The 72,089-nt window shown below is 35.3% G+C and overlaps 1 protein-coding gene and 1 long non-coding RNA gene across 2 annotated transcripts; both read left to right on the plus strand.

The window, feature by feature from the left end:
* The first annotated feature begins 6,461 nt into the window (after positions 1-6,461).
* On the plus strand, positions 6,462-7,711 carry LOC149577178 (uncharacterized). Its single transcript, XR_016364429.1, has 4 exons — positions 6,462-6,655; positions 6,793-7,083; positions 7,169-7,256; positions 7,377-7,711. It is a non-coding gene; the product is annotated as an uncharacterized LOC149577178 (long non-coding RNA).
* A 22,319-nt stretch (positions 7,712-30,030) lies between these two features.
* On the plus strand, positions 30,031-31,724 carry LOC149577179 (uncharacterized). The gene is made up of 4 exons (XM_089795823.1): positions 30,031-30,050; positions 30,141-30,810; positions 31,086-31,179; positions 31,249-31,724. The coding sequence occupies exons 1-4, from the start codon at positions 30,031-30,033 to the stop codon at positions 31,722-31,724; spliced, it is 1,260 nt and encodes a 419-aa protein (XP_089651949.1).
* The last annotated feature ends 40,365 nt before the right edge of the window (positions 31,725-72,089 follow it).

The raw sequence follows: 72,089 nt of genomic DNA on the forward strand, positions 1-72,089 counted from the left end.
CTCAAACAAGAAGAATAAGGGAGGATAAAGTTTTACATGCCTCCTCCCCCATCTAGTAAGGGTTGTTTCCTTTATATGTTATTTTCTCTTTATTGCTCCTAAAAAATGAATTCCTCATTTTACAATTTCAAATTTAAGGCAGGAAATACTTTACAAAATCTACTAAGTATTTAAAAATAAATACTTACCAACTTGTTACATCGATTTCCATTACTACAAAAAAATGGAAATAACTTACATTACTAAGGTAATATGACAAAGTTAAAGAACCTTGATTTCTCACTGTATCTAACACATTGTAAAGGTGATTGGTTCATAACCAATATGGGTGAAGTCAAATGACAAGGAACCACCATGCCATCTATTGAAGAAGAATTGTATAACAAATTCATATATAGAACCATCACACTATTCTCAACAAGAATTCAAACTAGTAAATGGCCAAAACAACAAGTCTATAGAGATAAAATCTCACCTACAATACCCTGCAATAAAAGGTAAGAAATTTATGAAAAATTAAATTTCAAGAATTTTAATACTAACAAGATTGTATTGTATTATAATTTTCTCTATTACCTAATAAAGACTACTGCAAATAAAATACTAAGTACAATCTCTTCCAGATTAGGTAACTACACACTCTCATTTAGCCAAAGTACTCATTTCACCACTATATGAAGAAATAAAGGGACAAATACAAGGTTTACTAGGTTTCCAAAAAAAGAGAGTATATTACCACACTATGTTAATGCCTCCTCACAATTTACAAATATATTGTTTCAAAAGAATGATTTTCAAAAGAAGTATTTTTGAAGTGATTCACAAAAGTAAGGCAATAATCAACATTATAAAAATGCATGCTTGAGAATGATGGGATGCTAGACAAAATGATCTCATGTTTACAGTAGTGTACTAATTCCAAATACAACACATTGAGGGAGACAAAGGTAGCATAACAAAGGTTTCCTAGGTATGGAAAAAATATCATCGTAGTATTCAAATGGACAAGCTTGTATATTTTTGGCTTCTTTATTAGCTAATAGTTACTACTGCTAATCACCTACTAATTTGAATCTCCTACAGATCAAATAAAAAAAAAGGGAAATATTAGAGATCTACTTACTACCTTCAAAAAGAGTGGTCTATATCTTTTACACATAAATTTCTACTACAAATTTACAATTTAACAATAAATATAATGGAATTTATTTGTTTCCAATGTTAGTACAACTCAATAGAACTTACAAAAATATGAAACAACACAAATTGAAAGAAGTTATCTCTCATACAATTCAACACCAATTGACATGTTCGTAAATCCTCAAAAATCTTTCAAAATTAAAAAACATACAACATATAGTTTGCTTCTCAAACAAAAAATGGTATATGTTGTAACTACATTAATGTCTATTTATGTTTACATATGCATAATTTCTAATGTTTTACATTCATTTTTTAAAATAGGATGATTTGGACATGATTGACAAAAGGAAGGCATAGATAAACATGAGAATTATTTTTGCTTCTCATTGGTGGAATACATGGATATGAGTTGGAAAAGTTGACTCTATCGCAAACAAACCATCAAAGTTATTAACAAATAAGGTGTCCAAACTAAACATTGAATACTACAATATTTCCTACAATTATAGTTCACCAATTCATCCGACATTCACAAATTCTTGCCTTAAATTGTAGCTTAATTGATGGAGTAATCCTTGTGCACTAGGGGAATGCACACAAGGACACAAATCTCTTCCTTCATACCCAAATTGGGTATTCAATTATCTTTACAATCGACATAATTAATCCTTCTTCTAAGCTATGCACACCAAAGAAGTGCCCTTTCTTAGGTTGTTTATGACATAGGATTTTGTTTGACATTGTTATCCTGCAAACTCTTACATCATTTGAGTAGACTTGTTACGTGTCACATAAAATTGAATGGACATCATTCATTACATCTTTGAAGAAATACACAATAAATCCTTATATAAGTTAGTGTGTCATTGATCTACAAAATCATACTAAGTGAAAAGTCAAAAAGTCGTTATTTGACAAAATAATAGTTTTCAACCAGAAATGACTTCAACGTGTGTATTTCTTCAAGACAACTAGCTAAAAAAGGAAATCTTGAGAAAATTAGGTAATGTAGCTAACTTTACTAGAGCTATAGACGTTTGACTCGCTGTAAAATAATGTCATGTGGAAATTGAGACAATATCATCCTTGTGCCTACATATGCCTATCTGGCAGCAAGGCGCTATTTGATTTGATATTAGGAATGAGCAAACTATGTAGCTTACTATGACAATAGATTTTAGACCATACTCTCTCCAAAGAGGAATATTTAATTCACATGCACACACTAGAATGAATGCTCAATTCAAATCCTTTAATGGAATGACATATGAAATCTACCTCTTGATCTATGAATTTGTAGCTAGATAATGCCATTACTAATCTTACACTTTGGGCTTTTAAAATATTATGCATTGTAGTTACCACCACACTCTTCCCCTCATTTGTACAACTATTTAGTTTTTCATTCTATGCCACAATTCTTGAACTTTCTTCCCATGTTTGCTCTGACCTTTCACACCTCATATTTCTCTGTCCAAGCCTTAGGGCTGCACAAATATATAAGAAAAAATAGATTTTGTGAATCTAAAAAATGTAGTCTTCATTGATACATTCTACAAATATTGGATACAATAACCCAGTATAACATAGTTGTTCACAAACTTCTTATTGCATAAAGAAAAATATTATGTGTATTCAATTAATATATATATAAACTATTACTTTAAGATTTAGGGTTATTGCATAATCTAGTAGCTAACAATAAATATATTTGGATTTATATACATTGATAACATACAATGCCATGTCCAAATGTTACAATTTTAAAATTGCATTTCAATTACTATAAAAATACATTGATATTAAATCATTGTTTACTAATTGGATATGTAAACAAAACAAATATGAAAAACCCAAATCTTACTTTTCCAAAATTTTGTTAAACATTATAATTGTAACAAAAATCTCATTCTTATTATATAATAATATTTCCTCCAAAGTTGTAGAACATTAAAATAACAACATCAATTCTATTGAAAGATAAATAATACTTAAATGCAAACTTTGACCAATGAATCAATGTTTGTATATATTGATGACACAACAAATATTTTATATTTTAAAATTAATGTTAATTGGTTGAATCATTTTTCAAAGGGATCCAAACTTTTAATAAGTTAACAATCATCAAAATCATCACATCGAAAGTTCTCTATATGACACAAGTGCTAGTTAGAAATAAGAGCTCCGAGGAGCTAAAGTCCCACCATGTGCAAGAAAGGAGAAATAAGAGAAATGTGAAAGGTTGCAGCAATTGTTTGAAAAGGAGAAATAGGAAAAATGTGAAGGGTTGCAGTAGTTGTTCAAAAAGAAGGAAATTTGCTTAGTAAATGTTCAAATATCATTAGTTATATGGTGCAAATCTTAATTATTTAAAGGTAATGATTGGGAAAAGTGGCAAAGTGTAATTTGCACAGTTAAAATAATTAAAATTTAATTTTTATGACCATAAAAAAAACTCTACACAAACAAATTTGTAGCTTTTTAAAATCTTTCTAGAGCTATTGATAGATATAAGAACTCTATAGAGATAGATAAAAATAACTGTATAGAGACAAGATCTATTTCTAAGATAAAGTAACGATTCATGCCTTATTAATTTGAGATTAAATTTTAAGAATACCAAATAGTACTCAACACAATTTCATTCTTCTTATGAAACAAATATCATTAGTAATCTCTTTTTGAAATTAAACAAGACAATCAAAATATCATGATTCATCTCATTGCTGGTCTCTTTTGGTAAATTTGAAAACCACTACATGCAAATAACTATTGAGAGAATTGATCCCTACAATACCATATAATGGTTTAAAATAGATTATGGTATAGATTGAAAAAAGAAAGGAGTATATGGTATTCTCTAAGCTCTTAAGAGTCTAAGAAATTTACAACTACTCCTTGTTGTGTGTGCCCTTCTATTTGACATTATCTTCTTCATTTGTTTTAGTATGTAAATCCACATAGGCTTTCTTTGCTTGTCTATTAATCCAAACTTGCTAACTTGAGTATAATGGAAATGATGACGCTAATCATGTTGAGATAGCTAAGTGGGGCAATATGCATATGCTGTTGAGGAATGTAAAAATGAAACTCTTAGGTCACAATGACTCTTTGTAGACCTTTGGACATTTGGAGAAGAAAGCAAAAATATCATGTAATAATGGATTTCAATTTAACAACTTTAAATTGAGCCCCAATTTTAGAAAAAGTAATGTGCCTAAAAAGATGTTGATTTTGATGAAGTATCTAAACTATTGAAACTTAATATGTCATTTATCTCCTTAACACGAATGGTGAAACAATATAAACCACTGTTTGTGGATTCATTTTCTTTAAGAGAATGTAATAACACCACCTAAATCCATCAAGTCTCTGCATTATTTCAAAAAAAGAGTCTGAATACGTTACTTGCATAAACAATGGGAAGGATAACAATGAATGTTATGCATGACAATGAGCAACAAGAATAAGTAAGAAAAGCATTTATATACAAACTTATTTATAGCTAAAAATGTACAGTACAAGTTGAGTTTTATATTGATTTCTTGGATGCAAATAACTTATTATTATTTGATATACATCCTGTTATTGTATTACCATTGAGGTTAGAAACTTTCCACTGAAATCATGTTTATCTCAATGACTACACTATGGATATTCTGTTTCAAAATCACGTTGGATACAGACATGAGACAAATCTAATACTGAATACATGAATTAAGAACCCAAGTTCATATAATAAAATAGCTCAAAAATTGAATTCCCCTTACATGCATAATTTCTATTAAGAATAACTACAATGTAATTGATCAATGAAGTTCATTTTTTTTTTTAGCATGTGTGTCATTGTGGTTGTCATGGCCCACATTAATATAACTGAATCTACAACAACAAAGAAGATGTCAAAATCAAAAAGATTAATTCATGATGACCTTGATATTTATCTCTTGATGAACAAATTCTTTAAATGTTAGAAGCCCATGCATTCACTTGAAGTATAGGAAAAGAGCACAAATGTTGAGATCTAACATATGAAATTTAGACAGATTTTTGAAGCTATCACTGGAGAGAGCAGAAACACACAATATTGAGCTATGGAAAGAGAGTGTTGTCAGAGATATATACAAAAGACCCCAACTCTATAGATAAATCCACTCAACCAATTTAGATTTTTTTTTTCTATCTCTGGATAGCCTCTCACCATAAAACTCTACATCAGATGGCTCTACAGTAGACAAGTGATAAATATTGGAAAGATTCAAAAAATTTAATGGCATCAAAATATCAAGCCTTGCTGGTATTTTTCTAGAAAAAATAGATGCAAGACACCCATTTTGGAGCACTAAAATTGCAATGTGAAAATCAATACAGTTTACATAGAAATGATATTACTTGCATGGATAATGTATACCCCAAATTCAGTAGAAGGAAGCCCAAATTGAATGCCACATAATAGAAGCTTGCATGTAGCCACATGAACTATTATAATAATTCCATTTGTCCTTGGTCCCTATACAGATGGACTTATGTTTTTTTCTTCCAATTTTTAACTTAAAAATCAAAAAGAGTGCCGGCAAAATCAGCTAGATCCAATCATAAAATAGCAATGAAAAATAAAATTGTGTTTTAATAAAATTATTTGAGAGTACCATAGCTTAACAATTTTTGACACAATTTTGTGAGAAAATATTAATTGGAAAGAAGCAGTTGAAAACTATAGTCTTCGCCGAACTAACAATATGAAATGAGATTGGATTATGTTATCAATGATTATTTTTGACTTTATTTAATTATTCTTTTAAATTTAAGTCTAGAAAATTTATATAAATTAAACATCATATGAAATCTTTTTTTTAAATTTTTAAAGAGGGGTAAACGCTTTGACTTGGAGCTATGAACTAGTGAGGCCACAAACGGGGGACCTCATCCCCATGAGATTTGAACCTTGATGGCAAGGATAACAATGCAACAACATAACCATCACAACATGCCACTATTGGCAACATCATATGAAATCTTGCATTTTAATTAGTAAGCAAATAACTTCAGCATTAATTTGGTAAAAACAGTATTTATTTTTTTCAAATTTAATGTAAATACAATATCAATTTTTTTAGATTAAATATCATATTAAAATCATAGTTTTTAATTAGTAAATTAAAAATTTCGGATTATTTTTTATTTTAAAATGTGTGCCTTTTTTTTCTCGCCGCGGTCCAACGGCTCTAGAGAAAATGACAGTTATTCTGCATATGACCGTTCGAAAAATTCTCGACTTAGGCTTTTATTTATGATTTTTTTGTCCAAATTAGCGGCAATTCTATTTCCTTTTAGCCTTTGTGGCTCTGGCAATTTCGATATTTGTGCCTTTGTCTCTGTAGCATGAATTGAAAAGAGTAGCTTCATAGAAGAATGTAAACCAGAAAATTCTTCGAAGAGTTCTCTGACAGGGCATTTGAGGCTTTGTCGCGAAAATTGCAACAATATGGGGAATTCACATTATAAATTGGTGAGGAGATTTTATTTTTAGGGAATCTGATCATGCTTACAGTTTCTTGGGTTTTCTCTCGTCGCTTGTTTGCACATTGGGAGGGTTTTTAGGTTTACCTCCGCCTTTACTGATTTTAATTATAGCTTATGTGTCAGAGATGCAAAACTTGAGACCCCAAGACGGGAATTCCGAGAAGAAGAAGAAGTTGGAACGTCAGAATTGTAATGGTAGAGTGGCAGAAGAGGGAGTGGACTGGAGCTTCTGCTTTTCTTCGAGCAATTCGAGAACTCTAATTCTTTTCATATATTTCTATCGGAAGGGAAGATGGACGGTAGGGTTTGTAAGGAATCGAGGAATGATTATTATAGAGAGCTTAAATCATTAATACCCGCGCCTGTATCAGAATACAAAACAATGTGCGGGAAGGATGACGAGTGGCAACACAGGTAAAATTGAATTTCTTCTGTAAGAAAGATCTTGCTTATGCATCACTTTGTGAATCTTAACTATTGTTTTCCTCATCTTTTGCAGTTTTCTGACTTGATTGAACTTAGACGAAAGAAAGAGAGGAATAGTTGTTTTCCTGGTAATATTGGACTCAAATGGGCGTTCATTTAGAGTGAGGCCTTTTTCATTGGCCCTTGTTTGCTTTTGAATTACATTTTTGAAATCAATTCAGATTTGGGTTCAGGAAGAGGGGAATTGTAGTCTAATAAGATTAGATTGATCTTTGTTGCAGAATTCAGTGGTTTGTTGATTTGCGTACTCCCCAATACTCATATCTTCCAATCTTCTGCGAAGGAATGTTGTGTCCCACATATGAGTGACTCTGATGTCTATCAAGCGGCCCAATCTACAGGGCATTGCAACCATATTGCTAAAGGTTGGTTATAGCATAGTTAGATACTGTAAAGCTTATGTGCTAATAAAATTATCATGATAATCAAATTTAATTAGTAGGAACCGAGAATAGATGTTCCCAAACAACAATGTAGTAGGTGATGTAGATTGTGAATATCTCGTGCACAATTGGAATTTTCGTTTGATTATAATATGCTTATGCTTTTGTTTGTACTTATTTCTAAAACCCTTCAAATGCATTAAATATTTACATTTTATTAGCACGAGTGTTTCACTTAAATTTTATAAACCATAATAATGTAACTTGTGAAAAACTGAACACTGACCTGCCAAATATCATTCAGTAGGCCATATATCAGATCAAAAGACAATAAACTGCAATAATTTATACTTTGTTCTTAAATATTGTCCTTCTCATATTAATATTTAGGGTCAAATATTCCATATAATTGCTAAAAATATCCCATCCAATTTGTTGGAATATAATTAAGATGCCAGCTTGTAATTTAGAATCACAACAAGATTATAATAAGGCTGCAATCTTTTGTTCCCAATGGGCTAGTAATGGCCCCATAGGGGTATTTCTTTTGAAGGATGACCATGAGTAATCTGAATTCAAACCTTTAGAAGCACTAAAGCAATCTCATAGCTCATTATGCGTTAAAAGTTTGCCATTGTTTGTCAACCTATGGACTGTGTACTCCATCACAAAATCCAGTTTCCCTGTTCATAGAAAAGAGGCTCATAATACCAACATTGCTCATCAACTGTATATTGTATGTTACAACAGCATCCCGAGAATGTGTATCACATTTCATTCCCCTGTTTTCCTCAATTCATTTTTTCAAGGTGATCCAACCGCCACTTTGTCTACATAGATTTATCCACAAATTCTTTGCTAGTCAGACTATGTGTTTCTCAATCAGGAAGAAGATGGTCTCCAATGATGAGTTTCAGCGTCCTGTTTAAACACCATCTATTGTAGACCAGCCATGATAACTACCCTAGATTAACAGAGGATTTCAAAGTGTACTAGGTTTATGTAGATTTTCCCTTTTTGATATTTTCTATGAATGATGAAGTTTCAGTTGTGCATGCTCTTGCTTACTGTAGTATCTCTCTACTAAAGGCTATTTTTGTCTCATCTATGCATACACATCATCTTCCAGCATTTTCCCAATAACTTACCTCCCAATTTTTTATCATTTGGATGCATCTTTCAATTCTCATCTCTTCAAGACTAAATATGTTGCCCAATCCTATGCATTTATCAAAACAGCTGCAACATCTGTATTTCAAATCTGATGTTGTATAATTCATAAGATTCTTTGCAGTTGTGTTGTACATTTCTAAAATAGGAAGAAAAGATGTCTAAGTGATAAGTTCAAATGCCCCACTCTGATGCCATTTGTTGTGAATCAGCTATGATAGCTACCTCTGGATTAACAGAAGAATTAAAACTGAACTAGTTTTATGGATATTCCTCCTTTGTGACATACCATGGCAAATGACTTTGAGTTCTGCATGTCCTTCGTACTGTGGGATCATCCACTTCAGTTAATTATTTTATTGTCGCATTTGCATATGCTAATCATCTTCTTACATTTTCACAATAACTTCCTAGTAACTTTTTGATCAGTAGATGCATCTTTTAGTTCACATTACTATGAGGATAAATATGCTACCTCATCATATGCATTCTTTAAAGCAGTTGCAACCAAAGTAACCAGAAACTCCTCTGCCCTTCCTTGGCCACGCATATTCCTGTATCTACATTCTTATCTATATCGGTTACAGATATGATATGGGATGGTACACATGGGACTCTCTACCCACATGTGCTCAAAAATCCATAGTTTTCAACTGTGCCAAATACTATGTGATTTGATTTTCAAAAAAATCGACATAAACCTTCCTTAATTTAAAATAAATTTTCAATCACGCAACTTTTTAAGTTGGTATAAACAAAAATCTAAACCAAATGAAATGTTTTTCAATTTCAGCTACCCATTCTTCTCGGTTATCTTCCAAAGCAAAATTACCATTTTTTTAACATTTTAAATATTTAAATCAACTTATAATTATCTATGCAGTAATTATTTGTCTATATTGCTTTTGAAGTAATGAAAATATCGTGTTAGAAAATTGTCTTAAATAAATGTGGGGTTTTCATGAATGTTGTATCCAACTGTATCCATATTGGAAGTCTCAAAAAATGGCCTTTTCCGTATCCAATACCATACTCGTATTTGTATCTGTATCTGTATTTGTATCAATGCAACTTTGGTTGCAACAAATGCACTTCGAAATTGATGCCAAGTTGCATAGTTTATAAGATGAGAATCCGTGATTGTTTCTTTTTTATGATTTTCACATACTTGATGATGGGAACTCTAGTTTTTTTGTCAATCTCAATGGTAGCCATAGATTGAAATAGTCCTTTTGGTGAATGCCTTCCCTCTTACAGCAGTATCATCTAGTTTCAATATTTGAATAGAAGATTAAGCTTTATAAAATATTTACATAGTCCTCAGATCTTGTCCCTCTTGTTTTCCCTCCATTATTTCTCTAGTAAATTCTACTATAATGAAGAAAAGTCAAATACGTACCCACACATGGAAAATAGAAAAGAAAGAAATATCTCAAACAAGAAAACTTCTGATCCACTTTCAGACTCAATATTCCTACAGTTAACATTACCACCCAATAGAATCAGAATCAATATTCCAATAATTAACTTCTTAAAGTTGTCCTTTAATGGCTTGAACCCAAGCCTCTTATCTGCGAGGAGTCCTTTGCACATGTCAAAGTCTCAAAAATGCATCCCAAATTCAGAACCAAATCCTCTGAAAACAAGTGTTTTAGCTGCAATGTTTCCTAAAACTCCATATATCTGTCGTTTTGTATGTTTGACTATTCTTCAATCTTATGCGATCTAACATGCTACTTTGTCTTTTGACCACTATCATTTTTGACTATCATATTTCAAAAGATTATGATAAACCTTACATTATGATTCTACCTTTTGAAAGTGTTATAAATTATAATCATTGTGTCATACAATGAAGACTGTGCTTCCATATGTATTTAACACTATGATTATTCAAGTAAAATTGTGAACAACCTTGATGGCTATGCATTGTTTTTCTTCATGAACAGAGTTTATCCAACTGTTGAAACCTTTCTGGGCAGTGGGCAGTCTTCATAGTGCTGATCTTGTATGAGTTTGAACCCTATCTTTAGAGCTTTTTCTTGCCTAAATAGAGGTTGTCACTGCCATGAGTCTTTCTTTAGAGTTATAATCTCATGATTGATCCCTACCATGAGTTAGGACTGTCACCTTATTCTATTATCACCCTTATTCTTATGTCTTTTTTGACAATCATTCATTATTAGTTGCTTTATGGACTGTTTTAAAACCTTTATGATCTTTGCAACCATCACAACCATCCCTATGATTGCCACTGTCTTGGCCCCTTGGGCTCTCATGCACTGAATGACTCCACCATCCCTTAACATTTGCTTTGTCATTTGATTAATAAGGCTGCAATCTTTTGTTCCCAACGGGCTAGTAATGGCCCCGTAGTGTTATGTCTTTTGAAGGATGACCATGAGTAATCTGAATTCAAAACTTTAGAAGCATTAAAGCAATCTCATAGCTGATTATACGCATTAAAATGTTTGCCATTGTTTGTAACCTATGGACTGTGTACTGCATCACCAAATCCAGTTTCCCAGTTCATAGAAAAGAGGCTCATAATACCAACATTGCTCATCAACTGCATATTGTATGTTACACCAACATCCCGAGAATGCCCATCACATTCATTCCCCTGTTTTCCTCATTCATTTTTCAAGGTGATCCAACTGCCACTTTGTCTCCATAGAGTTATTCACAAATTCTTTGCGAGATATGTTTCTCAATCAGGAAGAAGACGGTTTTCAACTGACGAGTTTCAGTGTCCTGCTTAAACACCATCTATTGTAGATCAGCCATGATAACTACCCTAGATTAACAGAGGATTTCAAAGTGTACTAGGTTTATGTAGATTTCCCCTTTTCAATATTTTCTGTGAATGATGAAGTTTCAGTTATGCATGCTCTTGCTTACTGTAGGATCTCTCTACTAAAGGCTTTTTTTGTCTCATCTATGCATACACATCATCTTCCAGCATTTTCCCAATAACTTCCCTCCCAACCTTTTATCATTTGGATGCATCTTTCAATTCTCATCTCTTCAAGACTAACTATGTTGCCTAATCTTATGCATTTATCAAAACAGCTGCAACATCTGTATTTCAAATCTGATATTGTATAATTCATAGTTTCATTTGTGCATGCTCTTGCTTACTGTAGGATCTCTCTCCTAAAGGCTTTTTTTGTCTCATCTATGCATACACATCATCTTCCATCATTTTCCTAATAACTTACCTCCTAAAATTTAATCATTTCGATGCATCTTTCAATTCTCATCTCTTCAAGACTAAATATGTTACCCAATCTTTTGGATTAATCAAAACAGCTGCAACATCTGTATTTCAAATTTGATGTTGTATAATTCATAGATTCTTTGCCAGTTGTGTTGCACATTTCTAAAATAGGAAGAAAAAGATGTCCAATTGATGAGTTCAAATGCCCCACTCTGATGCTATTTGTTGTGAACGATAGCTACCTCTAGATTAAGAGAGGAATTAAAATTGAACTAGATTTATGGATATTCCCCCTTTGTGATATACAGTGACAAATGACTCTCAGTTGTGCATGCACTTTGTATTGTGGGATCATCCACTTAAGTTATTATTTTATTGTCTCATTTGCATATGCCAATCATCTTCTTGCAATTTCACAATAACTTCCTTGTAACTTTTTGATCAGTAGATGCATCTTTTAGTTCACATTTCTACAGGGATAAATATGCTACCTCATCCTATGCATTCTTTAAAGCAGTTGGTAACCAAAGTAACCAGAAACTCTTTTGCCCTTCCTGGGCCACACATATCCCTGTATCTATATTCATATTAATATCGTTTGCAGATATGATATGACATGGATACACATTGGACTCTTTACCCACATATGCCCTAATATCCTTAGTTTTCAACTGTGCCAAATACTATGTGATTTGATATTCAAAAAAAATGACATAAACCTTCCTTAATTTAAAATAAATTTTCAATCATGTAAGTTTTTAAGTTGGTATAAACAAAAATCTAAACCAAATGAAATGTTTTTCAATTTCAGCTACCCATTTTTCTTAGTTATCTTCCAAAGCAAATTTACCATTTTATGAACATTTTAAATATTTAAATCAACTTATAATTGTCTACGCAGTAATTATTTGTCTACGTTGCTTTAAAAGCACTGAAAAAAATAATGTAATAACTAAGAAAATTGTCCTAAATAAATGTGGGTTTTTCATGAATGTTGTATCCAACCATATCCATATTGGAAGTCTTAGAAAATGGCCATATCCATATCCAATACCATACTTGTATTTGTATCTGTTTCAATTCAACTTTGGTTGCAACAAATGCACTTCGAAATTGATGCTAAGTTGCATAGTTTATAAGATGGGAATCCTTGATAATTTCTTTTTTACGATTTTCACATACTTGATACTGGGAACTTTAATCTCAATTGTAGCCCTAGATTGAAATAGTTCTTTTGATGAATGGCTTCCCTCGTACAGCAGTATCATCTAGTTTCAATATTTCCATAGAAGGTTAAGCTTTATAAAATATTTACACAGTCCTCAATTCCTGTCCCACTTGTTTTCCCTCCATTATTTCTCTAGTAAATTCTACTATAATGAAGAATAGTCAAATAGGTACCCACACATGGAAAACTTAGACCTCTTTGTATATGACCTATACTCGAGAAACCACTGTGTCTGATCTATGATCTATCCCTTTGCATATATTTATGCTTCTACAATAATGGGTTTGAAGCATTGTTGGTAAACAGATTTGTCAGTGTGAAGTTACTTCTGAAAATAATCTTGTTCGTCCCATGAACAGTAACAAGTGTGCCAACAGTTGGAGAGATCGCAACTGATCACTATCAAATTACAATCTTCCTCTGCGTTTGAGAGCGGTAGCTCCCTTGTAAGATATGGGTATTTTTGATTTTTCAATGAAAATATATTCAAACTTAGAAGATCAAAAGAAAGCTATTGATGACAAATGCACCACACGACTTCAAAGCTTCCCTAAATTGATGTGAATTGTTTAATGAAAACAACCAAGAACTACGCTTGAAAGCTATCATTAACACAATGCTAATTCAATAATTCACGAGTATTTACACAATACCATGAAAATACTCATCACAAAGAATCAATACTTTAACCATTTAGAAGTATGGAAAAAGAACCCAAAATGCACATTCCTTTATTTCCTTGCACCAAGAACATAAACAAAAACTTCGATTACAAAGACAACCTCTGCACACACTTTCCAAAAATTGTCTTATTACCGAAACATATGTGTTTCCTTATTCCAAATTCCAAAAAGTCCCTTATTACATGTGCTATTCATGAATTTATAATCTATTCTGGCATAACCAACTTTTCAGGTTCATTACCACTCAAAAAGTTAGAATTTGGACTATTCCAAAGATGATTCATAACCAATTTTAACTTTGATGATTCTAACTCTCAAACTCTAACTTTCTAACCTTAGCTTTCAAAAAGTTAAGGTTGATAGAAAGAGAGAAAACTTTAGTATGGGGAGAGAGAGTTAGGAAAATCAAGCATGACTCTAACTCTCAAACTCTAACTTTCTAACCTTAACTTTCAAAAAGTTAATGTTGATAGAAAGAGAGTAAATTTTAGTATGTAGAGAGAGAAAAAATTTAGTACGTAGAGAGAAAAGGTTTTCGTATGGGGAGAGAAGGTTTTTTCATTTAAAATTTAATCTCATTCTCAAAACTAAACTTTCTTTTAACTTCTTGGGTAAATTATCAGGGTAACAGGCGTAGAATTGATTAAAATAGTTATCAGGATATCCATAGGGTCTAAGTTAATAGATTTCCCAAATTAAGAGTCATGGTGTTAGAATGATCAAATATCTCATCAAGAGGAGAGATTGAACTTTCTATAACATTTGTTGACAAACTAAGAAGCCTTTGATTTCCAACGAGTAGATACACCGTGATGCAAATAGTAAACAAAACCTTGTAAACATCTCTCTTCAATAGACTTATGCTCTTAACAAAACTTCAAACTTCTCTTCACAATGACATCCTACTTTGTTGGCTACAAAAGGAAACACAAGGAAATAACCAACCACATTTCTTGGGAACATTTTTTATGTGATGGATATTGGATTTGCTCATTATGTGTGAGAGGGATGTTGGATCTAGACATTTTGTGTATCTAGGATTGTATGAAGAACTAGACCTCTTTGTATATGACCTAGCTCGAGAAACCATTGTGTCTGATCTATGATCTTATCGCTTTGCATATATTTATGCTTCTATAATAATGATTGGCACTGATGGGTTTGGTGTGCAAAATTGATTAAAATAGTTATCATGATATCCATAGGGTCTAAGTTAATAGATTTCCCAAATTAAGAGTCATGGTGTTAGAATGATCAAAATATCTCATCAATGGGAGAGATTGAACTTTCCATAACATTTGTTGACAAACTATGAAGCCTTTGATTTCCAACGAGCAGATACACATCGTGATGCAAATAGTAAGGGATTAAGTACAAAACCATGTAGACATCTCCCTTCAATAGACTTATGCTCATAACAAAACTTCAAACTCCTCTTCACACTGACATCCTACCTTGTTGGCTGCAAAAGGAAACATAAGGAAAATAACCAACCACATTATTTGGGAACATTAGTGTGAGAATGTTTTATGCACAAAGGAACCTCAAACACCCAACAACAATATTCAACACACACCCAAAAGTAATTTCTATGGCACTTGCTACAATAGGTTCATGTAGGCTTATTAGGCATATCTAAGAGGCTTTTGAGCAATAAATTTTAGGGTATTGGGTTTAGGCACAAAATGAAAGTTGTTCATTGACTCCTATACCCATGTCCATTAGTGTAGAAGAGAGGGGAAGGAATGGGACCCACGGTGTAGTGCGCAATGCACCGACGTTCATTCTCTATTTTTGATGCATTATGGACTTGTCAGGCAGACGTTATAAATGAGCCAAGCATTATTATCTCTATGATCGTTATTTAAGCCAATTATCATTATCATCTTTTTGAGCCAAAGTAATCATTAAAAAAAGGGCAACAATGTGAAACATTTTTCTATGCATCCGCTAAGGGATCGTACGAGGAGAACTAAGCGTGACTTTGGTTCATTTGGAAATGAGTACGTAGGCGCTCCGGGGACAAAGTATACTCTTGTGGTGTCAAGTGCAAAAGGAACAATTCAGTGGATGAAACAACTAAAAAGGTAGTGCGTCAAAAGGGCACAACCCAACCAAACCAAGGTCACAGACACTTAAATTCATTACCAAATGGCGTATTGAAGGGGTTTTTAGTGCCTAAAGCTCTCAAATTTACACAAAAATACTATTTTACATGACAAAACAACTCTTAACTCCTTCCTCTATCATTCCATGCAGTTATGGTGTCCATATAGTTTTTGAGAAGTTTGTACCAAACATAAAGTTAGGGAAAAACGTGTAAAATTAGGAATCTGACAAGTAATTCTTATTGATTAATTTTCGAAATTGACATCCAACCTCTAGGCTCGATGCATTGATACTTTAAATACCTTATTACATCATTTCCAGTTGATTCCGTCCAAATTTTGAGCAATTTGATGTTGGAAGTTACAAGTTGCAGATTTGGCAATTTTATGCATTTTCTAACAACATGAGTACAAACTTAAGTCCTAAATTGTTGGTTCGGGTTCAGTTCAAAGTTTGAGAATCGATTCGCAAGTTCATCAAAATTTTGGAAAGAGGTTTGGGTTCGTTTGGGGTCGTTAGTACAAAAACATGTAAAAATTATAATATATACATATACATATTTATGAGGCATGAGTTAAATTTAGAATGTAGCATAGTAGCATAAACACATTTAAATAACAAAACACCATAAACAGTTAAACTTGTAATTATAGTGATCATACCATCATATAGTTCAATCAACTTCAAGATCAAAGATTCAAAACATTATAAATATCGAGTTCAAGTATCATTGTTTCACGTTCATTGTTCAACTAATGGAATGAAAATCAGAAACACTATTAATATTCTAAGTTATGTGCTTTTCCTTAAGACAAAATAACTTGTTTGGAAACATAAAATGACAATGAGAGGCTACCAACAGCAATTCATATCAACTTTTAGGGTTGTGGATGCTAAGAAACATTTCAATTTTGCCCAAAAAAGCACTTCTAGCCGTCTGGAGGACCTAGTTCTTTGCGGGTTTGAATTGGGATGAAAATTTTTGGTGTTTCTTTGCAACTAGGCTTGCCTCTAGGGATTTTGGTGCATGCAAATGATTAAAAAATCCCAAGTATGCATCAAGAGGAAAATAATGACAAAATACAATACATGCTCGGATGGAAATGTCTACGAATCTTAAGATAAACAAGTTTTGTAACATTGAGGCCAATAATTCACCTTGGAGAACGAATGCCAATTTGCATTGGGAAGTTTGTAAGGATCAAGGTTTTTTTGATTGAAGGGAGTTTTCTGATAGAATAGTCCTATTGTTGTCCTTTAGTATGTTGACGGTAAATGCTGATTTCCTTTGAGCTTCATAAAAATTAATAACCTAGCTTTTCGATAACTTGGTGGTTCTACTGCTGATGAAAAATTGTATCTTTTGTGTTGATTGCAATAATGTCACATGTATCAAAGTATGATGTAGGTCACAACCTGATGCACTAATCAATATAGGTTTTACTTGGGGAATATGTATCACTCGGTTTCACTACTATGGATAGCTAGTGAAATATGTATAATTGTGGTAGAACATAGCTCCCAACTCAAACAAATATATATGGTCTATGTAGCCACAACCTGAAACCAAGGTATATATGGCTTAAGGGAAGCAAAAGATCTGTAGAGATGCCAATAGGTAACAATGAGGGTCTCCACACGTCTAAAATGAGCAGATGTTGTGACAACATGTGTGAATAAAAAAGAATATCAACTTGTCTCTTGCTTTGCTAATATGGTCACTATTAAAAGACTCAACCAAATCAAGAAGACTAGGAGGATATTCCAGGCTTGAACTTGCAATCTTCGACTTGAATTCCAACTTGCGATTCCAAATAAAAATAAAGCAATATCTACCCCATATACGGTAGGGTAACACTTGTTAGTTTTCCTTTAGACTATTTTTATGATTGATGCCTATAGTCGCTATTACATCTTTTGTATTAGCTTACATTTCCCTTTGTCATGAAGGTAAAAGTTTGCCAAAGGCTATCCTTGTTTTGATTTAACATTAGCTTGATTTGTGGTTACCTTAGCGTTCACATAACCATAAGTAGAGCATTTATTCATTAGAATGGTTGTTTGGCAGTAACATAGACCTAGTTTGATCTATGGGGAATGTTATTTTAAATTGTGATTAATATAAGTGACAATATTACGAAGGTCATCAGGAGGATTGAATTTTAGAAGCTACTTCTTGGTTCAACAGACTTGTTGCTAGCAGTATTCACTGACTCCTCTTCCCATGCCCATTGGTGCCAAAGTGAGGGGAAGGTATAGGACCCATGATTTAGTGCATAATGCATCGACATTCCTTCTCTATCTTTGATAGGTGGATAGGTGTTAGGTGGACATTGTATACAAGCCAGGCATTATTATCTTCACGATGCTTATTTGAGCCATTTATTATTATCCTTTTGATGCTTGTAAGGGCCATTAGGTATTATCATTTGGATGCTCATTTGAGCCAATCATTCTTATTATTTTTGATGCTTATATGAGTTGGTTATTTGTGATGGATGCTAGTTTTTCTTATTATGAATGTGATGGATGTTGGATCTAGTCACTTTGTGTATTTAGGATGTGTATAAACTAGACCTCTCTATATGTGATCTATGATCTTACCCCTTTGCATATGTTTATGCTTCTTCAATAATCATTGGGTATGATGGATATGGAGTGTACACTTGATTAAAAAATATTTATTGTGATATATGTAGGGACTAAGTTAATAGATTTCCCAAACTAGGAGTCATGGTGTTAGAATGAGCAAAATGTCTCATCAAGAGGAGAGAATGAACTTTTTGTAACATTTTCCCACAAACTACGAAGCCTTTGATTTTCAAGGAGTAGATACATCGTGATGCATATAGTAAGGGATCAAGCACAAAACCTTGTAAACATGTCTCCTTTCAATAGACTTATACCTTTAACAAAACTTCAAACTCCTCTTCACAATGACATCCTACCTTTTTGGGTACAGAACGAAACATAAGGAAATAACCAAGCACATTACTTAGAAACATTAGTTTGAGAATGTTTTACGCACAAAGGGACCTCAAACACTAGACAACAACATTCAACACACACCCAAAAGTAATTACTATGACACCTCCTTCAATACGTTCATTTAGGCATATTAGGCCTATCTAAGAGGCTTTTGAAGGCACAAATCAACTTTTGAGTTATTTACATTTTCAAGGCCTAAAAGTAAGCAGAAAAAGAGGTATTTTGGGCATAAGTTTTCACAAACAAGTCATAAACAGAAACTAAGAACATTTTAGGATACTTTATGCGGCATTTTACAACATATATAAAAGTTGGGTAGGGTTTGTTTGGAATAAGTGGCTTTACAATTGATTGGTATTACTGTTGAAAGGACTAATTTGGGCACATACAAAGAAAGTGCCTTAAAATGTAGTAGCCCACTCAAACCAAGGGACACACATTTAAAGTTCATCACCAAACTAGGTATTCAAGGGATTTTTAGTGACTCAATCTCTCAAATTTACACAATATTACTAATTTGTATTCATAGTCATTAAAAGTAGGTTGTCACATAACAATATGCAAGGCTAGGCCACCGATTTACTCCTACCAAACACCAGCCCATAATGTAATACAGATTAAATCTTAAAGTAGACTAATATTATAACCATTCCACCAAGGATCAGATTTTTCCCATAGTAGAATGGTATATTATTAGCATTTTAGTTACAAAACCCTAGGTAGTGAGGGGTTCAAACAAGGGTTATGGTGTCCGAGTAGGGCCTGCAAAATCTTTATCGATTTGAGAATTAGGGAAAAATGTGTAAAACTAGAAAATCAACAATAATCCTTCTTTATCTTCTTCCAGGACACTCAACCTCTGGCCTCGATGCAGAGAGGCCTTTAATAGCTAATTACTACCCAATATAGTGAGAATATAAAGCAAGCTAACAATTGGGTTTAGTGATTATAGTGTATAGATGTTATGTGCCAATTGTTGAAGTGTTTATAGACCAGATATGGACGTGTTTATATGCCATATGGAAGTATTTATATCCAAATATGGAGGTGCTTACATGCCAAATATGTATTATATAGGATTGCATAATGCTAGAGATAGATGAAATACAACAGTAGTATGGAATAGCATAGAATCAGATTACACTATACATAACAAAGTGATATTCCTAGCATAATTGCTTCCTACATCATCATGCCCCCCTAGACAAGAAAAAAATCATCTTGCAAACGACACATCAAGTAATATCAAGGAAAATTAGTGACCATAGCGTACATAATCACTTATACTGCACAAACTCAAAGTTGTAGTGTAGTTCAAAAATAAAAGGGGGGGTTTGGGGCAACTCCCTTAGCGGGGTCAAGGGGCAGTGCCCCTTGCAAAGGTCAAGGAGAATGCCCCTCGTGAGGTTCGGGGGCAGTGCCCCAGGCATGCTCCCTATTGCAATACAAGGCAGGGTTGAGGGACAATGCCCAAGCCACTAGGACCAAATTGGAACCTTCAAAACCACACAAAATTCCATGGTACACATCATTTGATTTTTTTCTGATGCCATCTCTCCTTTGCCAACTTCCATCAGATTGCCAACTACCATCTCCCTTTGCTTCCTTCTAAGCGTGCTAACCTTTTACATTAATTTTCGAGCTTCCCTCCTGGTTGTATGGGCTTCATGTGTACTGAAATTATATGGTGTGCATGCTTCTCTTGTACAAGCTTCTTTTATGGTTGTCATCCATGTGCTCCAAATTGTTGCCAATAAAGGCAACGACAGTGTCGTACGAGTTTGCATGTTGCTCTTCTTTTGTATGGTTTGTGACTTTTTGCATATGGTTTGTGTACAAATTCTATTTCTCGCTCCCTCCTGCGTACATGCATGATGTCCAACAAGGTGTACAACTTGTTCTACAAGGTATACGAGCCAACTTGTTATGGTGTGATGCACAAATACTTGGACTGGCGTACACTTCTTTTTCATACGCTAGTTGTTTTCCTTTTTTGCATACGGGCTATTAGTGTCGTCCTCCATATGTGTACAAAGTCATTCTTCCTCTTTTCATCGTCATGCTTCATATAACCTTTGGTAATATGCATCCTGCCTCCTTGTGCTTGTTAACGCTTCTTTTGTGCACATGTCCCTTTCTCCCAAGATGCTACGCTATATGCTCCTCTTGTATGAGCTTCTTCTATGGTCATCATCCATGCGCTCCAAATTTTTGCCAATAAAGGCAATGCCAGTGTTGTACAAGTTTGCATGTTTCTCTTCTGTCGTACGATTTGTGACTTTTTTCATATGGTCTGTGTACAGAGTCTATTTCTTGCTCCCTCATGCATACATGCACAATGTCCAACATGGTTTGTTTTGCAAGGTATATGAGCCAACTTGTTATGGTGCGACGCACAAAATACTTGGATTGGTTTATGCTTCTTGTTTGTACACTAGTTGTTTTCCTTTTCTGCATACGAGCTATTAGTGTCGTCCTCCGTATGTCTACAAAGTCATTCTTCCTCCTTTCATCGTCATGCTTCATATGACCTTCGGTAGTATGGCATCTTGCCTCCTTGTGCTTGTTTAGGCTTCTTTTGTGCACATGTGTCCCTTTCTCCCAAGACGCTACGCTGTATGCCTTTCGACCCTCCTCATACAACCTTCCTTGGTGTGGTATGCCTTTCGACCTTCTTAGTATGGGCCTTCTATGCCGTTTAATCATGTGCCACACAACCTTATTTGTACATGTCTTACGTGTCTTCCCAGTCGTGTGGTGTGCGACCTTCTTCGTACGTGCTTTCTCTATCTACCCAGGCGTTTAGACGTTTTGTGTCCTACCTATGCTGTATGCGTACCACATATGTTGGCATGTGTGTATGGGTACAAATTTCCTTCCACTAGTTGTATGGCTTCCTTGCCCTATGTATAGAGACTCCTCTGGTTTTGTAGTTTGCCTCTCACTTGCTTCCTTGGCCTCATATGGATCTTTCCATTGCCCTCATACATAAGGACTTGGAGTTAGGGATGTCATGATCTTTTACTCTTGACTAGTCAGGGTTAGGTTGCTTTCACCACTTATTTTTTTGAAATCTGTTTTTACTTTTCTCTGTTTTCCATTAATTCTTCCTAAAGAGCTTCCTGCCTTAGTCTTTAAACTTCTTAATTTATTTAAGCGGCCTTCCTTCCCCTATTTTTTTGTTTATTCAGTGTGTCATCTTGCATTTCTTTTCTTAGTTTCTTCCTCAATCCTTCCTGAAATCGGTGAGTGGGTGTGTCGTCTACCCTAGCCCTCCCCTTTTTATATTCCTTGTACTTTGTTGGGTACGTTTCCTTATTTTCCTCTATTCTTGCAACTTCCAGCATGTGACAACTTGGTTGAAACACCTCATAATCTTCCATTTGGCAAAGGAATAATCCATATAGAGAACTAGTTTCATCTCCGAGAAACTATTGAGCCTTAACACCCCATCCTCATTTGGTTCCATCCCTCTATATTTCATCAAACTCGGTTGAAACACCCCATAATCTTTTATTTACCAATTGAATAATCCGTTAAGAGAACTAGATTCATCTCCAAGCAATTACCGAGCCTTAATAATCGATTCCCCCTTTAGATTTTGAATTAGATGCAAGCTCGTGGCTCATTGTTTGGCTTCGCACTTCGATGGTATAACTTTTCTCATCACTTTCAATGGATATGATGTTCTTTTTCTGGTTATGGTTGCCTTTTATCGTGGCCAACCATTCCCTACCTAGTAGAGCGTCGTATCATCTTTTCTAGGGTTGTGGTTGCAAAGTCTAGGAAGTGGTTGCAAAGTCTAGGAAGAACTGTTGTGCTCCCACCATTACTTTCTAAGCCATGAGCATGGCAAGTAGTTTTATGCCACGTTGGTTTGGTCTCACCCAATAGAAGGTAGGTGGCCATAGTCTTGGTTTACCCAAACCTTTCTATGTTTCTTCGAGAAGTACATTCACTCCCTACCCTCCATCCACAATAGTATTAGTGAATTTATAGTCCATTGTAATATTCTCCGCCTGAGCAAAGAGTTCAAACTAGGACTAGTGGAATTTCTTCAAATAGTTGGTTTGTAATCTAAGTATTATGCTATAATGCCACTGAAATATTTCAATTTCCAATAATGCAGCAACAATGACAGAGAATTTCATACAAAGTAAAATGGAACACCTACAATGACAATGCTTAAAACAGTAACATCAGATTTAACTCTACGAATGGTCTACTGTTTTGGATGTTGAATAAAGAAAGCTAAACTCATTCATATGGCCTTAGCAATGATTTGAAACATTTAATGATAGTCTTTCAAACCGTAAACAAGAAATGATGAAACTTGGAACCATGCAAATGCTTGCAGGTCAGTATGATCTCTCACATTTCTCCAAATGTATGACTTCTATCAACACTAGCTCATCTCAATGTGGCGACCCGACTAGTGTTGTATCGTGTTTAGTCAAGCTTGAAGGCCACAAATGTGGAACTGTCTACACTCCTGTTATAGTTAATGCATATCTGAAGATGACTGACAGTGATGTTAAGTCCTCTCCCAATTGTAGTCAATGTACCCCTTATCACGCCATCCAGTTGATAACTACTACAACCCAGGCTCTCCCACTATCTAGAACCTACCATCTACGGGTGCTTGAACATATTCTGTTCTCACGCTACACTCCTGTGATCAGACCAGTAATCCAGCTATGACTGTTAGGTGCGGGTAGACACCCAATTGGGTAGCAACATGACTGGTCTTAATGAACCGTCACCCCTCTAACATGTAATTACTCCCAAGCTCCACCATTCTTCTTCAAATGATCTGGTGATCGTTGTAGGTGTCTACTGCTGCTATATTGCAATCCCTCATACAACTCTGAAAATAATGATCATTTGATCATACGTTATCACCAACTGGTATAACCAAAGAAATACATATCGCCTTCCTATATTAATGTAGACTTTTGATATAATGTAATAATCTGTAACTCCTTACTTGCAGCTATTGAAATCTCCAAGAGGGCTAGGGCTACGTCCAACTTCTCAAACTTTCTTAAGGGTTTTCATCCCTAAGAAGACACATTCACATTCAAGCAACCGATTAGGATTTGAATGATAACATATATTCATGGTGTCAATCCTAATGTAGCTTCACGCTTTTATAACCTCAATATGAGGGAAGACACAAACAACTAGGCAATGTGGGATTAAAAGCCAATTTCGTCTTTTAGTCACTTAAGTAACTTCATAACTTTATAACATTAAAATATTTAAATAAATCACTTAAGTCACTTGAACTTTAATATCTCTTGAAATACTTGTCTGATTGCCATACTGTCTGAAATAGGAATCTCTCCTCATAATTCTCCAAGTTACCAAATACATTTTCTAAAATAGAAAGGGTCCATCTCTATTAACCTTGACTTACTATACATAGTATGGAAAATGGAGTCCACATGACATCGAACGAAGGCCAAATCCATAAATCGTTGAATGTTGGAGATGAATCAATCCTTAGAAGACCCTCTAACCATCCTCATTAGCCTACGAGGATCCAATATTAGGCTAGTCCCTGAAATTTTGATGTTGGCAACCAGTGGGGACATTACATCCATAATGTCCATTTTCGCTAAAACAATCGTTCTTCTATCCCCACAGTGAACAACATTGGATCTAGGGTTCGCAGTTCCCTTCATGGAGATCTTCTAACATCTTCCATGAGCTTGTCTTTGTTTTGGCTGGTATTATTTTGCTCTGTCCCAAAAATTGCTACCCTTAGTTGGGGAAATGTTTCTAGCAAGTCCGCCACCCTTACAGGTACAATAGCTTGTAACATCTGCTTTATTATATTGGCCTCTAATGGTAAGAGTACAGGAGTACTTGTTGTCTCCCGGTTCTGTCTTTGTTCCTCTTCTTATGTCATTCATTCATCCTTAAATCTTTTCTTTTCTGTCTGGGAATCTGGGTATGAAGCTCTCTTTGCTTGTAGTCTAGTAACGACCATTATTTCCTTTGTCTAGTAATGACCATTATTTCCTCATCTGATTTTTGTTACTTCCAACATGTTCGCTTCTTTCCCTTTCGGGCAATCAGCATCTTCGTGGTTCCCTGACCCACACCACCGACACAACATGCTTCTGCCACTTTGTTGGTTTTGACATTCACGGGCAAAGTGTCCCCATTCATTGCATGATTTGATTTTGTAAAGTTTATATGCTATTAATATTAGCATTATAATCAAATTAAATTCGTAGAAACCAAGAATAGATGTTTGCAAACAACAATGTAATAGTGGATGCAGATTGTGAATATCTCGTATACAATTGGTATTTTCATTTAATTATAACAGGCTTATGGATTTTTTTGTACTTATTTCTAGAACCCTTCAAATGCATTAAATATTTACATTTTATTAGTACAAGTGTTTCATTTAGATTTTATAAACCATAATAATGTGACTTGTGAAAAACCGAACACTGACCTACCGAATATCATTCAGTAGTCCATTTATCAGATCAAAAGACTATTAACTATAATAATTTATACTTTGTTCTTCTCACATAAATATTTAGGGTCAAAAGTTCTATATAATTGCTAAAAATATCCCATCCAATGCATTGGGAGGTAATTAGGACGCCAGCTTGTAATTTAGATTCATAACAAGATTAATAAGGCTGCAATCTTTTGTTCCCAATAGGGTTAGTAATGGACCCTTGGTGTTATGTCTTTTGATGGATGACCATGACTACTCTGAATTCAAATCTTGAGAAGCATTAAAGCAATCTCATAGCTCATTACACATCAAAAAGTTTGCCCTTGTTTCTCAACTTATGGACTGTGTACTGTATCATCAAATCTAGTTTACCAGTTCACAGAAAAGAGCCTCATAATACCAACATTGTTGATCAACTGTGTGTTGTATGTTACACCAACATCCCGAGAATGCCCATCACGTTCATTCCCCTGTTTTCCTCAATTATTTTTTCAAGGTGATCCAACTGCCACTTTGTCTCCATAGAGTTATCCACAATGTCTTTACCAGTCACACTATATGTTTTCTCAATCAGGAAGAAGATGGTTTCCAACTGTTGAGTTTGAGTGTCCTGCTTCAACACCATCTATTGTAGATCAGCCATGATAACTACCCTAGATTAACAGAGGATTTCAAAGTGTACTAAGTTTATGTAGATTTCCCCTTTTTGATATTTTCTGTAAATGATTAAGTTTCAGTTGTGCATGCTCTTGCTTACTAAGGATCTCTCTGCTACAGGCTTTTTTTTTTCTCAGTGATGCATACACATCATCTTCCAGCATTTTCCCAATAACTTTTCTCCCAATTTTTTATCATTTGGATGCATCTTTCAATTCTCATCTCTTCAAGACTAAATATGTTGCCTCATATTATGCATTTGTCAAAACAGCTGCAACATCTGTATTTGAAATCTGATGTTGTATAATTCATAGATTCTTTGCCATTGTGTTGTACATTTTTAAAATAAGAAGGAAAAGATGTCCAACGAATGAGTTCAGATGCCCCACTCCGATGCCATTTGTTGTGAATCAGCTATGATAGTTACCTCTGGATTAACAGAGGAATTAAAACTAAACTAGATTTATGAATATCCCCCCTTTGTGACATACAATGACATATGACTCAGTTGTGCATGCACTTCGTACTGTGGGATGATCCACTTCAGTTATTATTTTATTGTCTCATTTGCATATGCTAATCGTCTTCTTGCATTTTCACAATAACCTTCTAGTAACTTTTTGATCATTAGACACATCTTCTAGTTCACATTTCTACAAGGATAAATATGTTACCTCATCCTATGCATTATTAAAAGCAGTTGCAACCAAAGTAACCAGAAACTCCTCTGCCCTGCATTAGACACGCATATCCTTATATCTCTATCGGTTACAAATATGATATGGCATGGAAATACATTGGATTCTCTACCCACACTTGCCCAAGAATCCATAGTTTCAACTATGCCAAATAGTTTGAGAGTTGATTTCGCAAAAAAAAAGTACATAAATTTTCTTTAATTTAAAATAAATGACAATCATGCAACTTTTTAAGTTGGTATAAACAAAAAACTAAACCAAATGAAACGTTTTTCAATTTCAGCAACCCATTTTTTGAATATTTTAAATATAAATCAACTTATAATTATCTATGCAGCAATTATTTGTCTATATTGCTTTTGAAGTAATGAAAATATTGTGTAATAACTTAGAAAAGTGTCTTAATAACATGAATTTTGTGTCCACTGGATCCAAATTGGAGCTCTTAAAAAATGGTGGTATCTGTATCCAATACCATACTCTTATTTCTATCTGTATTTGTATCCATGCAACTTTGGTTGTAACAAATGCACTTCAAAATTGATGCTAAGCTGCATATTTTATAAGATGATAATCCGTGATAGTTTCCCTTTTATGATTTTCACATACTTGATGATGGGAACTCTATTTATTTAGTTAATATCAATGGTAGCCGTAGATGGAAATAGTCCTTTTGATGAATGCCTTCCCTCTTACAGCAGTATCATGTAGTTTCAATATTTCACTATAAGGTTAAGCTTTATAAAATGTTTACATAGTCCTCAGATCTTGTCCCTCTTGTTTTCCTTACATTATTTTCTCCTATAATGAACAAAAGTCGAATAGGTATCCCACACATGGAAAATAGAAAAGAACGAAATACCTCAAACAAGGAAACTTATGATCCGTTTGCGGACTAAATATTCGTACAGTTAACATCTACAACGCAATAGAATCAGACTTAATATTCTGATAATTAACTTTTTAAAATTGTCCTTTAATGGCTTGAACCTAAGCCCCTTATCCGTGAGGGGTCTTTATACATGTCAAAGTCTCGAAAATGCATCCCAAATTCAGAACTAAATCCTCTGACAATGAGTATTCTGGTTGCATTGTCTCAAAAAAATCCATATATCTGCCCTTTTGTATGTTTGACTATGGTTTAATCTTATGCCATTTAACATGCTTCTATTTCTTTTGACGACTATCATTGTTCACTTTTATATTTGAAAAGATTACGACAAACCTTACGTTATGACTCCACCTTTTGAAAGTGTTATAAATTATAATCATTGCGTCATACAATTAAGACTGTGCTTCCATATGTATTTAACACTATGATTATTCTAGTAAAATTGTGAACTTCCTTTATGGCTATGCATGGTTCTTCTTCATGAACAGAGTTTATCCGACTGTTGAAACCTTTCTGGGCAGTCTTCATAGGGATGATCTTGTATAAGTTTGAACCCTATCTTTAGAGCTTTTTCTTTCCTACACAGAGGTTGTCAGCACCATGAAACTTTCTTTAGAGTTATAACCTCATGATTGATCCCTACCATGAGTTGGAACTGTCACTTTATTCTATTATCATCATTATTCTTACGTCTTTTTTTGACAATCATTCATCATTAGTTTCCTTATGGACTGTCTTAAAACCTTTATGTTCTTTGCGACCATCACAGCTGTCCCTATTATTACCACTGTCTTGGCCCCTTGGACTCTCATGGACTGAATGACTCCTCCATCCCTTAACATTTGCTTTGTTATTTGTTTTGACTGTCCAGTGATTTTAACCAAAGATTCATTGGACTTACCAAGAAATCTCCTAATCTTATAAATGTTGGATTTGATATCAGTTACACCTGTTACCTCTGATGACAGTCTTTATTAGACTTATTTGTGTAGAATGTTCATAATCTTCAAAATTAAATTCCCCTTGGTAGAGATTTCAACACTGTTCATGAGATGGTGTAATGTCCCCTGGTGGGTCTAGATTTAGTTATTACCAATTTAACACAAATTTGATATTTATGTCCTAAGCTAAATGGATAAAGATATAATTATTCAATCCAGGACATTTGAAATAAGAAGAATTATTCATCGATTTAACTAGTGAAGTTATCTGTATATTAATTAACACTCATATCCATCCTTGTTATTATTTCAACTTAATGAATGACGCATTAGGCATGTGGCCAAGGTGCCTAGAGTCCAACTACAATAGGCTTCCTGAAACTTTATAGGTTTAAGCCCGTATCCTATCTTGGAACTTTCCCTAGAGGCTTCTGGGACACTAGCCGCTACCTTGTCTTGGGAGTAAAACTATTGATGGGATTTAGACAATCCCCTTCTTGGAAAACATTATAGCTCCTTCTCAGATCAAATAGTACTGAGGTTGAATATGAATTGTACACTTGATTATAAATTTTTATCTATATGTATTATATGTTCATCAATGATTTGACAGAGAGTTGGATGACACTGTACAAACCTGATACAAAATCTATCGATCTATCTCTCTCTCTCTCTATATATATATGTATATATCAGTTTATGCTTTGTTTATAAATAGATATCGTGTAGCTAATAGAGGAAATATATGTTTTGACTCTTTGGATGAGTGTCTTATAATGTCCTGACTGGTGCCTTTTTCCTCTCGTGATGGCTGATGGTTTATAACCTCATTACATTTGAAGGATGTGGCCCTTTTGCTAGTATTGCTTGATCGTGTGCCTGTTTCAACCGACAATATTAAGGTTTGTTTGTTGTCTTAACTCCCACGCCAGATTTCTATGTGGCCCTGATTGAAATGATTCCTAGGCCCATGTGAGACTCACCAATGTTCAACTTGCTGTTGTCAAGAGGAACACTCCTAGTGTATGGAGATTAGTTATTTATTATTTACTATTTAATAATAACAATGATGCTTGATCAATACATATTCAATTAGTATATAGTTTTAATGAATTATTTTGAAATACTAATTACAAATCAGGCCTTTATGGTCCACTGCTCCTAAATTTGCTTGTCCTCAAGCAGTTTAAGGTTTAGGTGCTAAAACTTTTTTGCTCCTTCCCAAATTGCGTCTTCTTCAAGCAGGTCTTTCCATTCGATGAGATATTTTTCAATGATCTTACTCAACTTCTTCTCCTTCAATTTCAAAACCTTTTCTGGTTCTAGGATGAGTTTACCCTCATCACCAAGTGGGGGTAATTCTTCAGATGGATTAATTTATCGTCCAAGTACTTTCTTTTACTGTAATACCTGGAAGATATTATGGATCCTATTATTCTTAGGTAACTCTATTCCTACCAAATTTTTTAACCCAGCGGACCAAAATAGCTGGTTTTTATTGAATCTGTATGCTCCCAATACCCAAATGATAGAAGATTATTCTGGACCAAAATCCGTGACCTGGTCTCTCAACTGGAGGGATCTAAATGTATCGTCATTGGTGATTTCAACACTCCTCTCCTTACTTTGGACAAGTTAGGTGGGCTCCCGCTGGATGGGGAAAGCAGGCAAAACTTGGCGGATTTGATTCGAGACTTAGCTCTTATGGATGTGGACCTAGGGGGTTGCAAGTTTACTTGGTCTAACAGAAGAGTGGGTCAGGATTGCATTCAGGTTAGATTGGACAAGGCTCTCATCTCCTTGGATTGGTTGGGTGGTTTCCATTGTAAACTCTCTGCTTTGGTTAGAATTGGCTTTGATCACTCACCGATCGCCCTCTCTTTGGACAAGATCAACAGGAAGAAAGCTTTTCCGTTCAAATTTGAGAAGATGTGGCTGGACCACCCTGGTTTATGCCTAAAAATTAAGGAGTGGTGGGGCATTGCCGTGGATGGCATGGCTATGTACAAGGTGGCTAAGAAACTTTGTTTTATCAAATTTGAAATCCGCAAGTGGAACAAGTCTGATTTCGGCAATATGTTTCAGGACAAAGAAAAACTGATGAGCAATCTTGTGGATGTTCAGATCGGCATCCAATCCTGGGGGTATGATGAGGTCTCTTTCAATGCTGAGAAGAAAATCCTTTTTGCGCTTCATAATGTGGTTGGGAAAGAGGAGATGTTTTGGAGACAAAGATCTAGAGCAGTTTGGCTTAAGGAAGGAGACAAAAACACCCGTTTCTTCCACTTGTCCACTTTGAAACACCATGCAATAATAGAATCAACGAAATCAAGATTGGGAATGAGACCATCAAAGATGACCAGTTGATAGCTGAAGAAGCCATAAAATATTTCTCTGATATTCTCACTAAGGATCTCAACTTGAACTTGGATGACCAGGATGAGGTTATCAGGTCTATCCCCAATTTAATTTTGCAGGACCAGAACTGGAACCTGTTGGCCATCCCCAAGCACCAGGAAATTAAAGAGGAAGTTTTTGGCCTTCTCGCTGAGAAGGCCCCTAGTTCGGATGGTTTTCCCACTTTCTTCTTTCAGATCTTCTGGGAAATTATTCATGTGGATGTTGTCCATGTTGTTCAAGAATTCTTTGGAGCAAGGGATCTCCTGAAAGAAGTCAATGCCACCTTCCTTGTTCTTGTTCCTAAGACTGCTGGAGTTGACGCCTTTGGTGCTTTTAGGCCTATTAGTCTTTGTAATTCCTTTTATAAGATCTTTGCTAAGGTCTTGGCCAACCGCCTTTTACGTATCCTGCCGGCTATCATCTCTCCCCTGCAATCAGGGTTTGTCCCAGGTAGGCAAATTCTAGATTCCATTATGAATGTTCATGAGGTTATTCACTCTCTGGATGCTGGCAGGCAGGAGGGCTTCCTTCTTAAACTGGACCTCTCTAAGGCTTATGATAGAGTGGACTGTAGGTTCTTGGACCGGATTCTTGAGGCTTTTGGATTCAATTCTAAGGTGAGGGAGATCTTTTCTCAGTTGATCAACACTCCTTTTGCTGTCTTGGTGAACGGTGCGCCTTCCGACTTCTTTAAACCCTCTAGGGGCCTCAGATAGGGTGACCCTTTGTCCCCCATCTTGTTCATTAGCATGGCTGAAGGTTTGGGGAAGCTCATCTCCACCAAAAGAATTGAAGCAGTTCCTAGTGGGATTGAAACCCTCCTCTGGCCCTTCAGTTTTCACTCATCAACAGTTTGTCGATGATACTATCATGGGGGGAGAGTCCTTTGTTAAGGAAGCCAAGTCTGTTAAAAGTATTTTGAACACCTACTTTGAGGCCTCTAGTCAACTGATCAATTAGGATAAAAGTTCTGTGTTCTTCTTCAACACCTCGAGTAGGAGGGAGAAGAAGATTGCTAACATTCTGGGATGCAATGCTAGCGTTCTCCCTTCCACTTACTTAGGTCTCCCTCTTGGAGCTAAACCCCCGGAATCCTTTTGGGATATGCTGGTGGATCGTTTCAATAGAAAATTGGCTGGATGGAAAGGGATCACTCTGACTCATGCGGACAAGGTTGTTCTGATCAAGTCTACCCTCCAAAACCTTCCTACTTATGCCCTTAGCCTGTTTACCATCCCCAAAACAACCTATGTTGTGCTCTTTGAAAATAATCTTCTGCTTGCTCTTCTTGCTATCTTTTCCCTTTTCAGCCTTGGTCGTCTCCTCGACATCAACACTATCACCCCCAGTCTCCATGCCATCATCCTGTTCATTATACCCTTTGTCTGAAGAGGTATCTCTCCCAGTCTCAGGGGGAGTGGCAACCTCCTTGCTGAAATAGGGAGACATGTCCAAACTGCGCTGAGGTGATTCGTAATCTTTCGAATCCGTGTACAACTCCACCTCCTTAGTCTCAGAAGGGGAGTAAATTTCATCAGTATCACCCGAATCCCGTTTAACTCGTTTGCCCTCTTTCTTTCCCTTAATTTGCTTGCTTATTGTTTTAGACTTGAAATATTCATATAACAATAAGAGCAACCCTTCGTGGAAAGCAGGGTTCCTCATTTTCTTATCTTGAAATTCTTGGATATTATCATTCATTGATGAATAGAGGTAAAAAGGAATGGAGATTTTAGCTCCGTACCTAAAATGGTTTAGCAGCACGAAGTGGTAGGTGCAAATGCAATCGAACTTGGTGTCCAGAGTTATGTATTTGATAATGGTTCTCAGCACGAACCTCCAAATGGGCTTGATAGACCTCGGGAGATAGTGGGTTCCACTTTCGCTAGCTTTTTCTTCTCGTCCAAGTCTTTGGTGAACTCCGTCACCGCTTGCCCTGAGATTTTGCGGTCTCTATAAATTTTTTTCCCAGTAATGGGGATTCCAGTTACATGAGAAATAATTTCCTCCATGATAGTGAAGTCCACCCCATCAATCTCTGCATTGCCCTCGTTCCAGTGTTTCACCATAGCTTTGGTGACCGAAGGTTTCTAGCCATGGAGACGCTCAATGTAATTGGTGATCTCCCCTTTCTTCAGGATCTTCCAGACTTTAGCTCTACTCTTCCACCATGACTCTCTTCTTGCCACCATGACTCTCTTCTTGCCTTTACCTCTAAGAGCCGAAACTTGCAAAATTTTCCAACTATAGACTCCTCTATTTTTCATGTTTCTGGCACTTTCCTAGTCATAATGGATGCTCGGCTTGTGGTGAAAGATTTTGATGACATGGGGAGTACCCGTGAGATTGTACTTTCGCTTCATAGATCTGCGCCTTCCTAAAAAGAAAGCAATTACCCTTTTGAGAACACACATGTGTGTACTGAAATCAGCCTGCGAGCAACTAATATTCATTATTATCATTAATAATACCCAATCTGCCTGGGATTCGATCCATATCGATGGTTTCATTAATTTCTGACGCAATGTCACTTCCATCCGTCCATCTAGCCACCTCACCATTTTTGATCCCCCAGTTCGGAGATGCTTAGAGACATTGGTTGATCTGCCCTAGCCTTTGGCGGCTTGCCCTGGTTTTTGGCGCTCTTCCCTAGCTTTTTCTTGCTTTATGTTTTAGGGAAATGCTGTTTTTCTTTCTGGCTCTTGGTGGCCTTTTTCGTTTAAACTGTTGACTTTCCTTTCTATGTTTGGGGTTTCAAGGCCCTTTTAAAGTCTGTTTTCCTTAATCAAAAACTCTATTCCATAGGTTACCTCACCAATTCTTCTTAAAACCTTGTAAGGCTTGTAGAATTGTGGCTTTAGTTTTTCTTTTGCACTAGTCTTTATAGTCAATTGATTATAGGATTGTAAACTCAAGAAAGTCCAATACCCTACCTCATGTGCTCCCTTAGTTTGGTTTTGGTTGATAGAAATCTTTTGCTTGCTCTGTGGATGATGGAGATTATCCTTGAGTACTCTCATAATGTCCATGTTTTTTTGTGTAAAATCTATAGCTCCTGGTACCTTATTCTATGGAAAAATTAAACTCCCAAAGTAGCTTAAATGTTAATGCCTTAAGTGGGCTTATTTCAATGGATAGATGATCTGTAGCACTGTAATAGTACTCACTAAGATGTAGCCATTTTACCCATGCATTTTGTTTGCTTGTAACACAATTCCTCAAACATCCCTCTATTCATTTGTATACTTTTGTCCCTGGTAGAATGGTTTAGATGTGTTATAAAGAACTAGTTTGACCGTGTATGTGGGGAATTGAGTTCGAGATGACTACCCACTGTCTAATGAGTGTTATATGACAATGATTGTTGTTCTTATTGGTTAACAAGTCTTTTCCCTATATTAATAAGATTAACCTTAATGTGTTCAATGTAGAGTATGAAGACATTAATAAGTTCATTGTTATGATTGGAGAGTACACTTCATTAAAATTCTTATTGTAGGGACTATGTTAATAGATTTCCCAAATTAAGATTCGTGGTGTTAGAATGATCAAAATATCTCATCAAGAGGAGAGAATGAACTTTCTATAACATTTTCCCACAAACTATGAAGCCTTGGATTTTCAACAAGCAGGTACACCGTGATTCAGATAGTAAGGGAACAAGCACAAAACCTTGTTAACATATCACCCTTCAATAGACCTCTACCTCTAACAAAACGTCAAACTCGTCTTCACAATGACATCTTAGCTTGTTGGCTAGAATAGGAAACATAAGGAAATAACCAACCACATTAGTTGGATTCAGATAGTAAGGGAACAAGCACCCAACCTTGTAAACATATCTCCCTTCAATAGACTTATACCTTTAACAAAACTTCAAACTCCTGTTCACAATGACATCCTAGCTTGTTTGCTAGAAAAGGAAACATAAGGAAATAACCAATCACATTAGTTGGAAACATTAATCTCATGATGTTTTATGCAAGGGGACCCCAAACACAAAACAACATTCAAGACACACCAAAAAGTAATTTCTGTGGCAGCTCCTTCAATATGTTCATTTAGGCTTATTAGGCCTATGCAAGAGATTTTCAAGCCATAAATTTTAGGGTATTGGGTTTAGGTGTGAAATGAAAGTTGTTCAAGATACTTTTTGGGGATGTATACAACCAACCTCAAGATGAATAGGGTTTACTCTTGAAGGCAAAAACCAAATTGTGAGATATTTACATTTTCAAGGCCTAAAAGTAAGCAGAAAATGAGGTATTTTGGGCATAAATTTTCACACACAATTCATAAATAGAAACTAAGAGCATTTTAGGATACCTTATGCAGCATTTTACAGCATATATAAAACTTGGGTAGGGTTTTTCTGGTATAAGTGACTTTACATTTGATTGGTATTGCTGTTGAAAAGCGTAATTTGGATACACACATTTAGAATACATCATCAAACCTGGTATTCGAGAAGTTTAGTGCCTAAATCTCTCATATTTACACAATATTACTACTTTGCATTCACTGTCATAAAAAATCAGCTTGTCACATAACCAAATGCAAGGATAGGGCACTAATGTACTCCTCCCAAACACAAGGTCCTAATGTAAAATAAATTAAATCGTAAGGAAGACAAATATTATGACCATTCCACCAAGGATCAGATTATTCGCACGTTAGAATGGTGAGTTATTAGCATTTTAGTGACAAAACCCTAGGTAGTGAGGGGTGCAAACTAGGTTGCAGTAAAACAAGGAATTTTCCCCAAAGATTGGATAAAAATGCTTCAAAACACTACCAAACTCCTCTCGACTCTTTCCTCTATCATTTCATGTGGTTATGGTGTTCGGGTAGTGCCCATGAAATTTGTATCAATTTGACAATCAGGGAAAAACATGTAAAACCAAGAGATCAAAATATGCAATTGCATCATTTCCGAGTGATTCCAACCAAATCTTGAATTATTGGATGTTGGAAGGTACAAGTTGCACATTTTGAATAAAAAGTTGCCAAAGTTGTCATTGCCACTTAGCAATTTTGGCAATTTTTCACATTTTCTAACAACTTTAGTCCAAACTTAAATGTAACCCTAGATACATGTCCAAGATGGTCATGTTAGACCAAATACAACATTTTCACTCTCATGGAACACAATTGTAGTAGTTTGACCAATGGTGACCTAATCAGGACATTATGTTTGTATGACACATCAAGATATTATATGTCTGTATGACACATCAGGACATTATATGTCTATATGACACAATTGGCATAAACAGACTTACAAGATGACTTGAAAGTATTAAACGTGGACCTTATTACCACATGGAACAACAGAAAAAATGAGGACTATAACCAAAGCCTTTACAAGGAATCAAGTGGACTTTATGTGCGCAAGGTGATTGTGCACCACATTGACATGGTGATTTCAAATGACTCCTCAAGACCTAGGTTTGCCTCTAGGGATGACAATAATTGTGGTAGATTAAGACTTTTGAGTGTGACTACTTATGCTATGGCATTGTGTTCTGCCACCATGGTAAATCGAGGAGTTTTAATGTGATCACCTCTATTCTAGGTAATCCTTTTTCATATTCTTTTCTTCTGCATTGCCTTTTCTTGTTTCCTTTGCATATTACATAATATGAGGTGCCAACACTAGAATAGATGGGATATTTAAGAATAAACATGTTTGGTGCAAATAGTTTTAAGAGCCGAGTGATCCTCCCATACATGGTATTGGCATTTTCCCTAAGAACTTGAAGGATGTATTGAATCATTAACATGTAACAAATAAGCTACCCAAGACAGCGTAATGCATGTGAACAATTGGGTTTAATAATTATTGTGTATAGATATTATTTGCCAATTGTGAAAGTGTTGACCTGCCATATATGGAAGTGTTTATTGTTGAGTACCATGGATCGGTTTTTGCAAATTGTAATTACACTGCCATTGTTAAAGGTGTGTTCCAAATGCAGATCCCAATCTCTTATAAATATAAGAGTAGGAGACATGTCTCTATGATTAATCATAATTAATTTGATATATTAACATTATAAATCACAATATAACATGTATTATATATAGTATATATGTATAATATATATATAGATAATATAGTATAATTATAATATACTATATCAACATTGTATGTTAAGATTAAATCAATCCGATTGTAGCTATAATCTTACCACTCCCTCTTAGTTAGGGAGGATTGATATAGAACACCTTATGCTCTTAAGTATATGAAGAGATATCATCTTAGTATGATATTCCTGGAATGGTATATTTAAGGATATCAACATAAATCAATCAACACACACATATATATTACATATGGAATTTGCTTCAATTCACTATGAGGCTAAATTTCTCAACACTCCCTCTTTAGCAAAGAGAGAATTAAAGCAATTTTAATACAAGATTTGAACACCACCTTAGTGTATGATAGATTTAAGTTATGGTGTCCAGCAAGATCCGGCCCAAAGAACCATAACAAATTGATTTTCATGGTGTCCGGCAAAATCTAGCTCGAAGAACCATGATGAGTTGGTTATCAAGTTGTTCGGCAAAATCCGACCCGAAGAATCATGATAACACTTGCTCTAACACATTTTGGTGTTAGGAGATGGATCAACTATTGATAAGATTAACCTTACAATGGTTACCTTTTGATTGATACGTTCGTTATCATGACTTCCAACACTCTGGAACAACAACTTAATGATCCTAGGAAGTCAGGTCCTCTAGTTACTCCATTAGAATCTCTCTTCGCCCAAGGATGCCTCTCGAACTACCTTTGAATTTGATCTCGATCTTTCAACTTTCTAGTGATAAGTCGTTATTTCCTCATGATGTACACATTGATAGGCCCATCAAAATCATGAAGTCACACACATGTATTTTTCAGACTCCCTCTGAGTATCAATCTTCTGAGCTCCTACGTTGCTTTATCCAGCTTGATCATCAGATGACTAAAGACTTCTAAACCACAACTTCTTTGGAGCTAGTGTCATAAGATTGAGTCTGCACAATATGTGGTAGCATGTGTAAGGTACCAACCTTCTTTTCCTGCAAGATCATCTCCACATACAAAGGAAAAGATCGAGGATAAATAGTTCATATAGTAGATATAGAAATAAAAATAAGAGAGAGACTATGATGAGAAAATAAATGTACAAGATAAGAATACTTATCTGCACATGAGGGTCCATAGATATTTGAGAATGTAAAATTTCCTTTCTAAAGATGGTTCAAGTGGGAAATGGTGTTGAAGATTGTAGCTGCGATTGAGATCTTTATCTTTGAAAATATGGACGTTATTACTGTTATTGTCACTTTCAGCTGAAAAGGACACTTATGTTTAAATTGTAACATTAAATGTAATGACATGTGTCATTCGACATGCGTTGAGGCATGGAAATTTGAAGAGTTATAATTGTAATTGTTATAAAGAATCGTTTTGAGAATCTGAAGGAATCTGGAGAGACCTTTGGTTGGAATGTGAAGAGTCTCTCCTTAAGTTATATATATCGCATCAAGCAATAGGCATTGTACACTTCATTTTTTTGATCAATAAATGGTATTTGTGTTGTGTGGTTGGGTTTCTCCCTTCATTCTAGAAGGGTTTTCTTAGGATATCTTTTGGTGTTGTTTGTATCTCTTTTATTATTTATTTATTGTTGTTCATCCGATTTTTGGGCTAGAACTTAACATGGTATCAAAGCCCAGTTTTGATTATATCAATGAAGGAATTTGTATATATCTTTAATTGGCCTGAGAGCTATGTGTGAATTTCATTCTTTTCTGTAATTATCATAAGGTTGGGAAATGCTCAAGGTTGAGTACCTTCACTCAACGACATTGTGTATATCTTTTCAATGTTTTATATTCTTTATATTTGACGTGGCAAGTTATGTTGTTTTTATTTACTTTTTGAGTATATCCAGACTTGTCTCTGTCTATATGCTACTAGGATAGTGTTCAATGGTTCGCACTGATTGAAATCGAAGAATACATGTGCGTTGACTTGGCATCATGGTGTTTCACTTATTTGTGTCTTGCATGATCTCTGCACTTTATTCATAATAGCATATTTTCATTAAATTTGGAATCATGAGTCGTCTCTCTTACTGTCGTGAATTCAAATTTATTCCTTATCCTTGTGCTTTGGCGTAAGTTGTAAATGCTTAATGTTTGAATCAGCTAGAATAATATATATATATTTTTTGGCTTGACCAATGGATTTCATTTTTTATGTGTGATTTGATGTGGTCGATATTCTTGTTTCTAGGCTTGAATTCTCCTCTATAGAGAGTAAATAGTTGGCTTATAGATTTGGCATCAATTAGTTGAACTCTCTTTTACCAAGTCTTTTGGGTTCATAGCAAGATCTTTCCTCTGCCGCATTATCTTCTTTAGAGTTTGTCGTTGATTTATGTGCCTCAATGTTGCTCATGATTCTTTTCTCGACAAATTTAACTTTGCGAGCACATTGTTTCAATATTGCTCAAACTCTTAATTCTATCTTTGGTTGATCAGGTGTATATTTGCGTTTGAATGGCAATATCAACTCGATGAAGAAACTTGTGATTATAGTGGTGAATCTATCATTGTGGCTGAAATAGTTAGAAAAAAAAGAAGATAAACTCATTATAAGGTTGTATGTTTTTGTAGAGGGACCTTCCTCTCGATTGCTTCAAAGCTAAGGAGATTTTGCATGAGACATTCATGAAGAATAGAGCGAAAAACAGCCGTTGCAGATTATGAGGAACATCTTTACGCATGTGGTTCTATCCTTGCTGATTGTATTTTATTTATGATGGTTTGTGGTTGTTTTTATCTAATATTGTACTTATGTAATTGATGTCTCTTTGATTGGTCAATTCGAACTCTCCATTAAGGGCAAGGAACTGAATTAACAATATTGTGGGCAAATAAAAAGGTTGCATCTTATGTTTCGGTAATGGTAGTCATATGAAATGACACTTAATGGTCAACGCCATTATTAGTATGAGCATGGTCATTGGTGAGTGTTGAGTCTAAACAGGAAGGAAAGCAAGTGAATAAAGAACAGGGAAGAAGAAACTTGCTATTGCAGTTACTTTCTCGAGATTATAATTTTTTTAATTTTTTTTGGAGCTTGAGGGATGTGCAGTTACTTTCTCGAGATTATAATTTTTTTTTTTTTTTTTTTGGAGCTTGAGGGATGTCTACACTTCCTGCATACACTCTCGACACCAATAGTTTTTGCTTTGGGTTTTTCATGTTTGTGTTAAAAGCGATCAAAGTTGTTGAAGTAGAGCTACCTGCGGAGTTCTCAGATTGATCTAGAGTTCCATTATTGTGAAGCTTTCATGAGTGTGTAAGATTATCTGAGTTTGCGCTAAAGGGTAAGATAATCTTTTGGGATTCTATAAGACGATGGAGTGAATTTGCCAAAGGATATCAAAAGATTGTCAGATAAGTGTTTTTTTTTTATATTTTTGATATTGATGTGTTTCCTTTTTAAAATACTAATTATTTGGTAGGAGATGTTGAAACTCCTTGATGCTCTTAGGATTGAGAATGAATTTTTAAGTGTCATAATTACAGAGCAAGCCAATTTAGTAGGGAACATAATGTAGAAGATTGTATTAAGATTGAAAAGTTGTGATCAATGGCTCATTAGAGATGAGTTCCTAGGCTTCATAAGATTTCTATAATTATTTATGTATAGCTCTAGTATGCTCTTAGCATTAATATTTATGATGGGTTGATTTTTATTACTCTCCCTTGGTTGCAGGATGCAACAAGATATAGATTTAAGCTTCAGAGGGAGGCTTCATAATTAAGAGGGAGTACTTATGGAATCTCTATCATACTCAAATATGCTTGTAATGCTTGTAAATTTGAGACTTAATGGAACTAAGTCTTATTGTGTTTATGTCTATTTTATTCTTGTGTGAATAAATGAGATTGTAAGATCAGCTATGATAACTCTTTCACTATGCGATAGTGAACATCATGTTGAGAGAGTCCATGATGTCATCACGTTAAGAGAATCCATGAACATTATGTTGAGAGAGTCCATGATGTCATCATGTTGAGAGATTCCATGATGGGAGTTGGATGTCATGTTGAGAGATTCCATGGCAGTTCACAGTGAGAAAGCCCGTGATTAAAGGCTTAGTTGCGAGTCTTACAAATATGTCATATTGAGTGATTCCATGATTATTAACAATCAGTAATTGTTACATGTTTTCATGTTGAGTGATTCCTTGAATTTTATAGGATCTATGGGATGAGATTTTATCATTAACATTTTGGTTGCAGTCTTTTATGATTGTTCAGTGAAAGATCTCTCTTTGGCTAAGAGGGAGTGTTGAAGATTGTAGCTGCGATTGAGATTTTTATCTCTGAAAATATGGACTATATTATTGTTATTGTCACCTTCAGCTGAAAAGGACACTTATGTTTAAATTGTAATATTAAATGTAATGACATGTGTCATTCGACATGTGTTGAGGCATGGAAATTTGAAGAGTTATAAAGAATCGTTTTGAGAATCTGAAGGAATCTGGAGAGACCTTCGGTTGGAATGTGAAGAGTCTCTCCTTAAGTTATATATATCGCATTAAGCAATAGGCATTGTACATTTCATTTTTATGATCAATAAAATGGTATTTGTGTTTTGTGGCTGGGTTTTTCCCTTCATTCTAGAAGGGTTTTCCTAGGATATCTTTTGGTGTTGTTTGTATCTCTTTTATTATTTATTTATTGTTGTTGTTCATCCAATTTCTGGGCTAGAACTTAACAAATGGAACATTGTTTATCATTTCCCCCCACAATGTGAAGTTCTCATTCTTATATTGTCAAACAATTTTGGCATCACATCAAATATGGCAACTTCTTTCTAAGTTCCAACTTACTCTTTTCATCTATTGAAGGTCCAAACAGTCATTAAACTTAATATAGTAGAAGCAAACATGTCCTTCCATTTTCTCAAACTCGTCCACAATACACCAATATCTTGATTGAGTATGATTGTGCCACATGAATGAATCTACAACTCATACATCGAGTTTCATTCATCAAAGAGAGACTCGTAGATGGTTCAAATGAATTCTTAAAAGCTTCATTAGCGTCTCACAACTCAAATTTCCTTTGTTCATGCAAAGGTATTTTTTTGATCTTTTGATTAACCTATATTACGCACATCTTGTAATATGTGTATTCCAAATTTATATCATTGGTGAATCCATCACAACGTGGTTTACTCCCTCTCAATCTCCCTCTTTTTCTTGCAATAACATTCTTAGAGTAGATTAAGGCAAATAACTCATATATAGAAACACCAATAGTGAGTAGACAAATGTAATGCTCAATGATAATATTTACTTATCTCATGTAGATAAAGAATGATGCTAGAATGATGAATCCCCTTAGGATTTGAGATTGGTAAGAGAGTTCCTCCTCATCAAGACTCTACTTCACATATTCTCATTTTATCACTTCCTTTTGATTTACTTATATTTTTATATCTTTATTCTAACTTTTCATATTATGATGATGACTTTTTGAAAGTTCACATCTTCTTATTTTAGGTTTTGAATAATACTCAATCTTTACCTTTCATATTCCCATAAATAATCTCTTTATAACTATATTAAATTATTAAATATCATTTCACATGAATATATATATTTCAAATGCAATTATATGTATATGTATATGTATACAAATTCATACTTTCAATAATGTTGATTTCAAATGCATACACATGTAAATAATAAATCATTACTACTCAGCAAAAGGAAAAATTAATACAAATAACTTACCTCATTACTAACCTTAGTATGAGTGAGCCCGACTCTCTTTAATCCCCAAGTGGTCTTCATACTTGTCTGAACCTGATTGAGGTCCTGTCACCAAAATAAACCCACCTTCATTGAGTGATACTATCTTCATTGTACGTTAGAGGTGGCGTTTGACGTGTGGAGAGAGTATGACCCTTCCTTATAGAGCCCATAGTTATATTACATTGGTTTTTACTTTAATCGAAATCAATTCTTAAACTAATTAAAAAGGTATAAATTTGTGATTTCTTCCACATCGCAGCACTAATTACTCAATCACACCCTTTATAAAACATTACGTTATCTATGCTAACTCATTAATGGAATTAAATTTTTTTTTTATTGCTGTTAGATCCTTGCAGTAAATTTAGTCTCTAGCTTCTATCACCAATGTCATTTTCATGATGTCGCCTTTTTGCAGTGGCCGCTAAGTGTCTTTAACCATTGACTTTCATTGTTTCATTACATGGCTTCTTTGATAAACATGATCATTCAACTCAATGAATCCATTAGCTTCGGATTTTCTAAATATCTAAAACAGAACTTGATTGGTGATGTGGTCTTTCTTGTTATCGTTGAACCTCCTTTCACATATGTTGACCATTGTAATTACAGACTGATGACACCATATTCTTATTGCCTTTCTTTAAAATCGTCAGTAAACATCCAGTTCAGGTTCTCTGCTTTTTGTATCTGCACTACCCTTCATTCCACATCATTCTCGGGCTAATATTAATGTTTAAGAGCAGCACAATGAGACATTATGTGAGGACTGTAGGTGGCTCCAAGGATATTATCGTTGCTCCTAATCAACTAAATTTTTTCCTGTCAGAAGATTCAAGTGTCTTTCAAGATATATATGTCCAGCCACCTTCCACTATAATATTTCAATGCTCTTTATAGTCTGGCGCTCAATATGAATAAGATTTCTTTGTATCATTCATCTTTTTCTTTTGTTTACGTTATCAATTGCCTGATGAAATGGTCAATCGACTTTGCTGTTCAATCTTTCTGATGACATCCCTTCATTTGTTTCTCATATTGTTGATGTGGTCAATGTTCAAACACTTATTGCTCATTATTTTGGATGGTTGTATATTGCTCATCATTTACGTCATAGCTAGAAGAGATTTCATTGACTTGATAACAAGCCTCGTGGAATGACATGAATGTGTTCTCGATAGAATAATTAGATATATTCATAAATTAGAAACTAGCTGCCTCAACATTTATTATGTTTCTTTCAACTTTGCGTCAAGTGCAAAAATAAATGCACTCAATGTTAAAAGGTCATCAATGTCTGTCAAAAGAATCTCTATAATATCCTTATATTTTATTGGGTCAGTCGACTTGATTTTGTTTGATCCCCATATTACATGATATTTCTCCATACACGTGACAATGTTTGGTAGACATTGATCATTGCGTTTCGTCTCCATCCTCCAGGCATTTAGGATTCTTATCATTTGCTGCTCGAACACAAATTAGAAACAACATACATAGCTTACCCCACTGGATTTGACCCGTGCTTCAACTAAAAACATGTGTGTGTGTGTTTGTATCACAGTGCGTCAAGGTTCGCTTGACCAGCCATTGGAGCTTATATAATTTTCACCTCTTGCACCTGAATCAAGGTCTTCCATCTTGATATTCTTTTTACATCATCTCTATACCCTTGTTTTCAATCTATTTAGTCCTTGTAAAAACATTAGAGATTAGCTTGGACCCCTCGCTTACACGAATGTTATTCTCGCTCTTGTCTATGGATGCTCAGGCCAGCATTCCAATGAATGTTGTTGATCTTCTTATTGGTGGCGTGGGTGAGTGTTTGCATCGATCGTTCCCATAATGTTCATATTTCCTCAATGACTTCCTGACACAATCTCTCCTTCGACTTCTAATCATGAATAGGATTATTGATTCTCTTCCCAAAGTTAGATGCTACTCGATAAGCAACATCCACTTGATTGTATCTACGCTGGATAATTTCTTTATGACATGGTTTTATAATTATAATTTGTATTTGTATATCTTTCTTAGAAATTTTTTCACTAATCCAATTTTACACTCGCAGCCTTGCTCTAATACCATGTTGAGTAACATGGATCTGTTTCCTCAAAAATGTAGTTACACTGCCATTGTTAAAGATGTGTTCCAAATGCAGATCCCAATCTCTTATAAATATAAGAGTAGGAGACATGTCTCATGAAGAGACATATCTGTATGATTAATCATAATTAGTTTAATATATTAACAATATAAATCACAATATAACATATGTATTATATATAGTGTATTATATATAGTATATATGTATAATATAATATATATAGTATAATTATAATATATAATATATTATATCAACATTGTATGTTAAGATTAAATCAATTTGACTGTAGCTATAATCTTAACATTTATATGCCACATATGGAAGTGTTTACTTGCAAAATATGGAAGTATTTATATTCCAAATATGGAAGAGTTCACATGCCAAATATGGATTGCATAAAACCAGAGATGGATGAAATACACTAGTAGCATAGAATAACACAGAATCACACCATGCCATACAGAACAAAATAATTTCCTACATTCACAGCACCTTCCACTTGTTCCAGACTCCATACAAATAGACTTTGACATGGTTGGTTAAGTCTCCAATCGTCACCAGATGATGACACAACTAACACCCATTTGGAAGATGTTTATTACATTAACTAACAAAAGTCTTATTTAACTATTCTTGACATATTTGTTGCCTTCATCATCATTCCTCTCCACCCCTTAGTTTTGAAAAGGAAAAAGTCATCGTCCAAATGATAAGTAAACATCAAGTAGTATCAAGGAAAATTAGTGACAATAGTGTAGATAATCACTTGTATTGCACAAACTAAAACTTGCAGTGTAGTTCAGAAATAAAAGGGGGGGTCTTGGGCAACTCCCTTAGTGAGGTCATGGGGGCAACCACAAGGTCTAGGGACAGCACCCTAGGTGCACTCCCTATCATAACACAAGGCAAGGTTGAGGGGCAACACCCCAAGCGCATTCCCTGTCATAATAGAAGACAGGGTTGAGGGGCAATGCCCCTATTGCTAGGACAAAATTGACACCTTCAAAACCACACGAAACTCCATGGTGCACATCATTTTATTGATTTTTTATTTATTCCATATCTCCTTTGCCAACTTTCATCAGACTACCAAATGCCATCTCCCTTTGCTTCCTTTTGAGTGTGCCAACCTTTTCCATTAATTTTCAAGTTTCCTTCCTAGCTAGATGAGCTTAAGGTGTACTAGAATATAATGGTGTGCGTGCTCCTCTTATACGAACTCAGCCAACCGTACGGGCTCCTCTGCTACGAGCTCCTCTCGCACGAGCTTCTTCTATGTTCGTTATCCACGTGACCCGAATTGCTTCCAACAGGGGCAATTCTAGTGTCATACGAGTTTGTCTTTTGCTCTTTTTTCATACGGTCTATGATTTTTTGCATATGGTCTTCATACAGATTCCCTCTCGCACGAGCTTCTTCTATGTTCGTTATCCACGTGACCCGAATAGCTTCCAACAGGGGCAATTCTAGTGTCATACGAGTTTGTCTTTTGCTCTTCTGTCGTACAATCTATGATTTTTTGTGTATGGTCTTCATACAGATTCTATTCCTCCCTCCCTCCTATGTACGTGCACGATGTCCAACCAGGGATAGGAGTTGTTCTGCAAGGTTTATGAGCCAACTTGTTATGGTGCGACGTACAAAATGCTTGGACTGGCGTATGCTTCTCTTTCTTATGATGTTCCTTCTTTGGCGTACGATAGTTGTTTTCCTGTTGTGTATAGGCTAATAGTGTCGTCCTTTGTATGCATAAAAACTCATTCTTCCTTCTTTAACCCTCATGCTTTGTACGACCTTCTTTAGTATGGCATCCTGCCTTCCTATGCTTGTTCAAGCTTCCCTTGTGGATGCGTGTCCTTTTGTCCCAAGCTGCTACGTCGTATGACCCTCTGCGTACAAGCTTCTTTGTGTGGTATGCCTTACAACCTTCTTCGTATGGGCCTTATGTGTCTTTCAATCGTGCGTCATGCAATCTTCTTCATACAAGCCTTTTGTGTCTTCCCATTTGTGTGTCGACCTTGTCTATATGAGCTTTCTCTATCCATCTAGGCGTACAAACATTCCTTGTCCTATCTATGCCATATGTGTACCAAGTATGTAGGTGAGCGTGTACGTGTACGAATTTTCTTCCACTAGTTGTACAATTTCTCCTCCTTTGGATTTGTACTTTGCCTTGCACTTTTTTCCTTGGCCGCTTGTGGATCTATCAAGTGCCCTCATATGCTCCACTTTTTTGGATAAGGACTTGTAGTTTGGGATGTCGTGCTCTTATACTCTTGACTGATTAAGGTTAGGTTATTTTCACATGTTATTTTTTTCTTATCCATTTTTTACATTTCTCCTTTTTCCATTAATTCTTTCTGAAGAGCTTCTTGCCTTAGTCTTTGTACTTCTTAATTTATTTAAGTGACCTTGCTTCCGTTTTTTTGTTCCTTTGTTATTTAGTGTTTCACCTTGTGTTTCTTTTCTTAGTTTCTTCCCTAGTCCTTCTCAAATTGGTGAGCGAGTATGTCATCTACCCTAGCTCTCCCCTCCTTATATTCTTGGTACTTTGTTTGGTACGTGTCCTTTTCCACTACTCTTGCAACTTCCATCATAGCAACTTGGTTAAAACACCTCGTAATCCTCTATTTGGCAGTGGAATAATCCATAAAGGGCTAGTTTCATCTTCAAGCAACTACCAAGTCTTAACACCCCTTCCTCATTTGGTTTCATCCCTCCATCTTCACCGAACTTAGTTGAAACACCTTGTAAACCTTCGTTTTCCAATGGAATAATCCATTAAGAGAACTAGTTTTATCTTCGAGCAAGTACTGAGCCTTAACACCCCTTCTTCATCTAGTTCCATCCCTCCATCTTCATTGAACTCTCCCCCTTCAGATTTTGAATTGGATGCGAGCTCTTAGCTCACAATTTCGGCTTTGGAAATCAATGGCATATCTTTTTCTCTCACTTTTAAGGATACAATGTTCTTTTTAGGTTATGGTTGGCTTTTGCTATGACCAACCATTCTCCACTTAGTAGAGCATTGTATCCCTTGTTTTCCAGGGTGGTGGCTGCAAAGTCTAGGAAGAACTATTGTGTTCGCATTGTTACTTTCTGAAGCATGAGCCTTCCAAGTGGTCTATGCCAGGTTGATCTACTTCCACTAGATAGAAGGTAAGTGCCCACAGTGTTGGTTTACCTAGAGCTTTCCATGTTTCTTTGGGAAGTACATTGACTCCCAACCCTCTATCTACAATAGATTAGTGAATTTATGGCCCATAATCTCCATTTCCACTACAACAAAGGTTCTTCTATGCCCACCTTGAACAACATTGGATCTGGGGTTGGCAGTTCCCTTTGAGGAGAACTTCTAACATCTTCCATGAGCTTGTCTTCCCTTCGGCTGGTATTATTTCCTTCCGTCCCAAAAATTGCTCCCCTTAGTTGGGGTAATGATTCTAGAAAGTATGCCACCCTTACAAGTACAGTAGCTTGCAACATCTACTTCATCATGTTGGCCTTTAATGCCTAGCGTACATGGGTACTTGTTTCCTGGTTCTATTTTTATTCCTCTTCTAATGCCAATTGTGCCTCCTTCAATCTTTCCTTTTTGGTCTGGGGATTTGGATATGAAGCTTTATATGCTTGTAGTCTAGTAGTGGCCATTATTTCCTCTTCTGATTTTGTTACTTCCAACATGTTCACTTCTTTCTCCTTCAGGGAATCGACATCTTCATGGTTTGTTGACCCACCACTGACACAACATGCTTTTATCACTTTGTTGGTTTTGACATTTATGGGCAAAGTGCCCTCATTCATTGCATCTCCTACAATATATTATTGTGTGGCCTTTTGTGTGATAGTGGATACAGCTTCATTGTGTGTTATTTTTGCTTCCATTTCTATTGTTCCAATAGCCTCTTGGGGAGGCATTATGAATTTTGGTTCTTGGTGGCACAGTAGGTTGGGTGGCCTGTTTTGTGGTTAGGAGTACTTGTATATTCCACACCTTTAAGTTGTGCAGAAATGCTCAAAGAAAGTGTCCCATAAACTAATAGATTTCGCAAAATGACTTTTTTAGACAATTGGCTCTTGTTCGCGCTTCCTTCTGGCATTCAGTACCCTATAGTTCTTTATTTTCCTTACCTTCTTTTCCGCCCTTCATCTCCTTCATCATCTGCATCATATCCATGTAGAGTGCTTGGATTGTCTAGGACTCACCCTAACTATCCTCGTTGCTACTTCAATCGCTCATTTGCTTTTTGTTCCTAGACATTTTGTTTTCGCTTTCAATGCTCATTGCTTGACCCCATGCCTCCTTATATGTGGAGAGGAGTACCACCTTTGTTTTCCTCTGTATGGAGGGAATTAAGCCTTCTATGAACAACCTTTTTCTCAATTTATCTGTTGGTTTATTTTCTAGCTTACCTATTAGCTCCTTCAACCTTCATTGTTATACCCAAACATTCTCATTCTTGCCTTGATGCATGTTATATATCTTTGCTACTACATCATCATCTCACAAAAATCAAATTTTGGCCTAAAAGGCTTTCTTCAGGTTGTTTTACATTGCCTTCTAGGTGGCTGTAAGGTCAGTATACCTGTTAATGGCTATGCCTCATAGGGTGGCCTAAAATGCCTTCAGCTACTAAGCCTCATCTTCTTGTCTAGTTGCCTCCCAAATGTTCACAAATGATTTATAATGCCGTGTTGGGTCCTCTAACCCTTCGCCAATAATTTTTGGAAGTTTTAGTTTGTCTAGTGTGTTCGGCATTTTTCTTCCCGACATTATGTAGTTTGGAGATTCGATCCTCCTTTCCGTCATGGTACTTCTCTTGCACTCACATGCTACAAGACTTCCCCTCTTCCACCTCCTTTCGATATACTTTGGTCATACCGATACTCCCACCTTTTCGAGGTCTCCATCTGTGTTCGCCCTATTGTTACTTTGTTAGATATGACCAACCCCTTTATCTAACGTGCTACACTTTCAAATTGGTTAGGTGTCTCTCCTTCCAAACTTCTTTGTTCACTACCAATTTCGAAATGTACAGAGTCTTCTATTTCCCACGACTCTCTTCCCCAACTATCTGTGTCTTGTTCCTTGTTGCACTAATTAATAAATTATTGATCCCTCTTAAACAATGGTATCTTGTGATGGCCCTTCCTTTCCGTGTTCACTGGGTAGGTGAGTATTGTGATCATCCCCCTGAGCAAGGTTTAGCAACCTTTGTCGCCTTTCTATCCATTGTTGTTTTCATAAGGATCATCTTACAACAATTTCACTTTCCTTAGGTGTGTCTCCTTTTGGTGCCTCCTATCCTTGTTCGGTAGGAGGGCATTAATTTTTGGGGTTATGGTTTGTGCGGCATTTTCTTGTGTGTCTAGGTTCCTCTTCTCACGGGTTCATTTTGTAGAATTGTTGCAGTACATGGCACCTTCGTTGTTCCCTTTGGTAGCCTCTCTTTCTACTTCTACTTCTACTAGCCTACATGCCAGTAACCCTGCAATGCTCCCCAGGAGATTGTACACTACTTTGTTCACTATGAGTTCAGCCCATACACTACCGATGGGGAGAGCCCTCTGCTCTACTTCTCAGTGCACATACTATTCTACCACCACATCCTATGCCTGAACAAGGGCTTGTGTCAATTGATCCTCCCAAGCAACTTCCTCCTATTCAATGTCACTATCTATTATCACTACTTGTTGGTCAAAAGTTTGACCCATTATGTTGTCATCTTTCCACTTGTCCACCTTACACCTCCAAGTTAATAGTAGGCAATGATGCCATAAATGTTATGTACCAATTGTGGAAGTGTTGACCCACCAGATATGGAAGTCTTTATATATAAGATATGGAAGTGTTTACATGCCAAATATGGAAGTATTTATATTTCAGATTTGGAAGTGTTTACATGCCACATTTGAATTGTGCAGGATTGCATAATACTAGAGATCGATGAAATATAATAGTAGAATGGAATAATATAGAATCACATTACACCATAAATGGCAAAGTGATATATCTTTCAAAGCATAATCGTGGCCAATTTACCACACCTTCCACTTATTCCTGACTCCATACAAATAGACTTGACAAGGCTGGTTAATTCTCCAACTGTCAGCAACTGAGGACACAACTAACACCTCTTTGGAAGATGTTTTATTATATTAACTAACACATGGATAAGCGAGGAACACTTTCAAGGGTTAGCACATATATTATGGCATTGAGTTCCACCCACCAAGGTGATTGTAGGAGTTTCAATGTCATCATCTCTATTCTAGCTCATCGTTGCTTTTTCATATTCTTTCCTTTCTGTTGCCTTGCCTTCTTTCTTGTTTCAACTAATATTATTGTGTATAATTCTTGTTGTATGTTGAATCAAAACTTTTGCATTGGAATTGTTTTTCTTTTCTTGCAGCAACAATTTCTGGATAAGAAATTGTTATAATAATGGCCGTGCATTTTTTATAGATTGATATGCTTAACTACTCATCAATTTGTTTTCTAAAAAATTCTATTTCAGCTCTGGTGTCGTAGTTGTACCAGCTAGAATTCATGCACATAAGAACTGCCCATATGTGATATCTGTTTCAAACTGCCCTTTTCGATTGTAGTGGTGGTTGCTCTTCATCATACTTGCATGTCCATGCACGTGTTCATATTATGTTGTATAAATTTGAGTAGGCAACAATTCAATGAATAGGCAAATGCCCATTGGTATACCCATTGCTTCCATACAATGCACCAAAAAATAATAGCTGCCTTGTAGGTTTGCTTCCAAAGACAAAGGATGTTATAATATACTATAGTTTAAGAGGCTAGCATGTTTTGTACATGAGCTAGATGAGCGTATGTAGAATAAATTTTCGTGACTTGAATGTTAATTGCGAGGAAAAGTATTAAAGACTATAGTATAGAAGAAACAAGAAAGAAGAGAAAGTTTAATAACCCCTAGCAGGCTATAGTTTCAAACATATATCTTAAGCACACAATTTCTTAAGCTAATCAGAGGCTTGACATTTTGTCAAACAGATTTGAAAGCCAGTTCTCCAACAAGACAATAAACGGTTGCAATTTCAAGCTTTGTAGTTGCAAAATGAAAAAGATTCTTAATCGTAAATAATTTTCACAAGTGCATGCCAACTAAATGTCTAATGAAAAACCAACTCACTGTATTTCAAATTTCAAACAACTTCACTATTTCTCATAACCTTCAGTACTTATTACATTCACAAATTTTAATGCTTTATCTCAAGCACAAGTATCAACACTGGAATAACAATTGGAACCTGATTTATGCAACTGAATAACTTGACAGTGTTATGAATTCCACCTTGAATTGAGTGGCAATCTCTCTTCAGTCTGATCACAGCCCTTCCACATCCACGTTGGCCAATTATTGTAGAATGCCAGCTGGAGATACACTTGGCAATCTCAGATATAACACAGCTCCTCCCAAATATGTAGACGCTAATAGCCAGGCTCAGCCGCCCACCTCTAAATCCCAAATGCAGGTCTAGTATCATTCACGTGCAAGTCATCGCAGGGCACTATCAATGCCCAGTGCTGCCTTAAATGAACAGCAGCAATTATTTTTCCAGATCGCAGACCAAAAGTGGAAATTGTGGATTTAATTCCACCAATCTGAATGCACAGTATTAACCCCTCCAACTTCCAAATTGTTGCCTATATGCCCAGATCAGTATTGCAAACATTTCAAGAGCAAGAAGTGGCTTCTCAAGGGGTTTGCCGGGACAATGTTGACAGATCGTACCACCAGATTATAGCTTCAGATTTATCAAATTAAATCAGAACTCCTCACAGCAGATCCAATACAAACTTAAGCAAACGACTCCTCCTTAGTCTCAATTGTTACAGTAGGAGAGAGAAACTCACAAACCAATTAAAACTCCCAACCACAGTAGATACCTAAAGGGAGAGGAACTACTGCAATGAAATACTGACCCTTATACCTTAGCAAGGGCACAAAATCAAGAACCTCAGAAAAAGCCACAAAGGCAACAAAAATAAATAAATATTCAAGCGTGCTTTTTCCAATGAAATGAGCTCCTATTTATAATCTTTTGTTGGCCAAAGTTTCCCAAAGAACTCCACTTTAGAAATTATGGAAGTTTCCCAAAAGAACTCAACACTTGAAACTTTCTAACACACTCTTTTAGAAATATATCTTAATGTCATTATTATAATAACATAAATATCATTATAATAATACAACTTTAATAATCAATTAATAAATAAGAGCTTATGCAATTATTAACCTCATCCATTGCAGGTGTCGATGAATTGCTAGAGCCACCCAGTGCACTGCCAAAAATAGAAATTACTAAAAATGGTAAGTCCATAATTGGGACCCCCCAATCACCCTGTCAGCTCATGAGGGTCACTATGATGAGCTAACTTCATCAACTGCACAGACTCGCTGAAAACAAGGACATTATAAAGAGCGAGGTATCTTAGGAAGTACATTTGGTGATTAATACCACATTAGGTTTTTTGCCTAATTGAGAACTTATTATATTATATGTTGTCACCAATGCTAAAGTAGGTAGGATATATAAAAAAACATGTTTACAAATACTTTTAAGAGTCGAGTAATCCTTGATTTTTTTCTAGCTAGGCCAGATCCCTTCTTAGGGCGACCTAGAGATACGATATGCTAATTGATCTTCAGCCTTAGCATATGACCTTAACACAAAAGATTATTGATATTGTAAGATGTCATAATTATTGTGAGATGTAATTATATAATGTGATAGTATAACTATATCATTAATAATATAGTTATTTTATTATATGACAATATAATTATATTATAAATATATTCTAATTATATTATATTAAGGGTCCCAACATGATTATATTAATATTTAATTAATGTGTGGAGAAACTTTGGGAAGGTGGCATCCCTTCGTAAATCCCATTTGTTTGATATAAAGGAACATTTTTCTTCTTCTCTTGGGTAAATGATAAAAATTATATATAACTTCTTTATTAAGCAGATATTATGCTCAAGGGCGACGATAAGAGTTTATCTTCTATGGTTGGGAAGGCATAAAAAATGATGGCTTGCTTGTGGTTAATGAGTTCTACTGGATGTTTAACATGGAATTAGAGCAGGAATGAGCTTGGATTGTAAACGAGAAATTTAGAAGAATGGAATGTCTTAATGGTTTGAAGTTACTATTTACTTAGGGGTGCATTTTGAGTTTAGGCTATTTGGTCTCTAGTCTACGTGAGCATAATGTGTTGTGAAGTTTAACCTCAAATCCAGAAGAATTTATGCATAGTCTCCTAACTAGGTTGATTTTGGTATAGGTATCCATTTGTTTAGTATTGTGAATATTGTATCTATGACCCGTACAAGTTTGAAAGATCAATAAATATATAGTGTCAATTATTTATTGGAGCAATCAAATGATTGGAAAACCCCAATTATGCATCAACAAGAAAATAATGGCAAACTTAGACAATATATGCTCGGATTGAGATATTCACGAATATTAAGATAAACAAGTTTTGTAACGTTGAGAATAATAATTTACCTTGGAGTACGAGTGCTGATTTGCATTGGGAAGTGTTGATTGATCAAAGATTTTTGGATTGAAGAGAGCTTTTCCGATATAACTTTTAGCCATATCATGGTCATTTGGTATGTTGATGGTAAATGCTCATTTTCTTTGAGCTTCATAAAAATCAACAGTCTAGCTTTTTAAGAAATTTGTGGTTCTTTTGCTGATGTAAAATTGTAGCTTTAATGCTGATTCCAATAATGTCACATGTATCAAAGTATGATGTAGCCTACAACCTCATGCACAAAGGGCTATAGATCTTACTTACGGAATATGTATCACTTTGTTTCTCTACTATAGATAGCTAGCAAAGTATGTATAATTGTAGTAGATCGCAGCTTCCAACACAATCAGATATATGTGGCTGAAGTAAGTAGTCGCAACTTGAAACTAAGGTATATATAGCTGACAATGAGGTTCACCGCATGTCTGATATGAGCAGATCTTTGTGTACTATGGAGGTGATGATGGTTATCACAACATGTGTTCATAAAAAAAATACCCACTTGCCTCTTGCTTTGCCCATATAGTTTCTATTAAGAGACTCTACCAAATTAAGAATACTAGGTAAGATATTTCAGATCTGAACTTGCTAGTCCAAATAAGAAATAAGATGTTCAATATTATATATATGAGGCTTCTCACATGTGGGTGATGTAAGTTGGTGAATCATAAATTAGATAAGAGTGGTTCAATGTCAAGGTCTCCAAATAATGACTAGGTAGAGCCTGTCGAAAGATCTGTCCCTTACCAATGTGAGATCAATTATCCACGAAGATCATATTGACCTAAAGAAAGAGATAGCTAATAAGACTTGATAGGAGAAGACGTGATAATGATTCATGTTCAGGCTACCAAACAGGTCAGGTAAACATCCACCTGGTTTGCGAAGGTGAAGTTGCAATGTATACCCCATATAAGGTAGGGTAACACTTGTCAGTATTCCTTTAGACTATTTTATGGCAGATGCATTCAACTTCTATTGCATCTTTTGTCTTAAGATACATTCCATTGTGCACAAAGGTAAAAGATTGCAAAAGGCTATCCGTGCTTTGATTTACCAATGACTTGATGTGTAGTTACCTTAGCATTCATGTAACCATAAGCAGAGCATTTTTTTGTGATGATGGTTGTATGACATTAATATGTAGACATGGTTTGATCTATGTAGAGTCTTATTTGAAATTGTGATTAATTTAAGTGACACTATTACGAAGGTCACCAAGAGGATTGAACATTAGATGCTACTTCCTAGTTGGACAAACTTCTTGCTAGTGGCATTCATTGACTCCTCTTCCCATGTCCATTGGTGTAGAAGAGAGGGGAAGGATCAACATTTCTTCTCTATTGTTGATGTGTTATGGACAAGTGTTAGGTGGACATTGTATATGAGCCAAGCATGATTATCTTCACAATGCTTATTTGACCCAATTGTTATTATCCTTTTGATGCTTGTATGGGCCATTTGGTATTATCACTTAGTTGCTCATATAAACTAGTCATTCATTTTTGTTGCCTATATGAGTTGGTCATTATTATTTATGTGATACATGGGGGTTCTACTCTTATGTATGTGATGAATGTTGGATCTAGTCATTTTGTGTACTAGTAAGTGTATGAACTAGACTCGACCATATGTGACCTGTACTTGAGAAAATCATCGTGTGATCTATGATCTTACTCCTTTTCATATGTTTATGCTTCTACAATAATGATTGGCAATGATGGGTATGGAGCAGACACTTGATTAAAATGCTTATCGTGATATACATAGGGACTTAGTTAATAGACTCCCTAAATTAAGAGTTATGGTGTTAGAATGATCAAAATCTCTCATCAAGAGGAGAGAATGAACTTTCTATAACATTTACCCACAAACTACGAAGCCTTTAATTTGCAACTAGTAGATACACCCTGATGCAAATGATAACACAACATCTTCTAAACATCTCCCTTCAATGGACTTATACCTTTCATAAAATTTCAAACTTCTCTTCACAATGACATCCTAACTTGTTGGCTACAAAAGGCAATATAAAGATTTAACTAGCCATTACTTGGAAATATTAATCTCGGAATGTATTATGCATAAAGGGGCTCTAAACACCCAACAACAACATTTGGCACACACTTTAAACAACTTCTATGGAACTTCCTTCAATATGCTCAATTAGGCCTACTAACCCTATCCAAGAGGTTTCACGTAATAAATTTTAGGGTATTGGGTTTAGGAACAAAATGAAAGTTGTTCAAGATACCATTTTGGGACCTATATAACCAACCTCAAAATGAATAGAGGTTATTTTGGAAGATACAAACCAAATGTGACTTATTTGCATTTTCAAGACCTAAAAGTGAGCAGGAAACAAGATATTTTGGGCATAATGTTTCATTCAAAAGTTATAAACAAAAACTAAGAGCATTTTAGGATATTATATGTGTCACTTTACAACATATATAAAACATGGGTAGGGTTTCTTTGGAACAAGTGGCCCTAAGATTGAATGGTATTGTTTCTACAAGGTCTAATTTGTCCATGTTTATAAGGGGTCCTTAGGACATTATTGCAACTTGGAATGATACATAAAGAAATAACTGTTACAAAAGCCTTTCCAAGGAATTGAGTTTGCATCATGCGATCATGGTGCTGTTGTACCCCAATTATTGGGTGCAAATGCTTTAAAACACCACCAAACTTTTCTTAACTCCTTTCGCTATCATTTGATTTAGTTATGTTGTCCATATTGTTCCTAATTTGTACCAAACCTAAAATCAAGGAAAACTAGTTAAATCAAGAAATCAGCGAGTCATTCTATAATATCCCCACAATAAAATAAATAATAAATTAAAACTTTCCTTATGAGTTGATGAGGATGATTAGGAAGATTTTATCCACAAAGGGTGGTCACCATGAAGAGGACTCCAAGGTGGTTGGTCTAAACCGTATGGAGAAGATCTCTGCATTGGTGCGTTGTGGAGGAACTATCGCCTTGGGCGACAACTCAAGATGCATTTTATTTAGTGTACGGGGAACCCTTCAAGAATAGTCATTGTGATTCTAGACAACAGAGCCACTCTAAATTTAATAAACTCATCACTTGTTAAACAAAGATGTTTACCTATACAAGCACACATAGGTTTCCAAGTCAAGTTCGTTGGAGGAATGCTCTTACCATGGAGACACCTTGTTCCTCAGCATAGTATCACGATGGCTAACTATATGGTGACAAAAGATTTCTTTATAGTGGATCTGGATGATATGAAGGTTGTTCTTGGCATACAGTGGGTGCAATCACAACATGAATACACTCAGAGTTTAAACGAATGGATTTCACTTTTGTTGTCGGTGGAAAGGAAGGTTGTTCTAGGAGGGATGGTAGATGAGAGATCGAAGGAAGTATCCGTACAATGGATGGAGGCCATCTTTTGGCATAAGGATGTTACGTGGGCTAGACATTGCTTCGTTTCTATAGAACCAATAAGAGGTCAAATGGTGTACCATCAAGTTGATGAGCTTTAGGACATTTTGAATAAACATGATAGGGTTTTCGCATACGTTCCCCCAGGCATACCTTCCTATCATTGAACCTACCATTGAATTGGAAGCGGGTACCAAACTTGTTATCACCACACCGTACTGCCATCCACGAAAATTCAAAGATGAGATTGTGAAAATTATTTAGGAGTTGTTTGACAAAGGATGGATCTACTCCAGTTCAGTCCCTTTGCATCATCAATGGTCCTAGTGAAAAAGGAGAATGGAACATTAAACATGTGCCTGGACTATTGTGCGTTGAACAAAAGGATGATGAAAAACTGATACCTTATTCCCAGGACCAATAAATTGCTTGGTTGCATGGTACGGTTTATTTTTCCAAAATAGATCTCTGCATTGGATACCATTAGATCCTCATGCAGGAGGAATATGTGGAAAAGGCAACTTTGCGTTGTCACCACAGACGCTATGAGTTCCTAGTCATGCCATTTGGATTAATGAACGCACCAACTACATTTCAGTGTCTTGACTAAAAACCTCCAACAGACACATAATTAACGAAAGATGTATGTAGACTGACATCAGAGTGAGAAGCTTTGAGGTAGGTGATCGGGTATATCTTTGTCTTCAACCACATAGATAATTGTCTATGAAGATAAGTGGCAAACAAAAACTAAGGCCACGATTCTATGGTCCATACTACATAACTCAACTCATAGGTGAAGTTGCCTATAGGCTTGAGCTACCAGAAGGATGTTGGATCCACAATGTCTTCCATGTGTCATGCATGAAGAAGGCCATGCAGGAGAACATCCCTGTATCCACCATCTATCCACCTTTGAAGGATGAAGGGAAGTTGATATTGGAGCGATGTTGAGCTGTCGTTTTGCATGATGACACGATAGAAATCCTTACGAATTTCTCTCTTGAAAGTTGATCAAATTAAGCAAGTCCAAAGTTCTGGATAGTTGTTTTTCAACCCACGGAGTAGCTCAATTGAATATAAATGTATTTGTTCACGAGGCCTTTGCTGGTATTTGTAAATCCTACAGAACTTGGAAAAAAACTTGACCACCAACCAATATATTTTTTGTATTTTCTGATTTTATGATGAATGCAAGTTTCTAACAATGCAACTATATGAATTCCTATTCTAACCACATGTTCAAAAAAAAATTACTAAGATAGGGTAACAAGAAACTAGCAAATTACTGAAAATGAAATTCCTAATGGACACAAGTCATAGTAACAACACATTTGCGAATTAAATTTTCAAAAGGATAAAGAAGGAAACCAATGAAATATGGAGTAGTGCGTCCTTAAGTCCACTGATGCACTCGTCAAAGGAACTAATAAAGACCATATGATGTTTCACAATTAATCAAATCGTGTAGTCATAGAAAGTGCACACACACAAGACAAAATGCTATGCCAAAACTATAGAATGATCCTTTCTCCAATTTGTCACAACAATTGAATTTGTTAATGAATTCGACACACCAAAACTAGTTGATCGAACGAGCATTAAAACACAATAAGGCCATTGGCTCCATCGCTATTCACGAACATAAAATTCATAAAGGAAACACACATTCCAGTAAGAAACGCTTCATATAGAATGAGAGCACCAATAGCATACTTTAGTGCATCAAAATACCGGCCTTGAATACATATTACATCTCTATATTTTTAAGAAACCCCATCCTTATTCAAATTTCTGGATCTAGGGCCTTCTCCTTGCAAAAGACATGCGAAAAACACTAATTTTAAGCAAATTATGTATAAACAGACTCCTTACTAGGTGCTAAGTAGGCCTGCACTCTTTATTTTATTGATTACATGGTGCATGGACCTTTACATGACTTCATAACTCCCAAAAAAGAAAGAGATAAGAAGAAAGAAGACTTTAGATGAATTGGAGTCTTTGGGACTTCTAAAAATGGGAACTCGGTCTTCTCTGTGTGTCTCTAGCAGTGAAACTGCCACTAAAACGTATTTTCAGTGTGTGAAAACGCTTAGAAAATGGAACACGACATACACTATCCCTTGCAACACTTTTGTCTCATGCATCAGTTCCCTACCAAACTGGTTGTTTGTACTTTCAAATCTATTCATCTTGGAAAATTGAGCATGTGTGTACCTTTGGGTACCATAGGGTCAAAATTGGTAGGATTTCTCTGAGTCCCAAAAATTTTAGTTTCCAACATTTGGGTCTTGTTGATCTTTGACCAAAATAATGTCTGGATGAGTGGCCTTGAAATTTTGTATGGCCTTAGTGATTTCCTTGGGTTTCGGAAATTCTAAAGCTTGGTACTTATCCCTTATCTCCATATGAAAATCACAAATTTCCTGTCTCACTTCAACAAAATCATTCATTTTGGAGTGCTACTCTTTCAGTGTCTCCTCAGCTTTAAATATATGCCGACATCATCCTCGGAGGACACTTCTTCAAAGAATGCTCAGAATCATTGTACTACTGTTTCTATGGAGCACATGTGTGTTCTAGAGTCATCATAAAAAATCTCTAGACTGGCAGCGCTTTAGTACTTATTTGCCTCCAAAATTTGGGCACAAGTTCTAGCCTCATATCCTGAATTTCCTCGTACATAGCTAAGAGGACCTTATTACCGGCCTCTATCTTCTCGATTGAATCATCTATCTTATCCAATTCTTCCCTTGTATATACATCCAATAATGTCTTGTACGATTGTCCCTTTATCGCTTGCAATGCCTCTAAATCATTAGTCCAACAAAACACTTCATCCATCAGCCAAAAATCTTGGTTAATTACGGTATCTAACTTCTCAACATTCCTCTATATACTATGCAGTAAATGCATGTTTGCCTCTATAATCTCTCCCCTTTGTTCTTCAAAAATGAACCACCATCTCTTATAGGCATCAAAAAATGAATCATTTAATACAAGGGCCAGAGATTGTTTTGCGAGGGCAATTGCTTGAGTAATCTCATGGTGATCTAGGTCAATGGGACCCGCCACCTCTTTAACAAATTCTCGTAAGATGTTCTTCTGTCTTCTCAAAACATGGAGTTTTTCTCCTTGATCCAACTACTAGAACACCTGCTTGAGACCTTGGGCCGTGAATGCTTTTGAAGTGTCCTTAGTAGGCTTCCCTAATATAACCTCTTGCATCTGATAATCTTGGGGGGTTACGATTTTTGGATCAGCATGGGGCGGAGGAATGTCTATATGTGCAACCATGCCATCCTTCTATTCTTTGCGATAAAGGCCAATCGATGTAGCTCCTCCAAAGGTGACACCGTAGTGCACATGACTTGTATCAAAATTGTTACCCCTTCCTCCGAAGTTTGTATATACCTTCTTGGTCAGGTCTCTACTGCCCATGTCAACCATGTTGGAGTAGTACCTGATTTGACGATGAAATTGTCATAACTGCTAATCCCTTTCTTTTGTCTATATTATTTGGGGTCTCCTCTAGTCTTGGCTATGTTGGGTGGATATTTTGCAACCAACGGTTTTGGGTAAAAATCCAGTCGTAAAATAGGATGACTAGATACAGTGTGTGAGACAGAGTCTCTCCTATCTTAAAGGGAAGGCTCCCCCTTCTCACCTTTCCTTGGATCAACTCAAGGTAAACAAGAAGTCGAGAGATTTTTATAAAATGGGTGTTACCAATATCCTTTCTTCTTATCTTTCAAGAAAGAATTTATGTACTCGTGGAGCGAGTAATGAGTAGGGTGAATCTCTAACTACTTCTATCAAGAGCTGGAAATGGTGATACCAATAAACAATCACTAACTCAAAGGCTAGCTGAAAATGTACCTATTTAGCTCTAAGTCCTGTTGTACTTCCATATGAAAAATCTTTACAATTAGGGCACAAAGACTCTTAAAAGTAAGAATAACTTAACTATTTTGCGAATTAAGAAAGAAGTATAAGCTATAGACAAAGCTTCTAGTTATATATTTCCACAACCGCTCCCAATCAAAGCTTCGGCTTCGATTGCTTCTTAAATCACTATGCTCTTTTATTGAACACACAATAATAACATGAATCAAGACAATAGGTGGAAACTACAATCAAAGCTTCTAATGTGCTCTATCACAATTGCTTCCAGTCAAAGCTTCGAATCCAATTGCTTCTTTTATTCACTTTTCTCCCAACTTTGTACTACACAAGTTATGCTTGCACAAATGTGGTAGAGCTTTCTTGCATACAACAAAAGATGATTTTTACAATGAGGGGGCACTCCTTTATATAGGCACAAGAGTTGAGAAAAAGGTGGAGGAAAAAGTGAGAGCAACTCAACCAACTTTGACCTAGTATAACTAGAAGAGAAAATATAGGGTTACATGCAACTACATGTGCAATTCGCATTACATCTTTTAACATACATGTAACTCGGATTGCATGCAATTACACTTTTTCATGCCATGCATCCTCTCCAACTACAAATATGAAAGGAAAAAAAAGCCGGAAAAGAAAGAAACAATCCTAGGGATTGTTCTGAAGGGCCTTGTACTTAACGATGCAATCCTGGATGATCACAAGGTCGAAAGTTCCTGTACTTTATACTGTTGCATTCACCTTGATAACCATGGTGTTGCATCTTTTGATAACCTCTTACTTTAATGAATTGTTCGTTGTCATTTGAAAACTTGATGTGATCAAGCTTTTCTCACTCAAGTTGTTGTGAATTCTTCTTTGTAGATCAACACAAACTGGAGTCTGAAACTTTGAAAACCTTCTCAATGGTGTTTGGATGTAAACTCAGAACAACTTTCTGACAAGCATTTGCAACTCTTTTTTTTTTTTTAAAGTGCTTGGAAGGATGGAAGTGCTTTGAAACATGAAAGTGGAATGCATGGGAATGCGTGTGAATGAAGACTACTGATTTTCAAACGTGATTTAGGCTTTCAAAATGTCACTGCATGAAAAATGATTACATGAAGTGCAACATGCAATAGGGGATGGAAAGTGAGATGAGATACGAATGCGGATGGAAGATGAGCTTTTACATATAAGTGCGAATGACGGATGAGATGGAAAGCATGGAAAGATGCGGAAACATGTCATTGCTCATGAAGGCGCAAATGCGTATGGAGTGATGGAAATGGAAAATGGAAGAGGGATAGTGAACTTTATAGTCATCTTTGGTGAAAAGAAGTCGTCAAAGTACATGGAAGATGAAAATGACATCTTTTTGACTTTTCAAAATGTGACTTTTAATCAAAATCGGGGATTTGAGATGCTATTACACGTAAGGCTTTTCGTTTAATCGTGTTGTGTGAGTGGATGCGAAAAGTGAGACGAGTGAAAATGGAAGTGGAAATTGGGATTGCATGCATGTGCAGATGGTGAATGAGATGGAAATCACATTTGTCGGAGGATGTAAGGCTTTTTGTGTAATTGTGTCGTGCAAGTGGATGCGAAAAGCGAGATGAGTGAAAATGGAAGTGGAAATTGGAATTACATGCATGTGCAGATGGTGAATGAGATGGAAAACATGTAATCACATTTGTCGGGTGAGATGCAAAGTGTTGTGACATGGAAGATGGAAGTGGAACATGATGCTTTTGCATGAAGTGAAACAACAAGTTCTTGGGAAAAAACTTCCCAAGAACTTGTAACTTCTCCAAAGTGGAGAAAATCGGAAAGCAAGCACAAAATGCAAAAACTCAAAAGAAAAATGCACTTTTCGAAAGTAACTCAAAACATGTCAATATGCAAAGCACCTCAACATGCAATTTTGAATTTGGAGTTTAGAGAAAAACCAAAAACATAAAAATGAACCATTTCTTGATTTTTAAAGGAAAAATGCATATTTAATGGCATATATATGGACAAGTGTGCAATTTCAAGCTAAAATATGCATTGAAATTGCAAGATAAGCATGAATTGATGAGCAAGTTTGAAAATGTCCACTTGGACGTTAAAGAGCCAAAATAGCAAGTTTTATAGACTTGAAGACCAATTCTCCCTCAAATCCGGATTTTCAAACAACTTTTTGACTTTTTTTGTACTTTTATTTAACAAATATTAATGAGCAATGAAGTGTCGAATTTGACATGAAAGTGCCAAATACATGGTCTCCAAAGACAATATCATGCATTTAAAACTCAAAAACAATCCCTCTTGAACAAAGGTATGGTATGACCTTTTAATGCAAAAATTTGAGCCGTTTTTGCAAAAACGTGGCCAAAAAATGCATGTTTTTGAGTCATTTTTGACTTGTGAATGCAAAAATGCCTTCCCCAAATGCAAATACATGGATCCAAATGCAAAAAAGTGATTTCAAAATGCATAGAAGTGGATAAAAACCTCAATTTTGTGAGCGCTTTTAGCAAAAACGTGATTCATTTAAGGCATAATATAAGTCGTTTTTCACTTCCAAATGCAAAAACCTGACCCTTGATGTATTGCCAATGATTGAATATGCAAAAACAATTCTTCTCCTTGCAAAAACTTGATTTAAATCACTCAAAATGGATTTATTTGAAGATTTTTCCAAAAATGTGCCCTTGGAAAGAGTTTGAAAAAATGGTTTTTAGCAAGATAAATCCATTTTCAATGTTGGAAAATCTATTGCCAAGCAAAAACGACCATATTGGAAAAGATTTCATGCAAATCCACCAATTAAATCTCTCACAATGAGTAAAATCGGGTTTTTGGAGATCAAATGCATGTATTCTTCCAAAATTAGACCTTTTGGGGTGATATGCATGTTTTAAAATATGTGTTTGAACAAAATCAGACCTTTGGAGTGACTTTCATATTTTAAAAACTTTCAATAAGGCAAATCAGACCTTTTGGAGTGCATAATACATTTTAAAATATGCATATCGTCAAAATCAGACCTTTTGGAGGGCAATGCATATTTAAAGTTTATATCTCACATTTTGGATGCAACGCCACAAAAACATATCTTTTGATGTAATGACATAAAAAAGGTCCACTTATGTTTACAAGTTGAACTTTATATAAAGTGACATGCAAAATGTCCTCTTTTGATGAATTTTACATGTAATTGCATATAAAAGGTCCACTTTTGATAACTTAAATATGTAGAGACATGGAAAAGGTCCACTTTTGATGGATTAATACCTCTAAGTTGAAAATTATGTGCAATGACATGTAAAAAGTCCAATTTTGATAGATTTTACATGTAAAAAGTCCACTTTTGATAGATTTTACATGTAATGACATATAAATCAGAGCTTTTGGAGTGCATAACACATTTTAAAATATGCATATCGTCAAAATCAGACCTTTTGGAGGGCAATGCATATTTTAGGTTTATATCTCACATTTTGGATGCAATGCCACAAAAACTTACCTTTTGATGTAATGACATAAAAAAGGTCCACTTATGTTTCCAAGTTGAACTTTATATAAAGTGACATGCAAAATGTCCACTTTTGATGAATTTTACATGTAATTGCATATAAAAGGTCCACTTTCGATAACTTAAATATGTAGAGGCATGAAAAAGGTCCACTTTTGATGGATTAATACTTCTAAGTTGAAAATTATGTGCAATGACATGTAAAAAGTCCACTTTTGATGGATTTCACATGTAATGACATATAAAATGCCCACTTTTGATGATTTTAAGTGATTAAATAAGCACATGTCAATTTAAATTCATTAAAATATTACTTAAGTGGGATATAAATTATATTTACATATCACATTAATTATATAACATGTAAATACCATTTAAAAAGTAATATTTACTAGAGCATTTGATTTAAATGCTAAAAATTAAATTGAACTATATAGTTAATATAATAATTTAAGTGAAAAATCAAAAAGTAGCTCAATTTAGAAATATAACATGAAGTGCACTATAGTTATTTTTAAGTGAAAAATTTAAAAGATAAAGTAACTTAAAAATATAATATAAAGTGAATTTAAGTTATATTTTTTCAAAAAGTGAATGTCAAATTAAAAAATATAACATGATATTTTTAATTCGTGTTGTTGCATAAAAAATGTCCACTTTTGAGACATTAAAACGACCATAACTATTGATTGAGAACTCTGATTACGCTCTAGGTTAGGCCAAATCGAAGGGGAAACCGAAAGCCATGACATGAGCAAGACCAAAGGACTAAAAACCAACAAACGCAAACTCGAAAGCAAAGAAAATGACGACGAAGGCATCAAAAATCAAGTAAAGGCTCGAGAAAAAACAAAATGAAAAAGACTTGACGAAAGCCTTCAGTAAAATGATTTGATATACGAATTGAAATTGATCGATCAATCAACATCAAGTAATTGAATATATTCAAACTTAGAGATACGCGAAACTAGCTTGAAAAACTAGCGAAACAAGTTGTTGCACATCTAAGGTGACCACTATTGTTGTAGGAATGGAGGAAGATGGTTGTACTGCCATGAGAGCCTTTTCCTCTATTCCAACTTCCTGACCCTCTACAGGAGCTTTTCCTGTGTGAACTATATGTCTCCTCATTTGCAATATTTTGACTTTGCTCTTACAGGACGAGAGGGAGCACTGGCACATTTTCTTGCTTTGGCAGAGGCGTAAGAGGTGTTTCCCACTTTTTGGGAGGCAGAGGAGGTGTGCCAACTAGACCCTGTGTAAGTGGAGTAATGTATTTCAAGCATTGCCTAATGGCTCCTAGCGCGGTTTATCCCTTATCTCTACTTCCTCCAAATGAGTCCCCACGAGTATCCAATCAAGATCTGAAAGATCAAACATATCCGACCCCTTTCCGTAGACTCTCTCTCAATTTGGATGGGCTAATACTGAGTAGCTAGGGCTTTTTGTGTTGCACTTATCCTTCTCTATTCTTTGGTGGCCTGGGTTGAGCGTGTCCTCTTGTTAAGAGGGAGATTATCAATCTCTTCCTCTTCTTGTTCTTCTTCTACCTTTGGGATGGTCTTGGGAATCTGAGGGTAAGTGGTTCTTTTCCTCTTCAATTTCCTCCTCTTTATCCCAACTACCACTGTCTTCGTTCTGCTCCACTTGGGAATTTGAAGCTTCTGCCTGAATGTGATATCCCCATTTCGGCATATAATAATATATAAAGAGTATATAATATTAATAATCAATAATTTTTATGAAATATTATAATTAAACTAGAGTATAAATATAAATTGCTATATATATTAATTATACATATATATATGAATATTATTATATATTTAACTATGTATTTATATGTCATAGATAATTAATATATATCTATATGACAATAGTATATGACATTATATCTTTATTATATATTAAAATAATATTTAATTAAAATGATTTATATGTAATATAAATCATCATATACTATTATAATCTAATCATATATAATTAATATTAATATATTATTAATATATAATATATAATTATATATAATTAAATAATACATAATATAACTACCTTATTAAATTAATATTGATGAAAAGACACACCTCTATGAAATACTTATATAAATATGAGATATTGCACGTTGAAGAGGACATCATAGAAAATATTATAAAAAATTACAGTAATTAGGAAGAAACTATCAAATGTCGTAAAAGGGGACATTACACTGAACATGAGGTTCTTTAGGCTGTAACTCTTCTTCTTCAGCCTGTTAAAAATGTATTGGAAATCATAAAACATCTAATTTATCCTGGGAAAAACCCTCTGCAAGGAGGGAAACAACCCAGCCCCACCAAATGAATCTTTTTTATTAAAGATATAAAAGTAATTACAATGTTGTAGAGATACAACTCTCAGATTCAGTACACCAATAAACAAATCGTTGATTAGCAATATATCATCAACAAAAATGATAATTGCTAAAGCATATAGCAATTTGAATAGATCAAGAATTTAATACTAAGAAAATCGACTAACAAAGACTTGATGCTATACAGTCTATTAGCAAAGTATATACTGTTCACGTCTAGAAAAGCTCGAATCTAGATCATGACTAGCACAGACCTCTAAAATCATAGCCGTCTACAACAGAATGCATATCATCCATCTAGCACATATATATTCATTGACGACTTGCACAAAACTTTTATCTGATTATTTTAACTGTCCAAGACTTCATAAAGGCAATGACAAATGGTGACGAAAGTTCTTGGCACCGGTAACAGTTTCGTCCGTTCAGAATAATCCAAAGAATCATCGAGTATTATACATCACTCGGAATGTTACAAATCGATGAGCTGACTGAAGGTTCCCGAAAAGCACCACTAAGAAATATTAATCGTCTGCGATAAATGGTGGAGGGAGAAAACAAAAAAGACGTCAGTTGTGAAACTTCCATCTAAAGCGGGACCTAGAGAAAAACGTGTAACACCTGAACACAAATAAATAACAGATTTCTCCACAAAAATGATTAGTTCATATACTAATATATTTTAATGCACATAAATTGTAATTTCCAAAATTTAACATGACGCTAATTTTAACACTCCCTCTTAGCTAATATGAAATTTGAACAAAGTAACTCCAATATTAACAATCATAGAATTGCATAACATAAAAATTTCATAACTAATAACCATGGAGTTTCTCAACATGAAAATCCGTAAGACTCACAGCTAAGCCTTTATTCATGGAAACTCTCAACGTGAATAGTCATGGAATCTCTTAACATGACATTCAACTCTTATCACAGAATTACTCAACATGATAATATCATGGACTCTCTCAACGTGATATTCACTATCGCATAGTGAAAGAGTTGTCATAGCTGATCTTACAATATTTATTAGTTCACACATCAAAAATGATAGTAGATAAATCTTACAAAATTAGACTTTGTTCCATTTAAGTCTTAAGATTTACCATTCCGAGTTTATGTCTAAAATAATAAACTTTCACCTTAGAAAGAGGCTTTGTGAAAATATCAGTAGTTTGATCATCAGTGCTAATATACTTCAGCTCTACAACCTTTCGAAGTACCATGTCTCTTAGAAAATGATACTTGATTTCTATATGTTTTGACTTGTCATGAAAAATTGGATTTCTAGAAATCTTTATGTAGCTTTGGTTATCACAGAAAATTGTAGTAGGTTAAGAGGAATTTTCAAACAATCCATTCAGAAGTTTCCGAAGCCAAATAGCTTCCCGAGTTGCTGAACAGGCTGCTACATATTCAGCTTCAGCAGTACTTTGAGCTACACATTTTTGCTTTCTATTGCACCAAGCAATCATGGTTGAACCAAGACTAAAACAAAAAACTGATGTGCTTTTTCTATCCGTAATACAACCAGCCCAATCAGAATCTAAGAAGCCATGAAGTTGCAGATCATTAGAACAAGAGAAACTCAATCCAAACTATAAAGTTCCTTTGACATATCTCAAAATGTGCTTAGTTGCAATGAAGTGGTATTGTCTTGGCTCACTCATAAACTAACTCAAAGTATTTACAACAAAGCAAATATTAGGCCTTGTATTAACAAGGTACATTAGAGAACCAATGAGTTGCCTATAAGGAGTACAATCAATTAATTCTGAATCAGCTGAAACTGCTTGAAGTTTCTTCAAATTTGATTCCATACGAGTTACATTTGGCTTGCAATAAAGCATACCAAATCTCTTAAGAATCTCTAGAGCATATTTACCTTGACTGATAATGACTTGAAGTTTCTTCAAATTTGATTCCATACGAGTTACATTTGGCTTGCAATCAAGCATACCAAATCTCTTAAGAATCTCTAGAGCATATTTACCTTGACTGATAATAATCTCATCAGATTGTTGCCAAATTTCTAGACCAAGGAAGTAGTGCATTAAACCCAAATCTTTCATCTCAAATTCAAAGGTTAAATCCTTTTTGCATTTAACAATCATTTCATCATCTCCTGTTATAAAAAGATCATCAACATAGAGAACTAGAATCAACATAAGAGTTTTATACCTTTTGAGACAAATATTTGAATCAGCCTCATTTTTTGTGAAACCCAAACTCAAGAGGTAGCCATCAATGCGCTCATACCAGACCCAAGGTGCTTGTTTAAGGCCATATAATGCCTTATTTAGTTTACATACATGAGATTCTTTTGAGTAAACAATGAAACCATCAGGTTTCTCTACATAGACTTCTTCATTAATTACTCCATTGAGAAAAGCTGTCTTAATATCCATATGATGAAGCTTTCACCTTTTACTTGCAGCAATAGCAATAATGGTTCTAATAGAAGTGTACCTTGCAACCAGAGCAAAAATTTCATCATAATCGATACCTTCCTTTTGGCTGAAACCTTTAGCTACAAATCTAGCTTTGAATTTGTCCACACTCCCATCAGCAGCATGCTTTATCTTGAATAACCATTTAGAGGAGATGACAAATTTATCTTTAGGACGAGGAACTATATCCCATACTTTATTTTTAAGAATAGATTGATATTCTTCTAACATGGCATCTTTCGAAACTTGTTGAACTATTGTTGATTCAAAACAAGAAGGTTCAACATCAATAAGATTGCACAATAAAGCAGAATAATAATCAAAAGTTCTTACTTTCTTGAAAGGTTCCTTTAGGAGCAGCAAAATTTTCAGCTTCTTGCACAATGCTTCTTGCCCACAAAGGTCTCTTCTTCTCATTCATTGGAACACTAGGACCAGCTTCAGTGCTGTCAAGAATCTTAGGAGAAGAAGGAGATTCCTCCCTCTCAGGGGAGGAGAAAGAAGGAGCAACAAGGGGTGAAATTTGAGAAACCAAGGGAACATCCAAATCAGAATCAACAAATTTGCAACAGTCAAGATTTTCTTCAAAGGTAACATCTCTACTTAGCTCAATAGATTTTTGACTTGGAATATATATTCTATAAACTTTTGATGATTCACTATAGCCAACAAAAATTCCCTTCTTACTTGAAGGATCTAATTTGGATCTTTTGTCTTTGGGAATATGAACATAAACTGATGAACCAAAAACTCTCAAGTGACTTACATCAGGTTTAATGCTGGAGAAAGCTTCTTCTGGAGTCATATCATTGAGAACATGATGAGGGACAGCTGTCCAACAAGCTTTTGCTCAAAGGAAAATCTGCAAATTCTGGTCATGAATCATAGCTTTAGCAGCCTCAACAATAGTCTTGTTCTTTCTTTCAAGAACCCCATTCTGCTAAGGCTTGTAAGGGACACAAAACTCCCTCTTAATTCTTGATTCAATACAAAAAGATTGAAAAGAACCTGAAATGAATTCTCCTCCATTGTTAGATCTAAGAGTTTTAGTTTTCTTTTCCAAAATGTTTTCAACTAAAGCTTTAAATTCCTTAAATTTGGAAATGACTTCATCAGACTCTTTGGATTTAAGAAAGTAAATCCATGTCTTACGAGAACAATCATCAATAAAAGTGACATAGTACCAAAAGCCACTTAAAGAAGCTGATGACATTGGTCTACACAGATCTGAATGAATAAGTTCTAACACATGCTTAGATTTGCTATCACTTGAATGAAAAGGACTCTTAGAAAATTTTCCTAGAGAACATCCTTTGCAAACACCATCATGAGAGGGATTGAGAAGGGGAAGACCTACAACAAACTTTCCTAGAGTAGAGAGTGATTTAAAGTTGAGGTGACCAAATCTCTTATGCCATAACAAATTATTATTAAAGGCAACATGATTTAGAACAAGAACTTGATTAGCTGAGAGCTTATAAAGACTTCCATGACATTCTTTGATAATTTGAGCAGAACTGAAATCAAAATCTTTCTTCCAAGCAATCACACTTCCATTAGAAAAGGCAATATTCAAACCTTTATCTTCTAAAGCTGAAATGGAAATTAAATTCCTTTTAATACCAGGAACAAATAATACACCACTGAGATGAAGGGGAATACGTGTTGCTTGCCCCTTTAACAGAGTAAAATGCATCATCACCTATAATCACTTGAAGATGAGAATCAGATTCAATCAGATTTGAAATATGTTGCTTGAAACCAGAGATGTGACGAGAAGCACCACTATCAATTAACCAAGTATTATGATCAGCTTGAACATGACTAGATAAAGCTGAGATAAGTACAAGACCTTTTGAATAATCATAAGAATCCTTTGAAGAAGAAGAGTCTTTTGAATCAGACATAGTCACATTGTGAAG

The sequence above is a fragment of the Cupressus sempervirens genome, chromosome 1 (genome assembly GCF_028749045.1).
Source record: "Cupressus sempervirens isolate cs-2001-9-10 chromosome 1, ASM2874904v1, whole genome shotgun sequence".
NCBI lineage: Eukaryota > Viridiplantae > Streptophyta > Pinopsida > Cupressales > Cupressaceae > Cupressus > Cupressus sempervirens.

Coding starts and splice junctions, on each gene's coding strand:
- LOC149577179 (XM_089795823.1), top strand. CDS start 30,031: ATGGATCCTATTATTCTTAG. Junction 30,051..30,140: donor ATGGATCCTATTATTCTTAG/GTAACTCTATTC, acceptor CCCAAATGATAG/AAGATTATTCTGGACCAAAA. Junction 31,180..31,248: donor GAAGGCCCCTAGTTCGGATG/GTTTTCCCACTT, acceptor ATGTTGTTCAAG/AATTCTTTGGAGCAAGGGAT.